Raw genomic sequence first — 72,089 nt, forward strand, 5'->3', positions numbered from 1 at the left:
GCCTCGGCATCATCTCTGATGACGCTTCGACTGCGCGGGTGTTAGAGACGATCACGTCTCTCTATTTGTATTCGGTTGTATTTCTCTAGCTAGCCTAACTCTCCACGTTACCTTTGTTTGTAACTACCGTGGATAGAGTCTGTAGGTCGGTTAGATCTTGTAACGTGTATATAAATACACAACCCCTCAATGAATACAATTGCGTTGATCAAATATTCCCAACCTACAAGTAGTATAATCTTTCCATCTATGGTAAACACGCAAACCAACGGCGATGTGGTGGTCGGCCCTAAGTCAAAGAACGCTAGGATCGGACTGGTATCATTGTATCAGGTTATCTTGCATGAGGGCACCCTAATTAATTAGCATGTCAACTATCGTTAACAATTGGGTTGATAAAATAGAGCAACCTATATCGGTCGCCCCTTGGACCCGATATGATTTAGAAACTGACAACATTATTTATCCACGCTAACCTAGACGATACTGCAATATAAATTTTTAATATACGATGGAGAAATGTCAAAAGGAAAAGCTCAAACAAAAAGTATGAAGACTTGGTATCCTTCACAGTCATCCTATTTGAAAAATAATCCGCTATAATCAAGATCCATATATAATCCATACGTACACATAGCACTTTAAGTTGTTTCCATTGACCACCGCATAGATAGATGATCTGCTGTCTAATCTCTATACTCCAATATAATCCGTATGAAACTCTGAAATATGAATTTAATTTATGGCCCAAAAAGACAGAAGAAAACTGGAACAAGAGATATCAAGAGTTGAAAACATGGTATCGGGTATGTCGAAGTCACCCTATTTACCAGGTCGGTTATAATGCATAACTGTGTCCATACGGACAAGAGAAACTTGTTGCGTTTGGCTACAACATAAATGATTTCATCATCTAAAGAGGCCATTTATCTTTACATATATTATGAACTAACATACCTAGGACACTTTACTGATCCCTCCGTTCGAAACAAAAGTTGCTCAGTATATTTTTTATGGACGGCGGGAATATATTAATTGGAATATATAGCCGAAAATGTGAGAAGAAAAATCAAAACAGGGGTATAAAGACCTGGCAGCTGCACGTATGTTTTTTTTTTTGCGAAACATAATATAGACGCAGATGATCACAAATACGTGCATACACTCACCCCTATCAATATATGCACGCACACCCTACCCCTATGAGTACCTTCGAGAGATAGTCTAAGAAATTGATCAACAAACATCTCGTTATCGACGGGAACGTTGTCTCTCACTGAAGAATATTCCACCTTTATACGAGACTCCAAAGTTATAAACTTAGAATTTAAACTCTGGTGGACTAAGGTGCCACTACAATCCTAACCATCCAACCATTTGTTAAAAAGAAAAAATCATCCAACCATATGTTGGTTCTTACTACATGAATGGTTTCGGTTGCATGAACTAGACTTGGCGCCTCATTTACCATGTAAAAGCAAGTGACCAACTTGTTTCGATTGCCGACAACATATACAATTGCACTTTTTATTGTCGGGTGGTAACTTTTGTTTACACACAATAAACTCTACCCCAAATTACACGCTATACAATATAAATTAAAAAAATATGAAAAAATTCACAATTTTTTTTGACAAGGCCAGTTGCTCGCAGATAGATATTCCATACAACATAATAGGAAATGTCACTTGATCCTTGTATAAACGTGGAAAAGGTTCCAAGGCCACACCCATAGCCGTTGCCTTCGCAGCCGCTGCAGCCATGCAACCATCAAAAGGTTCCGAGGCCACTTCCCCTTTCTCCAAACTCCGCCGAAAGCAACACCGTCGGCCGTAGATCCCTCAAACATAAGAGGCGAGAGCCTGATGCTGATGTCGTCCAATGAGTGGGATTTGCTCATGGGCAACCTGCTGGATTGGGGGTTGGGCTGGGGAGAGGGGTAGCTAGGGTTTCACCCAAGCAACTTTCGAGTTTATTATTGAAATTTTAATTCAAAATCATGTTGCTTTGGGGTATTGATGCAGGATCGCCTCAATACTAGATATTCGCCAATAAGGAAGAAATTCGCAGTGCCGAGCTAGAATTCTGCATCGATATCTTGTCCGACTGAGGAGAAAACACAACAATATTTTTTTTGCATGTCTTTTTTGCAAATTTTTTGGGATTCAGTATTTGGAAACTATTACTAGGTCTATCTTCCCATGAGTGCGTCCACGATATCAAGCACTGACTGTGTGTTTCTTTCTCTATGGAGATTAGAATCTTAAAGCATATGGGTTAAAAATATAATAAGTAGCACCATTTTCCAAGCATGAGATTATCATATTTTTAGATCATAAAATCATCAAGGTTTGTTATAGGGCCGATTTTGTTTGTCGATAATGGGTGGTTTATTATTTAAAGTTCGAGTATGTACAACCAGCCTCTACATAACCAAGATACATATAGCTGCACAAGTTCAAAAGTACAAAAAAACAAAATAAAAGGCAAAGGCACATTACAAATTTACAATTAGGTATGGATCGCAGATACTACTAAAGTGCCTATCGTGGTGGTTATTGCCCAATGTCTTTCCATGGCATGAGGGAGAAGGGGGGAGATAGCACACTTAAAGAGTGAACAATCCGTAGATTACCTTGCCATGCATGTTAATTTTCTTAGTAAATAAACATCTACACATCCCTGGTATTGTTCGTTGGTAGTTCTTTCTCGTAAAATCCCATTCGTGGTTTTGTAGATACTGTAGTTCTTTGATACCACGGTTTTCAAAATACATTGAATCTAAGAACAGCGTTGTTTTTTCTTGTACTATAGACCTAGTGCACATTATTATTCTTTAGTTTGGTGGAAATATTTCTTGTGTTACTCAGAGTTGACCAAGTAGCAACTCGCCAACTTATCTTTTTTTTTTTTTTGGAAAAAATGCTCGGCAAACCAGCATTGTGCGCTCTTGGAATCGTGTATAAATAGGGGATGTCTGCTTGATACACTTCCATGCAAAAGTAGATCCATCTATCGGGCTACTGCACACCTACTGCCTACAGCAGCAACACGTACCAGAGGAGCTGAGCATCAGCTATCTGAAGCAACTCAACTGCAAGGTCGAAGATGGCACGACAACATGCTGCCTCTGTGCTTGCCGCGGCGTTGGTCGTCGGGATACTCGCATCCATCCCAGCTGGTAAGCTAATACGTGTGTATATTTATGTTTATCACCGGTGTCAAACTAGTGAACCGTCGATTAGAATTCAGATCGAAGATGATGGTCTAATTGTTGACGAATTTGTTCTCGGACAGAGGTGCGATCCATCGGCGTGTGCTACGGCGTTGTAGGCGACCCCATGCCGTCGGCGAGTGATGTGGTGAAGCTCTATGTATCCAGGGGCATCACCGGCATGCGCATCTATAAGGCCAACGCTAAGACGCTCGCGGCCCTCGTCGGAACCGGCATCGACCTCATCGTGGACGTACCCAACGACCAGCTCGCCGAGATGGCCTCAAGCCCCGACGCCGCGTCCAAATGGGTCCAAGACAACGTCGTGGCCTACCCGGGCGTGAGCATCAGGTACATCGCCGTCGGCAACGAGGTGGAAGGCAACGATCCGCGGGCGCAAAACATCCTCCCAGCCATGCAGAACATGAACGCCGCCTTGTCCATGGCCGGCTTCGAGCAAATCAAGGTGTCCACGGCGGTGCAGTCGGGTGTGACAACGGGGTACCCTCCCTCCCACGGTATCTTCTCTACCAAAAGCGCCCACATGCCGCCCATCGCGCTGTACCTTGCCAAGACGGGTGCGCCGCTGCTCGCCAACGTGTACCCCTACTTCGCCTACACGGGCAATCCCACAGATATTACCATCGACTACGCCCTCTTCACCTCGTCGGGCACGGTGGTGCAGGATGACAACGGTCTCGCCTACCAGAACCTGTTCGATGCGCTCGTTGACACGTTCTACGCGGCGCTCCAGAGCGCCGGGGCAGCGGATGTGGGCATTGTGGTGTCCGAGAGCGGGTGGCCGTCGGCTGGCGCAACGGCTGCGACTGTTAGTAACGCGCAGGCGTACAACCAGGCTCTGATCGACCACGTCTCCCATGGCACGCCCAAGGTGCCGCAGCCGCTGGAGACGTACATATTCGCTATGTTTAACGAGAACGAGAAGGGAGGTGCTGAGACGGAGAAGCACTTTGGGCTGTTCAACCCGGACATGTCGTCGGCGTACAATATCAACTTCTAAACCAGCCGGACGGGTCGATACGTAAGTAACATTTACCTTAAGGTACATATATATGTATACTTCCTCCATCTATAAAAAGATATCTTAACTTTGTCAAAAGATGCATATATCTAGACATGATTTTTTTTTTTTTTTTTTTTGACAATCAATACCACATATATTCATAATAATAAATAGTACATGGTAGAGATACACGAGCTGTCTCCAGCGATTACAAAATAAAGTCTAAAAGATACTAGCAAATCTTCGAGGTCTTCAAACTCTTTCTTCTTCCAAGACATAATCTTGTACTTTTCTGAAGGCAGCCAAAGATAAATAACAAACCATAGACCTGTAAATACCAACGAAGGTTCTCCCATAATTTTAATTTGAGCCGCAATGCCAAGGCTGCGTGCACGCGCGCAACCATTAAAGTAGTCAATCAATATCGGCAAGAGTACCAACACCAGTATGTCAGGGAATAAAAACCGATCTGCCTTGTCGACGTTGATGGAGAGCCGAGAATACGAATCACCATTGTCGAGGACGTAGCAACCGGGACAAGAACTGCGAGGATAATCCTCCTCGCGGCAACCATGAGAAAAGATCCAAGATTGATCTGGCGAAGTAAGATCTGAACACTCATACCTAGATAATTGTAATCTTTCAGCACCACCATTAACGTCGGGAAGAAGATCTCGTCGTCGAACGAAAGGCCGAAGATCACTTATTGCAGACGATGTCATCTCCATTGCGGGGAAACCAAGAAGAAAACGGCGACCAAAAACCTAACATAGACTACTGAAAAAACTACTTTTATTGAAAACTCCACTCATAGATCGGTTCCCCACTCCTCTCGATGCCGGCGAAGCCGGTCGAAGGAGGGGGAACCGATCTATGGAGGAGGCTGAGTCAGATCTATGGAGGAGGCTGAGTCAGAGCGGCTAGGGCTTTTCTCTAGACATGATTTAATGTATAGATACATGTAAATTTGGACAATATTAAAATATCTTTTTCGTGAAACAGAGGAAGTATATAATTTCGGGATTTGAATAAGGCGCCTGTAGGAATGCGAATGCGCCGATTAAACGTTCCTGTGTATTTCTCCAAGTTTGTATCTCTGTACATGATGTTGTGGTGTGTGGTTGGCTTACATGTTGTGGTGTATGTGTATACACCAGTAGTCTTTCGTTGAGTCTGTACGTGTGTGTCACAGTGGTTTTGTATCCGTGAGATCGGTTTGAGAAGAAATAAAGAAATGAAGTCAGTTGTGTCTTTTGCCAATGATTGTCGTTTGCATGTGTGTCCGCAAGTTTTGATGCGATCATTGGATGAAATGCGACCATTCATCTCTACTGCTAGCTACTCGCTCCGATTTCAAACAAATGGCGTATAACTTTAGTGAAAAGTTAGCTTTTAGAAAAAACTATGTACCTCTGTAATGTTAAATAAATTTTATTATAGAAATCATTAAATATATTTTGAGAGATTTTATGTGCATTCTACTATATATACATGTGTATATACTAGGAAAAGTGCCCGTGCGTTGCATCGGAAGAAATCAATCACTTCAATAAATAATATGTGTTGACATTTCTCCTTTTTATTACCATCAGCCATATGTTTTATCCTAAAAATATTAGATTGCATACTTGCAATGATTGTGGGTAACACCCGTGTCTCATATACACTTTGTCTCACGGATCAAAGGACGATGATTACAAAACGATGTATCCGAAGTTTAAAATTAGCTTTTTGTTGAAACCGTCGTCACTAAAATTTTGGCTCGAAGTCAATTGACCCACTTAATCAAACTTACTCCTCAATTTTTAAAATTCATCTATACTTCATTGTTGTTTTGTTTCTTAATAAACTGTTTTGTATTATGCTCTGAAATATACTACTTCCTCGGTCTTACTACTAATCGGTGGTAGAATATTTTTATTTGGTTTATTCTCATATCTTCTTTTCAATCCCCACACCACTGAACCACTCCACTATATAACGACGATGTCCCTCTTTCTCTCCTCCTCCACCATAGCCATGACCTTAATTGTTGGCTGTCCCCCTCTATTGTCTCCCTCTTCGGTGCTTAAAGCTGTTTCAAAAACATCTAAGTTGATTTATATCAGATTCAGCAATCCCATAGTGTTAAACTCCTTTTATATTTTGACTGACATTCCACTGCGGCCTGCACCTATTTCACAAAAGAAACAACCGCATCTTCACACAATAAAATCATGTAAAGTATTCTAGGGAAGTGTCTATCATCAATAAATCATAACTAACTTTTGCACAGACAACTTAGTTCAGTTTCAGCATATCCCAAAATTTCCTAGCAAAAATAGCAGCAGTTGACGTACCTCAGCAATCCAGTTATACGACGCAATGCTCCTGAGTTTTGAATCCAATGAAAGCAACCAGAGCAATACACAAAGAAGAACTCGTGGAGCCGAAAGATGGGAGAACGACACTGAAGAACTGATTAAATACTCCGTCGTTGGAAGATACTGTCTTCCTCTCAAAGCACTTCATGTTGCTGTCGTCGTTAGATACTGTCAAAGAACTCGGCGGATGGACCTGGAAGATATTGTCAAAGCTCGAACATGCATACAGTCGTTCTTAAAGTTCGAACATTCAGTCGTTCTTGGAAGACACTGTCAAAGAACTCAGGGATTGATGGCATATATAATACGGAGCTAGATAGCACGAGACTTACTATCTAATTTCGCGTGACAGTATTATCTGGTAAGTGAATGGATCTGCTTCGTTTCAGTTTTTGAAACTTGTATGAACTGATTCTGTAGATCGAGTCAGATACTGTCAAGCTGCTTGGTTTGATTTCGAGAATTTCCCCGTTGACCTCCTTGTTGTTGCTACAGTTAATTGGTACCGTGAAGCAGGGCCAATGTTCGCGTGGATGTGCTCGCACTTCCTGGCTAGAAAAAGCGCCGATGTTGCTCCTGTCCAGCGCCTCCCCCATTGATTGCTGCCGGAAAAGAGGAGGAAGCGGTGAATCTAGATCAAGGAGCAACTCATCTTCCGCCTGCACTCCTCATCCCCTACCACCATCCTCCACGCTCTTCCCCAATCGCCTCTAAACGGAGCACCTCGTGAACAGCGAAACACCTCGGGATGGCGTGCGTGCGGAGGGGCAGGGGCCGACGCGTGGGTTCCCTCCGGCGGCGGCCCGCGGAAAGAGCCAGGAGGGCGTCGCCATGCGGCTGAGCGACGCTGCTGGCGCCGGGATGTGGCCGCGGCGCCCCTGCAGATGCTCTGGCGCCGGGATGTGGCCGCGGCCGCCCGCCGCGCCCCCTGCAGACGCTCAACGACGTCGACGCGCCGGGATGTGGCCCGCGGCCCCTGCAGACGCTCGACGACGTCGCCCACGCCGGGATGTGGCGCTGGGAGCTGCGAGCTTTCCGGCCTCGACCACGCGCGTCCGGGAGCAGGCGCGGAGACGGATTTGGTGCGGGGATTCGCGTTTGCGGGCATATATGTCAGAGAGGCCTAAGCAAATCACACGAAAACGAGAGAGACAGGGGTTTTGCGTTCCAACCGTTGCAACTTTTCTGTTCGTTGTTCTTCCTTTTTATTCTGATCGAAAACGAAGTGGCGGATAGACGAGGCCTATCTTTGCGCCATGATCCGCACTATGTGCTCGTGCCATCCCACGAGCGCGAGACCAGGGCGTCCACGAACCAACACACGACCCGCTCTAACAATCGCGAGATCGTGCTTAACTGAAAGCCAAAGACACTTTAACTGAAAAAACGCTAACTCCTAACCTGCCTAGGTGCAGGATTATTCAGTGTCAACAATTCTCCTCCTAATCCTGACACCCTAAACCTCCATGACACCGAGCTTCAGCCTCATCTCCAACAACTTGACGCGGCTGGCTTACCATGACACCGAGAATGTCAGCGAGCTGGCCGTTGGTTCCAATGTGCTCAACGTCCACTTTGCCTTCCCCAACCTTCTCACGAATGAAGTGAAAACGAGTATCGATGTGCTTACTTCGCTCGTGATGAACTGGGTTCTTGCACAGCTCAATCGCGGACATGTTGTCCACGCGGAGCTTCACCGTCGCCGGAGGTCTGCCAGTTAACTCCCCAAGGAGCCGACTCAGCCATACCCCTTGGCATGCCGCCGTCGCCGCCGCGATATACTCCGCCTCGCAGGAGGAGAGAGCGACGACCTTCTGCTTCTGCGACGTCCACGTGATGATGCCGGAGTTGAGGAAGAACGCGTAGCCCGTCGTGCTCTTGCGATCATCCACGTCCCCGGCGTGATCGCTGTCACTGAACCCTGTCAGCACAGGGTCCGGTGTCGTCCCCTTCGCGTAGCACCATCCGTAGGCGCAAGATCTGCTTCACAGCAGCCTAGTGCTGTGTCGACGGTGCCTCCATGTACCTGCTTACCATGCCGACTGCGTGTGTGATGTCCGGCCTGTTGTTGCAGAGGTACCTTAGGCTCCCAACAATGCTGCGAAAACGAGTGGCATCGACAGCATCCTCAGGAGTACCCTTCTTCAGCTTCAGTCGAGCCTCCATCGGCGTGTGGCAGGCATTGCATCCGGCCATGCCGGCGACCTCCAAGATCTTCACTGAATAGGCGCTTTGGGAGATCGTGATCCCCGCAGCGCCCTGTTTGACCTCGAGCCCTAGGTAGTAGCTCAAGAGGCCAAGATCGCTCATGTCAAAAAGGCGATGCATTTCCTTCTTGAACGTGGCGATCTCCTTCTCGCATGTGCCAGTGATGATCAAATCATCGACATAGACGCCGACGATGAGAGTCCCCTTGCCGCTGTTCCTCTTGTACACGGCGTGCTCGAGCGGGCTCCGCTCAAAACCAAGCGAGACGAGCGACTCGTCTAACTTGGCGTTCCATGCCCGCGGTGCCTGCCGGAGCCCGTACAGCGCCTTCCGCAGTCGCAGCACCTTGTCTTCGTTGCCGATAGAGATATAGCCTGGCGGCTGGTGCACATAGACCTCCTCCGTGAGGTCGCCGTTGAGGAATGCGGACTTAGCGTCCATGTGGTGCACCTGCCACTCGCAGTGAGCGGCGATCGCGAGCAGCAGCCTCACGGTCTCCATCCTTGCCACCGGCGCGAAGACCTCGTCGAAGTCCACTCCCTGCTGCTGGACGTAGCCTTTGGCGACGAGGGGAGCTTTGTGCTTGATCACGTTCCCTTCTGGATCCTTCTTGACCTTGAAGACCCATTTGAGCCCGATCGCGCGGTGACCACGCGGGAGAGTGGCGAATTCCCAGGTGTCGTTGCCGCGGATCGATCCAAGCTCGTCATCCATGGCCTTCCTCCAGCAAGCCTCTGACAGTGCTGCGTCCACGCTGGCTGGTTCCTCAGCTGCAGCGAGGCACTGCTCCTCCACCTCGTGCGCCTCTGCTTCTGCCGCCATGACAAAGTCGTCGTACAGCCGATTGGGCTGCACGATGCCGTCGCGCGCACGCGTGGTCATGGGGTGCAGAAAGTGTGGTGAGGAAGACTCCGCGGCTGCCGATTCAGTGCTGGAGGTTGACGAAGGGGTGGGGCACTGATCAGGGGTGCCTCCGTGCGTGTCGTGGATCGGCGTTGATGCAGGTGCTGGCGTAGCAGGCTCGGGTGCGTTGGTGCTGTTCTCCGCCTCAGCTCCTATGACAGGCGTCGTCGTTGTAGCTGGGAAGGAGTAGAACTCCACATGGAACGGAGCAGCCGCCTCCTGCGTGCCTCCCGTTCTCTCCCAGTCCCAGCGCGTCCCTTCGTCGAAGACAACATCGCGTGTGATGTGCACACGGTTGCCGATGGGGTCGTAGACGCGGTATGCCGCCGTTCCGGGCTCGTAGCCGAAGAAAACCATCGGCTTGCTCCTGTCCTCGAGCTTCGAGAGATGCGGCTTCGTGACCTTGACGTGCACCACACAGCCAAACATGCGCAGGTAACTCACGTCAGGCTTGTAACCATGCCATACCTCGAACGGGGTCCTGCCGTCGAGGCTCTTCGTGGGTGATCGGTTCAGGAGGTACACGGCGGTGGACACCGCTTCTCCCCAGAATCTGGCCGGTACCTTCATCGCCTTCATCATGCTGCGTGCGGTGGCGATGATCGTCTGGTTACGGCGTTCCACGACGCCGTTTTGCTGCGGAGAGTACGGCGCCGTGAGCTGCCGTCCCACGCCCTCGTCTGCGCAAAACGCAGAGAACGTGGCGACCGTAAACTCTCCTCCGTTGTCCGTGCGGAGCAGCCCCAGCTTGCGCCCGGTCTCCACCTCCGCCCTGGCCTTGAACTGCTTGATGGCTGTCGCGGCCTGATCCTTCGTTGTCAGTAGCCTAAGCCACATGTGGCGGCTCTGATCGTCGACCAGCAGGAGGAAGTAGCGCCGCCCTCCCGGTGTTGCTGGCGTGATCGGGCCGCAAAGGTCGCCGTGCACCAGGTCGAGCAACCCCACGGCGCGTCTCTTGGCCTGCTGCGGGAACGAGGTCCGCCGCTTTTTCCCCGCCAGACAGCCGTCACACAGCTGCCCGGCGTGGTCGATCGTGGGTAGGCCACGCACCATGTCGTGGCGGGCGAGCTTCTGGAGCGCATCAAAGTTGAGGTGGCCGTATCGCTCGTGCCACCTCCACGACTCGTCCCCACGCACCGCGGCGAGGCACACTGGCTTGGCGATGTCCAGCGTGACGGTGTACAGCCGGTTCCGCGCCCTGGGCACCATGGCGAGGAGCCTGTCGTGGCGATCATGGAGCTTGAGGTGCCCAGCGCGGATGGTGATGCTGCAGCCGATCTCCTCGAGCTGCCCGAGGCTGATGATGCTGCTGCGAAGCCGAGGGATGTGATACACGTCGGCGAGGGCGAGGTGATCACCGTTTGCGCATGCGAAGAGCACGGTGCCTCGTCCCTTGATCTCCACCAGAGATCCGTCCCCGAACTTCACCGTTCCCGTGACGGAGGTGTCCAGCTCCGCGAAGACAGAGAGATGCCCTGTCATGTGGTTGCTCGCGCCTGTGTCGAGGAACCAGGTGTCGTCGCGGCGTGGCTCGTTGGCGAGGAAGACGCGTTCCTCGATCAGATCGACGTGCGCGTCGTCGCCGATCTGGAGCATCGTTGGCCCGTCCAAGCGTGCCATCAGCAGCGACAGGTTGTCGTCATCGCTGATCGTGCAGGTGCGAACGAGAAGGGCGGCCTTCTCCTCCTCGCCGGCCTGGGCGAGGTGCGCCTGCGCTCGGGGCTGCTGCTGCTGCCCCTTTCGTTCCCGGCGTGGCTCCTTGCAGTCGCGCGAGAAGTGCCCTGCATATTTGTTGCAGTTGTAGCACTTGACCTGCGACATGTCACGTTCGCCGTTGCCCTTGCCGTTTTGCGGCTTGCCGCGGCCCTTCTTGCCGCTGCCGCCGCCGGAGCTTGAGCCCTGCTCCTTGATCTTCTTGCCGCGTGCGATCCACTCCTCCTCCGTGAGAAGGAGTTGCGATCCTCCCCTCTCCGAGGAGCCACCCCCGCATCGCTTTTCAGCGGACGTGAGGCGCCCGATGAGCTCCTCCACAGTCAGCTCCTCGAGATCGAGCAGAGTCTCGATCGAACAGGCTATCTGCGAGTACTGAGAGGGAACGGCATTGAGAATTTTCTCTACGAGCTTTACCTCCTCCACCGTGTCGCCCAGAGATCGCAAGTTGTTGGCGACGTTCGTGGCGCGAATGGCGAAATTATCGATGGTCTCGCCATCCTTGAACGCGAGGGCCTCGAATTCCCTGCGCAGGCGCTGCGCCGTTGCGTTGCGCGCACGGCTCACACCCATCTTCATCAGCTTAATCGCCTCCCACGCCTCGGCGGAGGTGTCCTTGGCGGCGAGGATCGGCACCAGTTCCGGCGGCACAGCACGAAGCAACGCCGCCAGTGCCACCATATCCTCGCGATCGCCAGGCTCGCCCATGCCTGACACGGCCTCCCAGAGGCCCTGCGCCCGCAGATTGATCTTCATTACCAACGCCCACTCAATGTAATTGGTGGACGTTGATGTCTACGTTCCCCCTCCTTTCCTGTAGACAGTGTTGGGCCTCCAAGAGCAGAGGTTTGTAGAACAGCAGCAAGTTTCCCTTAAGTGGATACCCAAGGTTTATCGAACTCAGGGAGGAAGAGGTCAAAGATATCCCTCTCATGCAACCCTGCAACCACAAAGCAAGAAGTCTCTTGTGTCCCCAACACACCTAATAGGTGCACTAGTTCGGCGAAGAGATAGTGAAATACAGGTGGTATGAATAAGTATGAGCAGTAGCAACGGTGCCAGAAAAGTGCTTGGTGCGTAGTTGATGGTGGTGGTATTGCAGCAGTAGTAACACAGTAAAACAGTAAACAAGCAGTAGTAACTCAGCAGTATTTAGGAACAAGGCCTAGGGATTACACTTTCACTAGTGGACACTCTCAACATTGATCACTTAACAGAATAGATAAATGCATACTCTACACTTTTGTTGGATGATGAACACATTGCGTAGGATTACACGAACCCTCAATGCCGGAGTTAACAAGCTCCACAATAATGCTCATGTTTAAGTAACCTTTAGTGTAAGATAGATCAACAGACTAAACCGAGTACTAGCATAGCATGCACACTGTCACCTTCATGCATATGTAGGAGGAATAGATCACATCAATAATATCATAGCAATAGTTAACTCCATAATCTACAAGAGATCATGATCATAGCATAAACCAAGTACTAACACGGTGCACACACTGTCACCTTTACACACGTGCAGGAGGAATAGAACTACTTTAATAACTTTGCTAGAGTAGCACATAGATAGTAGTGATACAAAACTCATATGAATCTCAATCATGTAAAGCAGCTCATGAGATCATTGTATTGAGGTACATGGGAGAGAGATGAACCACATAGCTACAGCGAAGCCCTCAGCCTCAGGGGTGAATTACTCCCTCCTCATGGGAGCAGCAGCGGTGATGAAGATGGCGGTGGAGATGGCAGCGGTGTCGATGGAGGAGCCTTCCGGGGGCACTTCCCCGCTCCGGCAGGGTGCCGGAACAGAGACTCCTGTCCCCCAGATCTTGGCTTCGCGATGGCGGCGGCTCTGGAAGGTTTTCGTGGGTTTCGTCAATCGTGATAGGGTTTTCTGATCCAGGGGCTTTTTATAGGCGGAGAGGCGGCGCAGGAAGGTCGAAGGGGGCCCACACCCTAGGGGGCGCGCCCTAGGCCGCGCCGGGGTGTGGTGTGGTGGCCCCCGCCACCCTTCTCTGGCGGTTCTCGTGTGTTCTGGATGCTTCCGGGTAAAATAGGAACCTGGGCGTTGATTTCGTCCGATTCCGAGAATATTTCGTTACTAGGATTTCTGAAACCAAAAACAGCAGAAAACAGGAACTGGCACTTCGGCATCTTGTTAATAGGTTAGTTCCAGAAAATGCACGAATATGACATAAAGTGTGCATAAAACATGTAGATAACATCAATAATGTGGCATGGAACATAAGAAATTATCGATACGTCGGAGACGTATCAGCATCCCCAAGCTTAGTTCTGCTCGTCCCGAGCAGGTAAAACGATAACACAGATAATTTCTGGAGTGACATGCCATCATAACCTTGATCAAACTATTTGTAAAGCATATGTAATGAATGCAATGATCAAAACAATGGTAATGACATGAGTAAACAACTGAATCATAAAGCAAAGACTTTTCATGAATAGCACTTCAAGACAAGCATCAATAAGTCTTGCATAAGAGTTAACTCATAAAGCAATAATTCAAAGTAAAGGCATTGAAGCAACACAAAAGAAGATTAAGTTTCAGCGGTTGCTTTCAACTTGTAACATGTATATCTCATGGATAGTTGTCAATGCAAAGCAATATAACAAATGCAATAAGCAAGTATATAAGAATCAATGCACAGTTCACACAAATGTTTGCTTCTTGAGGTGGAGAAAGATAGGTGAACTGACTCAACAATAAAAGTAAAAGAATGGTCCTTCAAAGAGGAAAGCATCGATTGCTATATTTGTGCTAGAGCTTTTATTTTGAAAACATGAAACAATTTTGTCAACGGTAGTAATAAAGCATATGTATCATGTAAATTATATCTTACAAGTTGCAAGCCTCATGCATAGTATACTAATAGTGCCCGCACCTTGTCCTAATTAGCTTGGACTACCGGATCATCACAATGCACATGTTTTAACCAAGTGTCACAAAGGGGTACCTCTATGCCGCCTGTACAAAGGTCTAAGGAGAAAGCTCGCATTGGATTTCTCGCTATTGATTATTCTCAACTTAGACATCCATACCGGGACAACATAGACAACAGATAATGGACTCCTCTTTTATGCATAAGCATTTAACAACAATTAATAATTTTCTCATATGAGATTGAGGATATATGTCCAAAACTGAAACTTCCACCATGGATCATGGCTTTAGTTAGCGGCCCAATGTTCTTCTCTAACAATATGCATGCTTAACCATAGGGTGGTAGATCTCTCTTACTTCAGACAAGACGGACATGCATAGCAACTCACATGAAATTCAACAATGAATAGTTGATGGCGTCCCCAGTGAACATGGTTATCGCACAACAAGCAACTTAATAAGAGATAAAGTGCATAAGTACATATTCAATACCACAATAGTTTTTAAGCTATTTGTCCCATGAGCTATATATTGCAAAGGTGAATGATGGAATTTTAAAGGTAGCACTCAAGCAATTTACTTTGGAATGGCGGAAAAATACCATGTAGTAGGTAGGTATGGTGGACACAAATGGCATAGTGGTTGGCTCAAGTATTTTGGATGCATGAGAAGTATTCCCTCTCGATACAAGGCTTAGGCTAGCAAGGTTGTTTGAAACAAACACAAGTATGAACTAGTACAGCAAAACTCACATAAAAGACATATTACAAGCATTATAATACTATACATCGTCTTCCTTGTTGTTCAAACACCTTACTAGAAATTATCTAGACCTTAGAGAGACCAAATATGCAAACCAAATTTTAGCATGCTCTATGTATTTCTTCATTAATGGGTGCAAAGCATATGATGCAAGAGCTTAAACATGAGCACAACAATTGCCAAGTATCACATTACCCAAGACATTTATAGCAATTACTACATGTATCACTTTCCAATTCCAACCATATAACAATTTAACGAAGGAGAAACTTCGCCATGAATACTATGAGTAGAAACCAAGGACATACTTGTCCATATGCTACAGCGGAGCGTGTCTCTCTCCCATAAAGTGAATGCTAGGATCCATTTTATTCAAACAAAACAAAAAACAAGAACAAACCGACGCTCCAAGAAAAAGCACATAAGATGTGATGGAATAAAAATATAGTTTCAGGGGAGGAACCTGATAATGTTGTCGATGAAGAAGGGGATGCCTTGGGCATCCCCAAGCTTAGACGCTTGAGTCTTCTTGATATATGCAGGGGTGAACCACCGGGTGCATCCCCAAGCTTAGAGCTTTCACTCTCCTTGATCATGTTGCATCATACTCCTCTCTTGATCCTTGAAAACTTCCTCCACACCAAACTCGAAACAACTCATTAGAGGGTTAGTGCACAATATAAATTTGACATATTCAGAGGTGACACAATCATTCTTAACACTTCTGGACATTGCATAATGCTACTGGACATTAGTGGATCAAAGAAATTCATCCAACATAGCAAAAGAGGCAATGCGAAATAAAAGGCAGAATCTGTCAAAACAGAACAGTTCGTATTAACGAATTTTAAAATGGCACCAGACTTGCTCAAATGAAAATGCTCAAATTGAATGAAAGTTGCGTACATATCTGAGGATCATGCACGTAAATTGGCTTAATTTTCTGAGCTACCTACAGGGAGGTGGACCCAGATTCGTGACAGCAAAGAAATCTGGAACTGTGCAGTAATCCAAATCTAGTACTTACTTTTCTATCAACGGCTTTACTTGGCACAACAAAACACAAAACTAAGATAAGGAGAGGTTGCTACAGTAGTAAACAACTTTCAAGACACAAAATAAAAACAAAGTACTGTAGCAAAATAACACATGGGTTATCTCCCAAGAAGTTCTTTTCTTTATAGCCATTAAGATGGGCTCAGCAGTTTTAATGATGCACTCGCAAGAAATGGTATTTGAAGAAAAAGAGAGCATCAAGAGGCAAATTCAAAACACATTTAAGTCTAACATGCTTCCTATGCATAGGAATCTTGTAAATAAACAAGTTCATGAAGAGCAAAGTGACAAGCATAGGAAGATAAAACAAGTGTAGCTTCAAAAATTTCAGCACATAGAGAGGTGTTTTAGTAACATGAAAATTTCTACAACTATATTTTCCTCTCTCATAATAACTTTCAGTAGCAACATGAGCAAACTCAACAATATAACTATCACATAAAGCATTCTTATCATGTGTCTCATGCATAAAATTATTACTCTCCACATAAGCATAATCAATTTTATTAGTAATAGTGGGAGCAAATTCAACAAAGTAGCTATCATTATTATTCTCATCAAGTGTTGGAGGCATAGTATAATCACAACAAAATTTACTCTCCATAGTAGGTGGTACCAAAAGACTACTATCATTATAATCATCATAAATAGGAGGCAAAGTATCATCAAAGAAAATTTTCTCCTCAATGCTTGGTGGACTAAAAAGATCATGCTCATCAAAACCAGCTTCCCCAAGCTTAGAATTTTCCATATCATTAGCAACAATGGTGTTCAAAGTATTCATGCTAACATGTTCCATGGGTTTTTTAATTTTCGGATCAAACCATCCATGTCTTAAATCAGGAAATAAAATAAGAAGCTCATTGTTGTCCATTATGCCTTACTAGTGTAAACAAGAAACAAAAAGTTGCAATTGCAGGATCTAAAGGAAATAGCTTCGAGCACAAACACAATGGCGCCAGAAAAGTACTTTACCTGGAACCGGAGTATGAGTGCCTTTTACCTTTCCTCCCCGGCAACGGCGCCAGAAAAAGTGCTTGATGTCTACGTTCCCCCTCCTTTCCTGTAGACAGTGTTGGGCCTCCAAGAGCAGAGGTTTGTAGAACAGCAGCAAGTTTCCCTTAAGTGGATACCCAAGGTTTATCGAACTCAGGGAGGAAGAGGTCAAAGATATCCCTCTCATGCAACCCTGCAACCACAAAGCAAGAAGTCTCTTGTGTCCCCAACACACCTAATAGGTGCACTAGTTCGGCGAAGAGATAGTGAAATACAGGTGGTATGAATAAGTATGAGCAGTAGCAACGGTGCCAGAAAAGTGCTTGGTGCGTAGTTGATGGTGGTGGTATTGCAGCAGTAGTAACACAAGAAACAAAGAAACAAGCAGTAGTAACTCAGCAGTATTTAGGAACAAGGCCTAGGGATTACACTTTCACTAGTGGACACTCTCAACATTGATCACTTAACAGAATAGATAAATGCATACTCTACACTTTTGTTGGATGATGAACACATTGCGTAGGATTACACGAACCCTCAATGCCGGAGTTAACAAGCTCCACAATAATGCTCATGTTTAAGTAACCTTTAGTGTAAGATAGATCAACAGACTAAACCGAGTACTAGCATAGCATGCACACTGTCACCTTCATGCATATGTAGGAGGAATAGATCACATCAATAATATCATAGCAATAGTTAACTCCATAATCTACAAGAGATCATGATCATAGCATAAACCAAGTACTAACACGGTGCACACACTGTCACCTTTACACACGTGCATGAGGAATATAACTACTTTAATAACTTTGCTAGAGTAGCACATAGATAGTAGTGATACAAAACTCATATGAATCTCAATCATGTAAAGCAGCTCATGAGATCATTGTATTGAGGTACATGGGAGAGAGATGAACCACATAGCTACAGCGAAGCCCTCAGCCTCAGGGGTGAATTACTCCCTCCTCATGGGAGCAGCAGCGGTGATGAAGATGGCGGTGGAGATGGCAGCGGTGTCGATGGAGGAGCCTTCCGGGGGCACTTCCCCGCTCCGGCAGGGTGCCGGAACAGAGACTCCTGTCCCCCAGATCTTGGCTTCGCGATGGCGGCGGCTCTGGAAGGTTTTCGTGGGTTTCGTCAATCGTGATAGGGTTTTCTGATCCAGGGGCTTTTTATAGGCGGAGAGGCGGCGCAGGAAGGTCGAAGGGGGGCCCACACCCTAGGGGGCGCGCCCCCTAGGCCGCGCCGGGTGTGGTGTGGTGGCCCCGCCACCCTTCTCGGCGGTTCTCGTGTGTTCTGGATGCTTCCGGGTAAAATAGGAACACAGGGCGTTGATTTCGTCCGATTCCGAGAATATTTCGTTACTAGGATTTCTGAAACCAAAAACAGCAGAAAACAGGAACTGGCACTTCGGCATCTTGTTAATAGGTTAGTTCCAGAAAATGCACGAATATGACATAAAGTGTGCATAAAACATGTAGATAACATCAATAATGTGGCATGGAACATAAGAAATTATCGATACGTCGGAGACGTATCAGACGTCAGCGTTGGGTAGACGACGTGGCCGCTGCCGCCGCCGGCCTGGATCACGCGCTCGTGGACGACGATCTCGTTGTCGCCCCTCCTCCGCACCAGACTCCTTCCACGAGATCGTCTCGTGCCCGCCGGAGTGCGTGACGGAGATCGTGAAGCCTGGCCGTCGCCTGTGGTGGCTCCTGCCTTGGCAGCAGCTGCAGCTGTCGTCGATGCGTCCCCTTTCTCCCCATCCTTGTTGCTCCCGGCCATGGCGGATCGACGAGACCTCGTAAACGAGGCTCTGATACCACTTGTCAGACAGGCCTAAGCAAATCACACGAAAACGAGAGAGAGACAGGGGTTTTGCGTTGCAAACGTTGCAACTTTTCTGTTCGTTGTTCTTCCTTTTTATTCTGATCGAAAACGAAGTGGCGGATAGACGAGGCCTATCTTTGCGCCATGATCCGCACTATGTGCTCGTGCCATCCCACGAGCGCGAGACCAGGGCGTCCACGAACCAACACACGACCCGCTCTAACAATCGCGAGATCGTGCTTAACTGAAAGCCAAAGACACTTTAACTGAAAAAACGCTAACTCCTAACCTGCCTAGGTGCAGGATTATTCAGTGTCAACAATACATTGGGGAGCTATCGGGCGGGGATCATTCGGGGAGCGGAGGCCGAAGGAAATAAAATGAGCGAATCGGTACCGTGCCACTTTGCTGTATTATGCGGTTTGGTGGGAGGGCAAATCTGTCCAACGAAAAGTTGGACGAAAATTTTGGCAGAAACCTTAGCTCCTTTATTATTAGGTATAGATAGCAAAAGTGTCCGTGCGTTGCATCGGAAGAGAAAAACTGAAATACTTAAACGAATCATCTCGATGAAACTTTTCCTCTATGCCATCTTCTACCAAGGTGGTCATTTTTAAAAAATTCTGAAGTAGTCAATCTGAGGTGAACCGACGCTGAAGGATTATAACCAATTGAGAATTTTTTTAATCGAGATTTTTTTTAACATACACTACAGAATAAGCATATGTGTAACAAGCATATGTGTTTGAATCTAAGTCCTTGTAATGCCAACTCACAGCAGGATATACTTCCCTTTGTCCCGGTCATCCTAATTAATCGGTTCCTTGCCGTCTCGCGGTACTCCTCAAGAGTGATTCATGTAAGTACAATCTAGAAAACCCAATAGCAACAAGGTTAATTTGATGGCGAAGACTTTGCTCCATCGTTGTGATCCCAACAGCACCCTGCTATTTGCTGGCGGCGGCTCTCTGGCCATCGTGACCAGCACGGAGGCACCGCTCAAACTCCTCCCGCCTTTGCTTGAAGGTGCTCACGGGCAGACATGTCGATATGCCTTTGCGAGAATTTGAGAACCACAATGTTTTCATGGACGCCAGAGTTGACTGTTTTTTTCCTTTGCATGAGGCGTCCGCGGACGCTACCTTTTAGTTGTCAGGCATGGAAGCCCGATGCGATGTGATGTTGCCGCCCGGCTCTGCCCGAAGATCCCCGAATCCCCTGCTTCAAAGTCACCCGCCACTATAGCTCCATGGCTCGAAAAGCATCGAATCTGGGATGACTGCAGCCTCGCAATACTTCTACAGCGAGCGAACTGGCAGTCGGGCGCGGCGGCAAGATCTTCTCGAGCACCGCGTTCGTGGTCACAAGCCTGCGTCGGCAAAGGCAACATCCGGGCCTACTGGAACTCTGCGGGTATATCTCCGCCGTGCAGCGCCGCCCCCTCTCACCATGCCTGAGCTCGGTAGTGGTAACAGACACGGCAAGGCAGGGACGTCGTGGCCTTTGGCCGCTGGTCCTGCGCGCGCTCTCGCCTGCCGTGAACCTCGAGTACGAGCCGCACAAAACTACTCCTTTCTTCCCTGCCCTGCCTTGCCCTGAAGCTCCTTCGTCCTTCTTTGCCCATTGAGCTCAGGAATAACCCAGAAAACATAGCCGCCCGTCGAGCTCCAAACGAATCTGATGCCGGGGTAAACGCCGAAAATAGTTGCTGCACGATCTGGCACCTCCTACAAATCAGCTGACAGGGAACCTCCTTTTTATAGGCAAGGAAGGAAGAGGCACGAGCGAGGCTATTGTATCGTTTGCGGGCTCAAGTGCAAACTCGGCACGATAGCTGGGACGTGCCCCAAAACTTCTATCTCAAGTCGCGCCTTCTATCTCAAGTCACGATGGTTACCGGATTAATTACCAGATTGATTGCTTGGCGGATGAAATCAGGAGTCGTAGGAAACTAAAGGACACACGACGCGCGCAACGGACAAAACAACGACGGGCGACGAAAACAGGAAAGAAGGATAAAACGAACCGGTACATGGCATTTTGATGTATTATGCGATTTGGTGGAAGGACAAAACGGTCCAATAAAAAACGTTGACGAAACTTTTTGGCAGAAACCTTAGCTTCGGTAGGTATAGATATAGCCTATATAATGGCTAAAATTAAATCGGCCAAAGTTAGGCCCAAGGACAAGTTATACTTCTAAGAAGTACTGATTTCTGCGAGGGGTATAATCTATTATATACTAAAAGCACAATACAGAGGTTTAAAATAGAGATACCACATTAGACCACATCATGTGAATTATTTAGATTGTTAGATCTAAAATTTATGATTAAAATTAAAAGATATTGCATAATATCTGCGCCTCAAAAAAAGATTACGGCTGACATCTCTATTTTACTTAAAAAGACTAAACTGGTTCCTTATTCTGCCAGCCATACGTCAAACCCTTTCGTCGTCCAGCGTCGTCCCGCTTCGTCCCGCTTCGTCCATCGCCTCGTCCCTTATGGGCCTGGCCCAATTTCATTTTAATCACATAATACGCACGGATAACACAGTATTGGTTCCTTTATTTCTCCCCGCCCGCCTAGGGTTCCTTCGGCCTCGCCGCCCGAGCTGGCGACCGGCAGCGGCGGCACACCGTCATCTGCCCGCCGACGACCACTTATTGAAGCTCCTCCAGTTCTTGATACGACATCCTCCTGTTGTGAGCCCCCAATCTCTCCTTCCCGTCTCCTTTCTGTACTTTCCCGTCCTCTCCTCCCACCCAAACGTTCCTCTCCCGACGGTCTTCATCGACACAATAGCTCGTTGTCCTGCGCCTACTACTCCTCGGGCGGCAAGCACCTCAGGCACGATGGACATGGCCTTTGCAATCAGTAGGAGGACTGGAGGAGATCTGGGCGCATGACCTGGATGGCCCAACGATGCCAGATCCGGTGGTAGATCATGATGTACAGCTGTCGTCGAAACAGATGAACCGCCAAAGCTGACCCATCTTCGTTTCGCGATTCTGGTTCCCTCTCTCTCCCTCTCTTAATTTGGTGCTCAATGTTCCTGTAATTTCTTCAAAATTTGGGTGTGGTTGATTCAGTCTTGCTTGTTCACCCAGCGGAAAAGCAGTAATCACAAGGCTAGATTAAATTGTATCCATTTTTTCTGCTAGGTGATGAATTCAACTCACCCAGCGGAAAAGCAGTTGGTATCTCTTTGGACTTCGGCTGTACGTTCATATGGCCTTTGGCCTCTCACCAATTCCTCTCCTTTGTATCCATTTTTTCTGCTAGGTGATGAATTCATCTCACGATTGTTGATGTGCTGCAGGAATGCAGATGCACAAACTTTATAGATCTTACTTCTGTAGGAATGCTAAATTCTTCTGTTCACTAAACTATTTGGTTGCAGAGAATTCTAGAGAAGAGGATTATATTCATTACTTGAACAAATGAACATGGCGAAAAAATTGCCATTTCAGATGAGGCTGGTGGTGGAAGCCTCTAGCAGCATTGAGATATAATTTCCATTTCATACAAGACGCTTTGGACTGATGTATGTCGCAGCTCTACGCGTTTTCAGTTTACCAATATGTCTTAAATCTGTAGCTCATGTTTCCCGTCCACTTTTTTTGTTTACAACTGGACATAGAGTATGACAAATTTATTCACACAACCAATTCTAAGCATGAAGCTGATGTTAATGACTTCCATTCTAGAGTACTAAGCAGTGGTGACATATATATAGAGCTGATTAAGAAGGTTACTGTGCGAGATGTGAGGAGTACAAGGTAAAATCTGTTTGCACCTTCTCATATATGAATATAATATATAGTACAATTTTAAGTAAATGTATTTGTACTTTATGAATAATTAATCATAACAAACGTTACCATATACATCAATGTAGGTTATCTCGGTATTTATGTATTGGTAATTGTAAAAAAAATGTTTTGTTGATTGGACACAGGATGAAATAGAGCTATCGGAAAATAATTGTTGTACTGTGCATCTGAATCCTTGTGTACCTAGAAAGGAACATAACTATTTCAACACCTTATCAAAATCTCTACTATATTATATTATTATTATATATTATTATATTATTAAAAGAAAGAACGTGTTCTGTTTCCTCCGATCGTTGGATTTCGTCAAGCATATTTTCTTAGACGATTTTACCCTCCCACCCCGTCGTTTCGCTTGTCGTTTGTCCAATTTCCAGCGTGGGCTGTCTGTTGTCCAAGGGCCCAACCCGAGCGTACCCTCTCCCTCGTCCTCTTTTGTCGCCAGAACCAAGCCTACAGGCTAGGGTTCCTCGCTCCGGCCGAATTCTCCGCCGCCCTCTCTCCCACGAGTTCCCGCTGCTTCTCTGCCCATCATGCCTCCCGCCGGTGAATCCCGTCTCCCGGCCTCCCATGGGCTCCTCATCGCCTGCAAGAGTTGTGTAGGTCGCCGCCACCCCTCTTCCTCCGGCCACGCCCGAGGAGCTTCTACGGCGGAGCATGGCCATGCCGACACCATCCCTTTGCCTCGCACCAGCCCGCCGACGGGCGAGTGCGCTGTCCAACCTCCAAGTCCGGCGCCGCCCAGTGCGTTGCTGCCCGGCATGCACAACTCGAGGACGCCGACGCCCCTGCCCGCCACCGCCCCTGCACGTGTGTCCTCGCTGCTGCCCTGCGCGCCGTCGCCCTTCTTGACGCGAGGACGCCACTGCCTCCGTTCATCTGTCGTTCGCCACCAAGGTCTGTCGGTTTATCTTAGAGGGACGCTTCTCCAGGTCCGGTCCCTGCCTCTGTCTAACGCTGGATAGTGTCTCCTCCAGGTTTCCTCTTCAAATTTTGGCAAATTATTTTTCTTAAGGTTATGTGATCAAATGATGTCATAGCACTACTACCATGGCCTACTGAAATATCCTCAAGACTCTCAATCATATACATGTCTGAATATATGCAGGGAGCAAGTATTCCTCTCGTGTGGCTAGAGTGTGATGCGACAAACACCACAATGGCTTCTTTGTTTACAGGAAGCTTGCGTAAGTCCTAGATCTCAACTGACAGAACTAAACAACAAAGGAAAATTTTCAATTGGATTTGTCTTCTGCGCATGCTCACTTTCCAATACATTTGTTAAGTACACTAAAGAGGTAGAGATTTGTTAGTCCCCTGATTAGATTGCACTAGGACTGAAGATTTTGTGATCTGTCTGGCGTGGTGGCATTTTTAGTTCTCTACTTAAGCAATATGCACTGTTCATCCCATTTTACATGCTCTGATAGTCACACACATATATACAATTAGACTTTGTGATTTTGGGGAAGGAATCGATGTCTGGTTATTGCGTGCATGTGTATACTGACTACCCTCGCTGCTCAGGTAGATGAGCTCTGACGTCATGTCCATGGCGGGTTAGAGTTCTGTTGTGAAAGCCCCACACAGAGAGGCTGGTGCACGCATTGATGACCACAACCTTTGGAGGTGACGCGGGTGGTAGCCTCTATGTCAACGAGCTCCCGCGACACGCTACGGATGTTTCGATGCCGAGGTCCACGGGTAGGTATTTTTTGGTGATGTTTGTGATTGAGTTATTAATATATACTTACATGGTGCAAAGCAGAAACGCTTCTTCATTTTGGACCAGTCACCTAAGGTGAGCTAAATGACCTTGACCATTTTTTAGTTCAGTTCTCGGTTATTGCGAAAAGATAGCTACAAAGGGTGTGATGATGCAAATAGTGTGTAGTTCAATTATTACCCTTACTGTAACAACTGAGTCCATGTAATGTATGATGAAGCCAGTCTTGGCTAGAGTGGATCGGTAAATTGATTTATGGAATCATATATTTTAATAATGTGCATGGATCACAACTGATGACCGTTAATTGACAGCTCATATGTGTAATTTGTTCTGACTGCTTACTAGAAGTTATAATTCTAATGTATGCTATATTATTACTGAAAAGTGTTAAGTGTGTGAATTATTGGCTGCAAATCGGCAAAAACCAAAATTAGCTTATTCTGAGCATACATCATACTGTGCTGATTTCTTGAAATTATTTAATCATGCGCAGAAGCTTGATGCACCTGCGAACAGATTGGAACTTGAAGCAAGGCGAGAGGATGCCGTGTTCCTCACTGCGCGCGGCCTCGGCGTGCCTGCGTGTGGCAGTAAATAGACGAGCCGCCGCCGCCGCCAACCATGCCACCGCCAACCCCGACGGTCCCACGCACAGCCAGGTGTGCGTCCAAGTCCTAGAGTCAAGAGAAAAAACCTGCTCGTCCCACAGGAAGGTCCCAGGTAGAAGAGGGGATGGGCGAGAGGATGATGTGTTCCTCACTACGCGCAGCCAGGCTTCGGCGCGACCTCGAGTTCCCTGCATGCTCCTCATCCTTGATGTGACCCTCCAGCCAGCGAAGAGAGGGTGTGGGACGAAGAGGCACCAGAGGAGAGGGTCGAAAATGGGAGAGAACGGTGGCACCAGTGAGATTGACTAGGGTGAAGTGGCACTGGAGAAGTCCAGGGGTGGAGGCAAACACATTTGAGAATTTGGTAAGAGGAGAGGAAGAAGAGGTGCTAGAACTGGAGTAAGTGTAAAGTGTGCAGATAGGGTAGGGTAAGAAATTTCATTTTTCACGTGGTTGGCTAGATACACATGGAGATTTTTATACTTGGGCCATGGATATTTTTGTAGTTCTTTGTACCATTGAGTTATATGAATTTGTATGAAAGTAATTGATCTCTCAATTCTAACTACTAATTTCATATAAATTTTGTCCAGAACATTTGCTAATTTCGGACTAATCAAGAACCATTAAGATCTCTAATATCTTCATTTGGAGAAAAACGTTTATCCTCAGCCTAAATTGGGGCGCAGTAGTGCCCAGTCGATCATGTTATGATGAATCAAAAGGAGGAGCTGTTCCCTATTAGCGCAACAGATAAGTATGCTAATGGAACTATTACTTATAAGTTATATCATCATACTGACTGTTGTCATATTATCTAGACTTGTTAAAATTCAAGGTTTCTAAGATCATTCATGTTTCCCTGGTCTTTAGTGAATAATGGAGAAATTATATTGGATTCTGTAGGATTGTTTGACATATCTCCGCTTGGACTATATTTGTTCAGTATTTTTTATTTAAAACCATAAGTTCTACTTTTACTTGCTGTCTTGACCGTCCACTATCTTATATTGTTGTCTTACATATGAAGCCTTAGCTTGTTCCTGCCTATTTTGTGATAGCTCTTGTTTTACCTGTAATAAGTTTCAACTTGAATACTTTGCTTTTCTTGTGTTTGAGGACAAAAGTTGGCTAACTGCACATCACTTTTAGAATTTCCTATTTCTTGGGTTTGAATTGGATTACTCCATGGAGAACCTCAATTACTGTTTGTGACTTATTTTTTATTTTGGCATTTCTGGTCCCTGTTTGGGTGTCGTGTTGCGTGGCAGTTAATAATTCGTTTTTGCTAATGCTTTATTTAGTAGTTATGGCCTGAACACTTTTTTATGACTGAACTCTTTCGGTCTTGCTCAGGTGATTTGTTTAGGAAGCTAGATGAAATTCTTATTTGTTCGTAATTCATATGCATGGTGCATAATATGGACAATACTTTTCATTTAAGATCATCGGGCTGACAGCCGTATTTGGCAATGTCACTACATAGTATGCTACCCGTAATGCACTCTTCAAAGGACAGTCTGACAGAGCAGGGCATCCTGAGGTTCGCAGAGGGCAGCCCTGAGCCTCTTAAGCTACATACAATGGCTTATACGGTAATTTCGCACAATTTCAAACTTTCCGATAGCTTTGCAACTTGATATTTAAGTTGTTAACTGAGGTAAGTGCACAGTTTGTGCCATCAATTGAAAATGCCTCTGAGTGCCCTACTTAACTAGCATCCATCAAAATTATTTTGCTACAGTAAGATTGAGGTACAAGTTGCAAAGATATTTGTTTTTTTTCTGTTTACACTACATGTTGAATTATATTCTTAAATGCTTGTTGGCATGCCACATCAGTATCCATATTTTATATGATAGATAGATGGGGTTCAGACTTGTGATTTCCAATAATACTAACTATGCTACCTATTTAGTATGTGTTATAATACAGTTTCAGTTGGTCAAGCCGAACCAAGGGTAAATGAAGTGGTGGTGATGACAATGTTAAACTAAGGGAAAATGAAGGGGGGTGGAGAGGTGGAGTGGAAGAATAGGCCGCGAGACATGACATCTGCAAAGAAGAAAAAACATGAGAAGGAGAGATATTCATCCATATATATATATGAACGGGAACCATATTATTTATGTTTCGCACACATTTATAGACTGAAATAATTGTTTACTGGTGAGTAATTTTTTTGCGATCCCGTGGCAACGCACGGGCATTTGTCCTAGTGTACAAAGAAGCCAATAGGTTGAGTCCAATGAAACAGGTGGCCTCTTAAACTTAGCATATCTAGACACGAAATGCCTAAAAAAAAGTGAAGCACATATGCACCAATGGATCACATGCTTTCACATGGACTGCTCGATGCATGCATAATGTCCTTTGTTGCCTCCCATATATTACACATGCATGTATATATATTTGGATTACTCTCATATGTACGGTTAATACAGGTGTAGTTTCCCCATGAAAAGGATTACATGCCTATCCTATATATGTATACGAGCACGTTCGTCCATATATGTATGCGAGCTATTTTTTGGGTGCAATATGTATGCGTAGCTTATATATGTATATGTAGCTTATTGTATTATTTATTTTCTATTTTCATAAAAAGATGTTAAAGATTTATATAAATTTGAATGTATCAATATACTAAATAGTACGTAGATATATCTAAATTTAGATAAACTTGTGACATCCTTTTATGAAGTGAGGTAGTTCTAAAAATAATATATGAGGGTTTGATAATCCAGATTTAAAAATATAAATAAAAACACATAAGCTCTCAGAAAACAAACTATAAATTTTCATTCAAATGTTTACTTACTTTGGTAAATATAAAATATGTACACAAATTTTGAAAAAAGCTTTACGAGATATTTATTGCAAGAGAAAGTTGTAACATTGAGTGAATCATAATAAAGTCCATGTTAAACACTACTTAAAATGGGGCATGTAAAAGTGTTCTATTCATATTTAACTAGCTCTGAAAGGTAATGTACGAAGCAAAAAAATATAAGAAGATAAATCATTGATTAACCTTTCAATACATAGAAAATTCACTACCTTCTCGATGTAGTACGTGGTACCGATCAAAAATAGCACACGGTACGTGAACACGCACGCCCAACTATAACTGTTGTATACACGTGCATGACCGAATCTACAAAAAATTTACCCAAATAAAAAGAATTGCTACTTAAATTGAGAATTATGAGATAAATAACAAGTTCTCAAAAAGTAAACTATAAATTTACTTTCAAATATATCTAATTACACTGGAAAATATTAAAAGATATACACAATTTTAGAGAAGAATAAATTATAACTTTCCATTGAAGTCGGCACATCTATAAATCAAAAACTTTGAAAATAATAGCAGTAATGTGTAATTCATTTCTTTACCAATTTCGGTGTTAATACATTCAAGAATCACCAGCATTAATTTTCTTACGCAATGTCTTTACAATTAATGAAAAATACAAATATACATATTACGAAATCTCGCAAAACTAGAAAGCATCCTTTGACCGATCTAATGGGACATCTTTATAGCTGACTAATACGTAGGTCATCCTAAATAAGTATCACATCCATAGGTAAACATCATGTTAAGTGTTAGCCTATATTAAACTATAATGCATGCAAAGGAAAATAATATGAAGCACAATGATATTGGTGTGGTAACATCAGTTTTACCTCTAGATATATATAGTATCACATACAAATGTGACATATAACCATTAGTGTGATATTATTGAAATGGCACTGCAATGATTCAATATGGAGTAAAGATGATTAAATATTATAGATGTTGCATGCATATGTGATATTTTATTTGAATAGTATCTTTGGTAGCTACGAAACCATACAATATCATACCACACTGTTACTAATATTGATATACATGACTATAAATAATTTAAAGCATATACTTGTGAAATTAAGAGTAAGGATGGTGCCCTCGCATTTACGAGGGCCACATTGCTAGTTGTATATATAATAAATAAATGGAAGAAACCTCACTAAGTGATTTCTCTTGACATGCAAGCTGTCCACATCAGCAGCTTGCGTCCTCGCAAAAACTTTCATCTCCTTCCACCTCATCAATCATGCCACCTCAGCCAAAAACAATTCTATATTTTGTTTATTTTGTTTTCTGTTGAGAAGTTCAGCTTATTTGGTGATGCTCACCAAATGTTTTGCCCAAAGTGTTCCACGATACGCATTAAGTGGCAGGAAACGGCCGGAATACATGACAATGACATTAATATTTCTTCTCGATTAAATATCTACAGTCACCCTTCATCTTCTCTGTATGAACTATCTAAGAGATCAAACGCCGGTGCACTCTCCTCTCCCCACTATCCCTGATAATAACTGCACAGGAGCACCCCGAGAAGTTCACACAAAAATTGCAAAATTTTGGAAGGAACAACAGTCGTATTTCGAGCAATTGCGTCGAATTCCAGGTTATATTCTTCACTGACAACACCCAGGGTATTTTCATTTCCTTGATGGAGCCGCTATTGCTCTTCAGTCTTCACTACACGGCACCACGAACGAATACTGATCACTCAAACCTCTCGAATCTTTGTCTTCACTAGAATCTTATGCTGCCACAGATCCAAAAAAAAATTGTGCCCTTTGAACCTCCAAGGTAGAATTATTTCTCTGATTTGATTACTCTTAACTTCATGCCACTCTTGGCAACCAACACATTCGTTTTGCTTTGCAAGGTGCTTGCTAAGATACCATTGTTATCACCAGATTTTGGTCAAATCGGGAGGTGGGCCGTAAGAGAGATGGGCGTGGAAGATTACACGTGGGAGATCTCTGAAGCGGCCTTGCACGAGGGGTTTGGGCTGGATTGCCCGTGTATCTTTAATTATGGTAGATTGTATCTTAGATTAAAAGTTAGAGTTTGTACCGTGCACGGTGGGGATTATTCCCACGTTAGAAAGTCCCCTGGACTATAAATATGTATCTAGGGTTTATGGAATAAACAACAACACACGTTCAACCAAACAAATCAATCTCGGCGCATCGCCAACTCCTTCGTCTCGAGGGTTTCTACCGGTAAGCGACATGCTGCCTAGATCGCATCTTGCGATCTAGGCAGCACAAGCTCCACGTTGTTCATGCGTTGCTGCATGCGAAGCCTTGTTGATGGCGAGCAACGTAGTTATCATAGATGTGTTAGGGTTAGCATAGTTCTTCGCGTAATATGCTATCGTAGTGCAACCCTTGCATGTCTAGCCGCCCTCACACCTATCTTAGGTGTGGGGGCGGCACCCCGCTTGATCATTATTTAGTAGATCTGATCCGTTACGATTGCTCCTTGTTCTACAAGGATTAGTTTAATATCTGCAATAGTTAGGCCTTACAAAGGGGGGGAGGATCCAGCGGCACGTAGGGTGTCGTTCGCTAGTCCTAAACAGGATGTTCCGGGGATCAACTTCGTGTTGGTTTTTAGGCCTTGTTTAGGATCGGCTTACGATCACCGTGCGTGGCCGCGAGGCCCAACCTGGAGTAGGATGATCCGATTATGCGGTGAAAACCCTAAATCGTCGTAGATCTCATTAGCTTTATCTTGATCAAGCAGGACCACCATATATTCGTGCACCCCGTACGAATCATGGGTGGATCGGCTCCTTGAGCCGATTCACAGGATAACCTAAGAGCCGATCGAGGCTCGTATTTAATGTTTACGTGTATGTCATGCAGGAAATTAAGCGAGGCATCTCCATCACCTTCCTGACCAGGTATAGGTCAGGTGGCACGCCCTTGCATTCAGCATCGGACGTGTGACCAGAAGGCTTTGCGGGCCGTCGCTCGGAGGGACCTCAGCCAGCCGCAGCTCTAGGTTGTTCCCGGCTCTACCGTGTTGATCGTCGCTGCCCGCCGGTGGGTTTTGACAGTCAACACATTCTGGCACGCCCGGTGGGACAAGCTTCTACATCAACCACATCGCCATCTACATCTGAGATGGCGGACGGCACGCCAGTCACCTACGAGGAGCTGCCCGACGAGCTCAAGAAGAGGTATGACGAGATCAAAGTCACCCTCGAAGCCGACCTCATCGGCTCTTTTCAGAGAACCCGTTCCCATGGCATCAGATGGAAGGGGTTCTCACCGCAAGGTGCACTCGATGGGATAGACCTCTCTGCCCCGTCGGAGGAACGCACCAGGTCCCTGCGGCAGGAGATCAACTACTTGGTGGCTCACTCGCTACACCGTCACTCTGAGAACCTGGTCAACACGTTGGAGCGTGTCGCTCTTCGCGTGATCCAGGAGATCATGAGGCACCAGTACTCGCCGTCAGGACCAGCCCTCGGGACGCATCAAGGAGAGTTGCCACTCCAGTCCTGTCCACCGCTGCCATATGCGTTGGCAGCACCAGAAGTGCCGGCTACACCGGCATTCGTCGTCTACAAGATTGGTGGTGACCCTAGTGACTACCAGTTCTTGCCCGAGGCGCCTAAGGAGATCCCTCACGGGTACACGTGCACGTATGTGCCGGATTGTGGCAACTGGGCACTCACAAACCAGGCCACAACATCAGGGACTTCTGGGAAAACAGGAGGAACGTCAGCGACAGAGCTTGAGAAGCAGACGTGGCTAACTAAGTACGCCACCCCGACGAACCTCCAGAGCTCAGCTCCTGCAGTTGGCTCAGAGCTGGAAAAGCAAACATGGCTGGCTAAGTACGCCACCCCGGCGAATCTTCAGAGTTCAACTCCTGCAGCCAGCACAACGGATCAAATCAGTACCATCCTGAGAGACCAGTTCGGCATGGTGCCGAAAAGGAGGGCAATCGGCTATTCCAAGCCGTACCCCGACGACTACGAGATGATCCCGCTACCACCTAAATATCGGCTCCCTGATTTCCCCAAATTCAGTGGATCAGATGGTTCCAGCTCCATCGAGCACGTCGGCCGATATTTGGCGCAACTAGGACCGGCTTCAGTGTCGGATCAACTACGCGTGAGGCTCTTCTCACAGTCCCTCACGGGATCGGCTTTCGGATGGTATACCTCTTTGCCACCAGACTCCATCCGGACTTGGAAGCAGTTGGAAGAGCAGTTCCATATGCAGTACCATACAGAGGCTTCCGAGTCTGGCATTGCCGATCTAGCACAACTACGTCAGAAGCACGGAGAAACTGTGACAGAGTACATCCAACGCTTCAGGAATCTTAGGAACCGATGTTATTCGGTTCGTATAACTGAAAAAGAAGCGATCGAGTTGGCGTAGCAGGCCTTGCAACACAGCTCAAGGACATGGCCTCCCAAGCAGATTATCCCTCACTGGCGCACATGGTTCGAAAGCGTCACAAGATATGAACAGCGCCACCGGACCTGTACCAAGACAAGTTCAAGCGTGCGATAGTCCTGGTCGATGCGAGAGGAAGACGAAGTTCTGCGGGAGACCAAGAGGTAGCGATGGCTGAATGGACTCGGGGAGGAACCCCCGTGTCCTGCAAATGGGTAAAGCCACTAGGCCCACCCAGGGGATTTGATTTTTACGTGACCAAGACTGAGCAAATCTTCGACCTCCTGCTCAAGGAGAAGCAGTTGACGATTCCTGAAGGTCTCAAATTCCCCACGGTGCAAGAGCTGAACGGAAAGCCATACTGCAAATGGCACAACTCGCTCTCCCATGCCACCAACGACTGCAGGGTATGGCGTCAGCACATCCAAGCGGCGATAGAAAAAGGGCGTCTAATTTTCAACCAGTACGCCATGAAGGTCGACACCCAGCCCTTTCCCGCCGTTAACATGGTGGAGTGCACTTACCCTGAAGGTTGCCAGCCAGGATCCTCGTTCAGCATCAACATGGTAGGACCTGGGAACCACTCTGGCAAAGATGGAGACGAGGGCAAGCTGCTCTCGTAGCAAGGACACGAAGGAGGCCGCTCCACGCGATCGGCTCCATCATGATGGCAAGCGCTACGTCACAGAGGGAGAAGTGAAGAACATAAGATATCAGCGACCCCTCTCTGATCACCTCCTCAACAAGTATGTAAGTCAGTATGACCAACGCCGACGGTCCAGCTATGATAATGAAGGAGATCGTCTGGCTAGAGAAGCCAGAGGATATCGTCGGCATGATCATGAGGAGGAAGAGCACGAGCGCCGTGCCACGGGAAAATCAAGGGAGCAAGATGACAGCGACAGACATCGGGACTGCCCCTTCTTCGTGACACTGCTGGGATTCAGGAATGAGCCGATTGCCCACAATCGGCAATTGCCCAGAATGCAACCAGAAAAAGAAGGATGCAGCCAACGTGTCTGTGTTCAGGCGCTTAGGGCCTCTCCCGCCACAAAGCAAACGTGCTGAGTCCCCTCGGTGGGCAGATATCAAGGATTCCGAAGACGAGGGACAAGAAGAAGAAGAGGACAGGTACCACCGTCCAAGGTGGTGCCCTGACGGACTCAGCCGTTCACAAAAGCGCAGGGTTCAGCGATTGCGCGGCCTGGAGGAAGCCGAAAGGTTATACCTGCATACGCTAAGGAAGGCACGGCCTGATCTGGCTGCGAAAGTTCAGCGAACCCTGGATGAAGAAGGTCGTCCACGGAAAATGGAGTGGCGTCCCAAGCAAAAGAAAGCCGATGATGAAACATCGGCTGGCACGAACATGGTGCTCGTCCTTCCGACGGAGCTTAGTGCTCCACGATTCTATGATGCACTCAAGGCGGACGACAGCAGGCGCATCAAGTCAGAGGTTGGGTTGGTTTTATCCACCAACCTGACCGAGTAGCAAGATTAAACCAGTGAGCAAACAGGGCGAGGCTGATCCTTGTGATCGGCCCCATGAATTATGAAGGAGCATTACAGAACCTTCAGTCAGCGCTCCAATGGATATGGAGGCCGATTCCAGCAATCGGCCAAAATTATCTTCACCACATGTTCTGCTTGTGTTCAGCATCGATCCACTGGGCAGCGGCCACGTCGGCGGATGAAAGTCAGCACGAATCCTCGCGGAGCCGACGTGCAAGCGCAGTACCCTGGCTAACCATAAAAGCCGATATCTGCAGTCATCTGGCAGATTCGGCTCGGGGGGCATATAGTCAGATGAACATGTGCAGATAAACATGTGTAAACATGCGTGCAGTGAAACATTGGGGGCCGATTAAGAAAAATCGGCCAAATAAAAAAAAACATTTTACGCAAGAAGCGAAGCCGATGCGCAGCCATCGACTCTAGTACAGTTATACAAGACCAAGACCTGCTGGCTATGTGCTCAAAGTTTGCATCAACATCGACGTTCAGTAAAAGAAAGCTGATCGGCGACCTGTGCATCCTCGCCTATATTCTCGCCTTGATTAAGGCTCGGGGGGCAGTTAACTTGGTAGATGCTCTGATTTGAGAGCCGATTGGAGTCACATCGACTGGCCCTGTATTAGGATCTTCTCTGAAGTAGTAAGGTGTTGCAGAAGAAGACTACTGAAGCTATGGAGAGGAATCGGGAAAGGAGGCCATCGGCTTTTACAGGTTTTGGACCGTCCTGTCGCTGCAAAAGGGACTTGATTCTCAAAATAGCCGATGAGTAGTCATCGGCTAAGGGATTGCGAAAAATTATGGTCAGATATCAAATCGCAGTCTGAGATTGAGAAGTGCTTGACCGACGGGCTAATCGGCATGTGAGTCCGGCTTCACGGGCGTCCAAAAGAAAGCCGATACGTTGCTATCGGTCTTGGCATGACAGGCGGAAGGAATGAAATTGGAGTAATTGAAGGACGAATTAAAAGAACAATTTCATTAATTCAAAGGAGTGGCTTTACAAGAAAGAGCCGATGGCTCTCAAAAGAGGGATCTGGTGCCTAGTGCACTGCTACTACTAGTCCTATTCTACTAGTCGTCGCTGTCCTCGCCATCACCGCCGTCGATGTCGTCGGCGCTGCTCCCAGGAAGCTCCTCGTCGCTGCTGCCCCAGCCCTTGGCCGGAGCCTCGTCCTCCTCGTCATCATCATCATCCTCGCTGTCCGCCCAGGAGCGGAAGCGCTTGGTCGGCGGGTACCCGATGGAGGAGGAGGATTCATCCTCCTCCTCTTCCTCCTCGTCATCATCTTCGTCCTCGCTGTCCGCCCACATTCGGGAGCACTTCTTCGGCGGGAGCTTGGCGGAGGGGGAGGCTTTGGCCTTCGCTACTTCTCCTTCTTTCTTCTCATTGTCGGAGGAGAGGGGGTTCACCTCGGAGTGAAGGTTGTCCTCGTTCTTCTTCTTCGGCGAGGATTGGAGGGGGAGGCCTGAGAGGGAAGAGGAAGAGGAAGACATTGCTACAGGAGGAGAGGGTTTTGTGGGTGCCGATGGCTGGAACAGAGGAAGGGGATGAAGAGAGCTAATCAATCGGCACAGTTAAATAATGAGAAGCCTGGTGGAAATTTAATGCCATTACAGTTTCCGAGGAGATGACGCCAGAGCTATCGAATTTTGCAGAGAAGCTGAGAAGACAGGGCATAATGATAACGGATACTGCAACGGCTCTGCTCTGCCACGACATGACCCTTCAAAGGAAAAACAGAGTGGTTTTGGAATTATCATTGCCAAAACCAGGGGGGCATGTGTTATCACCAGATTTTGGTCAAATCAGGAGGTGGGCCGTAAGAGAGATGGGCGTGGAAGATTACACGTGGGAGATCTCTGAAGCGGCCTTGCACGAGGGGTTTGGGCTGGATTGCTCGTGTATCTTTAATTATGGTAGATTGTATCTTAGATTAAAAGTTAGAGTTTGTACCGTGCACGGTGGGGATTATTCCCACGTTAGAAAGTCCCCTGGACTATAAATATGTATCTAGGGTTTATGGAATAAACAACAACACACGTTCAACCAAACAAATCAATCTCGGCGCATCGCCAACTCCTTCGTCTCGAGGGTTTCTACCGGTAAGCGACATGCTGCCTAGATCGCATCTTGCGATCTAGGCAGCACAAGCTCCACGTTGTTCATGCGTTGCTCGTACTGAAGCCTTGTTGATGGCGAGCAACGTAGTTATCATAGATGTGTTAGGGTTAGCATAGTTCTTCGCGTAATATGCTATCGTAGTGCAACCCTTGCATGTCTAGCCACCCTCACACCTATCTTAGGTGTGGGGGCGGCACCCCGCTTGATCATTATTTAGTAGATCTGATCCGTTACGATTGCTCCTTGTTCTACAAGGATTAGTTTAATATCTGCAATAGTTAGGCCTTACAAAGGGGGGGAGGATCCAGCGGCACGTAGGGTGTCGTTCGCTAGTCCTAAACAGGATGTTCCGGGGATCAACTTCGTGTTGGTTTTTAGGCCTTGTTTAGGATCGGCTTACGATCACCGTGCGTGGCCGCGAGGCCCAACCTGGAGTAGGATGATCCGATTATGCGGTGAAAACCCTAAATCGTCGTAGATCTCATTAGCTTTATCTTGATCAAGCAGGACCACCATATATTCGTGCACCCCGTACGAATCATGGGTGGATCGGCTCCTTGAGCCGATTCACAGGATAACCTGAGAGCCGATCGAGGCTCGTATTTAATGTTTACGTGTATGCCATGCAGGAAATTAAGCGAGGCATCTCCATCACCTTCCTGACCAGGTATAGGTCAGGTGGCACGCCCTTGCATTCAGCATCGGACGTGTGACCAGAAGGCTTTGCGGGCCGTCGCTCGGAGGGACCTCAGCAAGCCGCAGCTCTAGGTTGTTCCCGGCTCTACCGTGTTGATCGTCGCTGCCCGCCGGTGGGTTTTGACAGTCAACAACCATGTGAATTGACAAGATCCTCTCTGTACTGGGTTCTTTGTTCCATTAAAATGGACCTTCTGCAAATGTTCAGCGTGCTGCATATGATGGATAGTTGGAGTTATTCCATCTAAACTTTGGTTGGGTTATCTTGTTACCTAAGGTTAAGGAGCCACAAAGGATTCAACAATATAGACCTATATGCCTTTTAAACGTAAGTTTCAAAATTTTCGCGAAAGTGGCCATCATTAGACTGAATGTGGCTAATCATGTGGTGAGGTTGTTGATGACCCACAAGTATAGGGGATCGCAACAGTCTTCGAGGGAAGTAAAACCCAATTTATTGATTCGACACAAGGGGAGACAAAGAATACTTGAAAGCCTTAACAGCGGAGTTGTCAATTCAGCTGCACCTGGAAACAGACTTGCTCGCAAGAGTTTATCAGTAGTAACAGTTTTATAGCAGTAGCAGTAGTGAAATAACAGCAGCAGTGTGATGTCTACGGGAGCTTCTATTCTTGTAGACAGTGTTGGGCCTCCAAGAGCAGAGGGTTGTAGAACAGCAGCAAGTTTCCCTTAAGTGGATCACCCAAGGTTTATCGATCTCAGGGAGGAAGAGGTCAAAGATATCCCTCTCAAGCAACCCTGCAACCACAAAGCAAGAAGTCTCTTGTGTCCCCAACACACCTAATACACTTGTCAGATGTATAGGTGCACTAGTTCGGCGAAGAGATAGTGAGATGCAAGTAATATGGATGAGTATGAGTGGTAATAGCAATCTGAATAAAATATGGCAGCGAGTAAACATGCAACAAAACAGTAAACAAACGGGGATTCGATGCTTGGAAGCAAGGCCCAGGGATCCTGCTTTCACTAGTGGACACTCTCAACAATGATCACATAATAGGACTACTTTACACCCTCTTGTTGGATGATGAACACCACTAATTGTGTAGGATTACACGAACCCTCAATGCCAGAGTTAACAAGCTCCACAATATTCAATGTTCATATTTAAATAACCTTAGAGTGCAAGATAGATCAACACAATTACACCGAGAACTAACATAGCATACACACTGTCATCATCACACTATGAAGGAGGCATAGATCACATCAATACTATCATAGCAATAGTTAACTTCATAATCTACAAGAGATTACAATCATAACCTACACCAAGTACTACACGATGCACACACTGTCATCATTACACCGTGCAGGAGGAATAGAGTACTTTAATAACATCACTAGAGTAGCACATAGATGATATTCAACTAGATCACATAAAGAGAGAGATGAACCACATAGCTACAGCGGAGCCCTCAGCCCCGGGGGTGAATTACTCCCTCCTCATCATGGAGACAGCGATGGCGGTGAAGATGGCGGTGGAGACGGCGGTGGAGATGACTCCGGGGGCAATTCCCCGTCCCGGCAGGGTGCCGGAACAGAGACTTCTGTCCCCCGAATTGGAGTTTCGCGATGACGGCGGCTCTGGATGGTTTTCTCTGGTTTTGTCGAACGGGGTCGAGGATTTAGGTCAGGGATGACTAAATAGGCGGAGAGGCAGAGTCAGAGGGGCCACAGGGGGCCCACACGCTAGGGGGGCGCCCCCCCTTGGTCGCGCCGCCCTGTGGGGTGGGGGCCCTCTGGCTCCCCTCTAGAAGCTTCCGGGAATTCTAAGATCTTCGGTGTTAATTTCGTCCGATTCCGAGAATATTTCCTTACAAGGATTTCTGAAACCAAAAACAGCAGAAAACAGCAACTGGCCCTTCAGCATCTCGTCAATAGGTTAGTTCCGGAAAACGCATAAAAACGATATAAAGTGTGCATAAAACATGTAGATATCAACAATAATGTGGCATGGAACATAAGAAATTATCGATATGTCGGAGACGTATCAGCATCCCCAAGCTTAGTTCCTGCTCGTCCCGAGTAGGTAAACGATAACAAAGATAATTTCTGGAGTGACATGCCATCATAACCTTGATCATACTATTGTAAGCACATGTAATGAATGCAGCGATCAAAGCAATGGTAAATGACATGAGGAAACAAATGAATCATATAGCAAAGACTTTTCATGAATAGTACTTTCAAGACAAGCATCAATAAGTCTTGCATAAGAGTTAACTCATAAAGCAATAATTCAAAGTAAAGGTATTGAAGCAACACAAAGGAAGATTAAGTTTCAGCGGTTGCTTTCAACTTGTAACATGTATATCTCATGGATAGTTTTCAATGCAAAGTAATATAATAAGTGCAATATGCAAGTATGTAGGAATCAATGCACAGTTCACACAAGTGTTTGCTTCTTGAGATGGAGAGAAATAGGTGAACTGACTCAACATAAAGATAAAAGAATGGCCCTTCGCAGAGGGAAGCATCGATTGCTATATTTGTGCTAGAGCTTTGGTTTTGAAAACAAGAAACAATTTTGTCAACGGTAGTAATAAAGCATAAGTGTTATGTAAATTATATCCTACAAGTTGCAAGCCTCATGCATAGTATACTAATAGTGCCCGCACCTTGTCCTAATTAGCTCGGATTACCTGGATATCATCGCAATGCATATGTTTTAACCAAGTGTCACAAAGGGGTACCTCTATGCCGCCTGTACAAAGGTCTAAGGAGAAAGCTCGCATTGGATTTCTCGCTATTGATTATTCTCAACTTAGACATCCATACCGGGACAACATAGACAACAGATAATGGACTTCTCTTTAATGCATAAGCATTCAGCAACAATTAATTTTCTCATATGAGAGTGAGGATATTTGTCCAAAACTGAAACTTCCACCATGGATCATGGCTCTAGTTAGCGGCCCAATGTTCTTCTCTAACAGTATGCATGCTCAAACCATTCAACTTATGGTAAATCGCCCTTACTTCAGACAAGACGGACATGCATAGCAACTCACATGATATTCAACAAAGAGTAGTTGATGGCGTCCCCAGGAACATGGTTATCGCACAACAAGCAACTTAATAAGAGATAAAGTGCATAAGTACATATTCAATACCACAATAGTTTTTAGGCTATTTTTCCCATGAGCTATATATTGCAAAGATAAAGGATAGAAATTTTAAAGGTAGCACTCAAGCAATTTACTTTGGAATGGCGGAGAAATACCATGTAGTAGGTAGGTATGGTGGACACAAATGGCATAGTGGTTGGCTCAAGGATTTTGGATGCATGAGAAGTATTCCCTGATAATTTGTCGATGAAGATGTGACGGAATAAAATATAGTTTCACTAGAGGTGACCTGATAATTTGTCGATGAAGAAGGGGATGCCTTGGGCATCCCCAAGCTTAGATGCTTGAGTCTTCTTGAAATATGCAGGGATGAACCACCGGGGCATCCCCAAGCTTAGAGCTTTCACTCTTCTTGATCATATTGTATCATCCTCCTCTCTTGACCCTTGAAAACTTCCTCCACACCAAACTCAAATCAAACTCATTAGAGGGTTAGTGCATAATCAAAAACTCACATGTTCAGAGGTGACACAATCATTCTTAACACTTCTGGACATTGCTCAAAGCTACTGGAAGTCAATGGAACAAAGAAATCCATCCAAAATAGCAAAAGAAGCAATGCGAAATAAAAGGCAGAATCTGTCAAAACAGAACAGTCCGTAAAGACGAATTTTACTTAGGCACCAGACTTGCTCAAATGAAAATGCTCAAATCGAATGAAAGTTGCGTACATATCTGTGGATCACTCATGTAAATTGGCATAATTTTCTGAGTTATCTACAGAGAATTAGGCCCAGATTCGTGACAGCTAGAAATCTGTTTCTGCGCAGTAATCCAAATCTAGTATGAACCTTACTATCAAAGACTTTACTTGGCACAACAATGCAATAAAATAAGATAAGGAAATGTTGCTACAGTAGTAACAACTTCCAAAACACAAATATAAAACAAAATTACTGTAGTAAAATAAACACATGGGTTATCTCCCAAGAAGTTCTTTCTTTATAGCCATTAAGATGGGCTCAACAGTTTCAATGATGCACTCCCAAGAAATAATAGTTGAAGCAAAAAGAGAGCATCAAGAGGCAAATTCAAAACACATTTAAGTCTAACCCACTTCCTATGCAAAGGAATCTTGTACACAAATGAATTCATGAAGAACAAAGTGACAAGCATAAGAGGATAAAACACGAGTAACTTCAAGATTCTCAACATAAAGAGGGGAAACTTAATATTATTAAGATGCCTATAACCATGTTTCCCTCTCTCATAATAACTTTCAGTAGCATCATTGATGAAATCCACAATATACCCATGATACGTCTCCGACGTATCGATAATTTCTTATGTTCCATGCCACATTATTGATGTTATCTACATGTTTTATGCACACTTTATGTCATATTCGTGCATTTTCTGGAACTAACCTATTAACAAGATGCCGAAGTGCCAGTTGCTGTTTTCTGCTGTTTTTGGTTTCAGAAATCCTAGTAACGAAATATTCTCGGAATTGGACGAAATCAATGCCCAGGGGCCTATTTTTCCACGAAGCTTCCAGAAGTCCGAAGACGAAACGAAGTGGTGCCACAGGGTGCCCAAACCCTAGGGCGGCGCGCCCCCCCCTGGCCGCGCCGGCCTATGGTGTGGGGCCCCTGTGCCCCCTCCTGACTTGCCCTTCCGCCTACTTAAAGCCTCCGTGACGAAACCCCCAGTACCGAGAGCCACGATACGGAAAACCTTACTGAGACGCCGCCGCCGCCGATCCCATCTCGGGGGATCCAGGAGATCGCCTCCGGCACCCTGCCGGAGAGGGGAATCATCTCCCGGAGGACTCTACGCCGCCATGGTCGCCTCCGGAGTGATGTGTGAGTAGTCTACCCCTGGACTATGGGTCCATAGCAGTAGCTAGATGGTTGTCTTCTCCCCATTGTGCTATCATTGTCGGATCTTGTGAGCTGCCTAACATGATCAAGATCATCTATCTGTAATTCTATATGTTGCGTTTGTTGGGATCCGATGAATAGAGAATACTTGTTATGTTGATTATCAAAGTTATGTCTATGTGTTGTTTAAGATCTTGCATGCTCTCCGTTATTAGTAGATGCTCTGGCCAAGTTGATGCTAGTAACTCCAAGAGGGAGTATTTATGCTCGATAGTGGGTTCATGTCTCCGTGAATCTGGAGGAGTGACAAGAACCACTAAGGTTATGGATGTGTTGTTGCCACTAGGGATAAAACATTGATGCTATGTCTAAGGATGTAGTTATTGATTACATTACGCGCAATACTTAATGCAATTGTCTGTTGTTAGCAACTTAATACTGGAAGGGGTTCGGATGATAACCTGAAGGTGGACTTTTTAGGCATAGATGCAGTTGGATGGCGGTCTATGTACTTTGTCGTAATGCCCAATTAAATCTCACTATACTCATCATGATATGTATGTGCATGGTCATGCCCTCTCTATTTGTCAATTGCCCAACTGTAATTTGTTCACCCAACATGCTGTTTGTCTTATGGGAGAGACACCTCTAGTGAACTGTGGACCCCGGTCCAATTCTCTTTACTGAAATACAATCTACTGCAATACTTGTTCTACTGTTTTTTGCAAACAATCATCTTCCACACAATACGGTTAATCCTTTGTTACAGCAAGCCGGTGAGATTGACAACCTCACTGTTTCGTTGGGGCAAAGTACTTTGGTTGTGTTGTGCAGGTTCCACGTTGGCGCCGGAATCCCTGGTGTTGCGCCGCACTACATCCCGCCGCCATCAACCTTCAACGTGCTTCTTGGCTCCTCCTGGTTCGATAAACCTTGGTTTCTTTCTGAGGGAAAACTTGCTGCTGTGCGCATCATACCTTCCTCTTGGGGTTCCCAACGAACGTGTGAGTTACACGCCATCAAGCTAGATTTCTGGTGCCGTTGCCGGGGAGATCAAGACACGCTGCAAGGGGAGTCTCCACTTCTCAATCTCTTTACTTTGTTTTTGTCTTGCTTAGTTTTATTCATTACTTTGTTTGCTGCACTATATCAAAACACAAAAAAATTAGTTACTTGCATTTACTTTATCTAGTTTGCTTTAGTTACTACTGCTGAAATGAGTAATCCTGAAGTTGAAGTTCGTTCATTTAAGCAACAAGGGGGAGAATGTTTAAAAGATGCTTGGTATAGAATCAGTGATGCCCATAATAGGTGCACTAAGAAACACTCCACCACTATCCTACTCAGGAATTTTTATGTTGGTATCTCTAGCTGGAATAGATATGTTCTTGATTGTCTCGCGGGAGGTAACTTCCTAGGCGCTCCCGCTTTAGAAGCTAGTTGCATTATTGAGAGTTTATTTGGAACACCACCTGTTAATGAAACTAAAATTGAAACCTCTCTTGAGGAAGTTATGAAAAAATTGGAAACCATAGAGCAAAACCTTCCAATTATTGATACTACTTTGAAAGCATTACTTGATAGCACTGATAAACTTGATAAATCTCTAGGTGGAATTAATGAGAGAATCACCATCTTAGAATCTTGTGCTATTCATGATAATCAAACCCAAAGGATTAGTGAAGTAGAAGAGGCTATGGGAACATTGGGTTCAACCTTTTCATCTATTAAGTTTAGAGAAAAAGCTTATGTGGGTAAGGAGCAAAAGTTTATGTATGTCTCTAAATTGCCTAAACCAAAGAAATATTATTATAGGCCTAAAATTAACAAAGCCCTTAGTACCACCATAGATGGGGGAGTTTGTGATAACGATGCTTCGTCTCCTGATAATACTTGATACACACTTTCTGCGCCTAGCTGAAAGGCGTTAAAGAAAAGCGCTTATGGGAGACAACCCATGTTTTTACCTACAGTACTTTGTTTTTATTTTGTGTCTTGGAAGTTGTTTACTACTGTAGCAACCTCTCCTTATCTTAGTTTTGTGTTTTGTTGTGCCAAGTAAAGCCGTTGATAGAAAAGTAAGTACTAGATTTGGATTACTGCGCAGTTCCAGATTTCTTTGCTGTCACGAATCTGGGTCCACCTCCCTGTAGGTAACTCAGAAAATTAAGCCAATTTACGTGCATGATCCTCAGATATGTAAGCAACTTTCATTCAATTTGAGCATTTTCATTTGAGCAAGTCTGGTGCCATTTTAAAATTCGTCAATACGAACTGTTCTGTTTTGACAGATTCTGCCTTTTATTTCGCATTGCCTCTTTTGCTATGTTGGATGAATTTCTTTGATCCATTAATGTCCAGTAGCATTATGCAATGTCCAGAAGTGTTAAGAATGATTGTGTCACCTCTGAATATGTTAATTTTTATTGTGCACTAACCCTCTAATAAGTTGTTTCGAGTTTGGTGTGGAGGAAGTTTTCAAGGATCAAGAGAGGAGTATGATGCAACATGATCAAGGAGAGTGAAAGCTCTAAGCTTGGGGATGCCCCGGTGGTTCACCCCAGCATATATTAAGAAGACTCAAGAGTCTAAGCTTGGGGATGCCCAAGGCATCCCCTTCTTCATCGACAACATTATCAGGTTCCTCCCCTGAAACTATATTTTTATTCCATCACATCTTATGTGCTTTGCTTGGAGCGTCGGTTTGTTTTTGTTTTTTTTTGTTTGAATAAAATGGATCCTAGCATTCACTCTATGGGAGAGAGACACGCTCCGCTGTAGCATATGGACAAGTATGTCCTTGGTTTCTACTCATAGTATTCATGGCGAAGTTTCTCCTTCGTTAAATTGTTATATGGTTGGAATTGGAAAATGATACATGTAGTAATTGCTATAAATGTCTTGGGTAATGTGATACTTGGCAATTGTTGTGCTCATGTTTAAGCTCTTGCATCATATGCTTTGCACCCATTAATGAAGAAATACATAGAGCATGCTAAAATTTGGTTTGCATATTTGGTTTCTCTAAGGTCTAGATAATTTCTAGTATTGAGTTTGAACAACAAGGAAGACGGTGTAGAGTCTTATAATGTTTTCAATATGTCTTTTATGTGAGTTTTGCTGCACCGGTTCATCCTTGTGTTTGTTTCAAATAAGCCTTGCTAGCCTAAACCTTGTATCGAGAGGGAATACTTCTCATGCATCCAAAATACTTGAGCCAACCACTATGCCATTTGTGTCCACCATACCTACCTACTACATGGTATTTTCCGCCATTCCAAAGTAAATTGCTTGAGTGCTACCTTTAAAATTCCATCATTCACCTTTACAATATATAGCTCATGGGACAAATAGCTTAAAAACTATTGTGGTATTGAATATGTAATTATGCACTTTATCTCTTATTAAGTTGCTTGTTGTGCGATAACCATGTTTCTGGGGACGCCATCAACTACTCTTTGTTGAATTTCATGTGAGTTGCTATGCATGTTCGTCTTGTCTGAAGTAAGAGCGATCTACCACTTTATGGTTAAGCATGCATATTGTTAGAGAAGAACATTGGGCCGCTAACTAAAGCCATGATCCATGGTGGAAGTTTCAGTTTTGGACATATATCCTCAATCTCAAATGAGAAAATTATTAATTGTTGTTACATGCTTATGCATAAAAGAGGAGTCCATTATCTGTTGTCTATGTTGTCCCGGTATGGATGTCTAAGTTGAAGAATAATCAATAGCGAGAAATCCAATGCGAGCTTTCTCCTTAGACCTTTGTACAGGCGGCATAGAGGTACCCCTTTGTGACACTTGGTCAAAACATGTGCATTGTGATGATCCGGTAGTCCAAGCTAATTAGGACGGTGCGGGCACTATTAGTATACTATGCATGAGGCTTGCAACTTGTAAGATATAATTTACATGATACATATGCTTTATTACTACCGTTGACAAAATTATTTCATGTTTTCAAAATCAAAGCTCTAGCACAAATATAGCAATCGATGCTTTTCCTCTATGGAGGACCATTCTTTTACTTTCAATGTTGAGTCAGTTCACCTATTTCTCTCCACCTCAAGAAGCAAACACTTGTGTGAACTGTGCATTGATTCCTACATACTTGCTTATTGCACTTATTATATTACTCTATGTTGACAATATCCATGAGATATACATGTTACAAGTTGAAAGCAACCACTGAAACTTAATCTTCTTTTGTGTTGCTTCAATGCTTTTACTATGAATTATTGCTTTATGAGTTAACTCTTATGCAAGACTTAATTGATGCTTGTCTTGAAGTGCTATTCATGAAAAGTCTTTGCTATATGATTCACTTGTTTACTCATGTCATATACATTGTTTTGATCGCTGCATTCACTACATATGCTTTACAAATAGTATGATCAAGATTATGATGGCATGTCACTCCAGAAATTATCTGTGTTATCGTTTTACCTGCTCGGGACGAGCAGAACTAAGCTTGGGGATGCTGATACGTCTCCGACGTATCGATAATTTCTTATGTTCCATGCCACATTATTGATGTTATCTACATGTTTTATGCACACTTTATGTCATATTCGTGCATTTTCTGGAACTAACCTATTAACAAGATGCCGAAGTGCCAGTTGCTGTTTTCTGCTATTTTTGGTTTCAGAAATCCTAGTAACGAAATATTCTCGGAATTGGACGAAATCAACGCCCAGGGGCCTATTTTTCCACGAAGCTTCCAGAAGTCCGAAGACGAAACGAAGTGGGGCCACAGGGTGCCCAAACCCTAGGGCGGCACGGCCCCCCCCCTGGCCGCGCCGGCCTATGGTGTGGGGCCCCTGTGCCCCCTCCTGACTTGCCCTTCCGCCTACTTAAAGCCTCCGTGACGAAACCCCCAGTACCGAGAGCCACGATACGGAAAACCTTACTGAGACGCCGCCGCCGCCGATCCCATCTCGGGGGATCCAGGAGATCGCCTCCGGCACCCTGCCGGAGAGGGGAATCATCTCCCGGAGGACTCTACGCCGCCATGGTCGCCTCCGGAGTGATGTGTGAGTAGTCTACCCCTGGACTATGGGTCCATAGCAGTAGCTAGATGGTTGTCTTCTCCCCATTGTGCTATCATTGTCGGATCTTGTGAGCTGCCTAACATGATCAAGATCATCTATCTGTAATTCTATATGTTGCGTTTGTTGGGATCCGATGAATAGAGAATACTTGTTATGTTGATTATCAAAGTTATGTCTATGTGTTGTTTAAGATCTTGCATGCTCTCCGTTATTAGTAGATGCTCTGGCCAAGTTGATGCTAGTAACTCCAAGAGGGAGTATTTATGCTCGATAGTGGGTTCATGTCTCCGTGAATCTGGAGGAGTGACAAGAACCACTAAGGTTATGGATGTGCTGTTGCCACTAGGGATAAAACATTGATGCTATGTCTAAGGATGTAGTTATTGATTACATTACGCGCAATACTTAATGCAATTGTCTGTTGTTAGCAACTTAATACTGGAAGGGGTTCGGATGATAACCTGAAGGTGGACTTTTTAGGCATAGATGCAGTTGGATGGCGGTCTATGTACTTTGTCGTAATGCCCAATTAAATCTCACTATACTCATCATGATATGTATGTGCATGGTCATGCCCTCTCTATTTGTCAATTGCCCAACTGTAATTTGTTCACCCAACATGCTGTTTGTCTTATGGGAGAGACACCTCTAGTGAACTGTGGACCCCGGTCCAATTCTCTTTACTGAAATACAATCTACTGCAATACTTGTTCTACTGTTTTTTGCAAACAATCATCTTCCACACAATACGGTTAATCCTTTGTTACAGCAAGCCGGTGAGATTGACAACCTCACTGTTTCGTTGGGGCAAAGTACTTTGGTTGTGTTGTGCAGGTTCCACGTTGGCGCCGGAATCCCTGGTGTTGCGCCGCACTACATCCCGCCGCCATCAACCTTCAACGTGCTTCTTGGCTCCTCCTGGTTCGATAAACCTTGGTTTCTTTCTGAGGGAAAACTTGCTGCTGTGCGCATCATACCTTCCTCTTGGGGTTCCCAACGAACGTGTGAGTTACACGCCATCAACCCATCTGTCGTGGTATGGTCACGGCATATGCCATAGGGTGGCTAATCGAAGTGGTTCCTGAGGGATCTCACGGCGGTATCCGGATGCGGGTATGGGCACGAGCGACACGGCGACGTACCCAGGTTCGAGGCCCTCCGATGGAGGTAAAACCTCTACTCCTGCTATGAGTGTATATGATGATCACACAGTACAATGGTGCTCCTAGAGCTGTGTCCGGCTGGTCCTGAGAGGCTAAGGAAGACTATGGTCTCTCTCACAGGGCAGCTCTGTAGGTGGGTGAAAGCAATAAAATGATCGATCCCCTGCACGAGAGGGGGTAGTGCGGCTTATATAGGCACCGGCACTTTACATATAAGACCCTATAGTTTACTGGCCGGCTGGGCCGGCTTCGGCTTCTGCTCCTTCCCGAGGCGGTGACGTCAGGAGTGGTTGAGGCATCGTGGCCTGTCCCATCCGGCTGCCACGGTCAGCGGTATGGAGGAGGTGTCCCTGTCGCCGTCAGCCGCTGTAGCCAGTACGGATCGTCGTAAGCCCTGACGGCCTGTCCGGCGCGTGGCACTATTGCTCCACAGTGCCCCGCGCTTTACGGAAGATGGAGTCAGCGTGGACTTTGGGAACCCGGATCACCTACCCGGTTCCTTCCAGTGCAAGACTCGCCAGCCTCGAGTCGGTCTGAGGTACAAACCCCAGTCGGATATGGCTTGTAGAAGCCGGCCTAACTACAGCATTGGTGGCCGTAGCCAGGCCGACTAGGACCTAGAGCCAGCCGGCTTCCAGACCAGCCGGCCGCGGCGCCAGCCGGCTGCTCCTCAGCCGGCCTTTGCCGCGAGCCGGCCAGTGGCCAGCCGGCTGCTCCGCGTCCATTGCCCTATCCGGGGTCTTCCCCCCGACATTAGCCCCCGAAGCTGGCAAGGTCCTGCGTTTAGAAGGACCTAGACAGGTTTTCCTGGCTTCTCGAATATATTGGGCGGCACTTGGAGGGGCCGACTGAGAATTTCCATTCAGCCGGCTGCGCCCTCATCCGGCTCGTTCCTGCCGGCTGCTTCTAGCCGGCCGCTTTTTATACTTGTGCAGTTTTTGCTTTCTCGCAAGATCTGATGGCGTCTCCGCCTTGCTGATGAATTTTGGCTCGAGTGAAACTTCTTGTCCGGCTCCGGCTCGCTGTGCGCCGGAGTCTCCGCCGCCTCGGGTCCTGCGCCCGACTTGACCGGTCTGACGCCTGGCGCTGCGGTCAGTTCGTCTGGTCACATCAATGTCCCTCCGGATCCGGTGCGGTAGTGGGCGACGTGGTGTGGCCGTTTCTGGTAACCGTCGTGGACGTGGGAGGAGTTACGGCGCAGTAAATCCGGGGACGTGGCCCACGACCGCCACTTGGAGGCCAACCGCCCGCGGCAGGAGGCTATAAATGCCGCGGGGGAGGCATCGAGGCGGCCACTTGCCATTCTCTTCCTCCTCGCGCTCCTGCTTCCATCGCTCCCTGCGCGCTCGAGCTCGCTGTTGCTCCGGCGAACGCCTCCCGCTGGCGAACTCCGGCAGGCGAATCTCCGCCGATCCGCCGCCGCCACTCCGTCAATCCGGCGCCACGGGGCCGCGCGTCTCGACGGAGCGTCCTCAGCCGCCGTTGTCGCCGCCGCGGTCGCAAGGTTCCTCCTCGCCGTTTAGTCTCTCCTGGTCATCTTCTTCCTCGACATCGCCAATGGCGTCCCCCAGCGGATCGTGGAGGGGCTCCTACATGCAGGAGGACGACATCGAACGCCTGGTGCGCCTCCGGCGGATCCCGCAGTCGGTGATCACGCGGGTGCCCGGCGAGGAGGTGGAGCCCGAGCCGCGGCCCGGCGAGCGCGTCGTCTTCGGCGCGCACTTCGATCGCGGGCTGGGCCTGCCGGCTTCGACGTTCTTCCGGCAGTTCCTCGACCACTTCGGCCTTCAGCCGCACCACCTGCCGGCCAACGCATGCGTCCTCCTGAGTTGCTTCGTGGCGTTCATGGAGGCTTACGCCGGCTTGTGGCCCGACATCGACTTCTGGAGCCGGCTTTTCTTCTTGAAGGCGCAGACCAACGACGGCCGCCTGCGAGCCTGCGGCGCCGCCTCGATCTACACCCGGCCTGGTACGCCTTTCCCCAAAATCCCCACCGTCGACTCGGTGAAGAACTGGCAGATGTCATTCTTCTACGTGCGCAACGAGGGGGAGCTCGTCGACCGGATCAACTTGCCGGAGTTCAACCCGGCTCCTCCAGTCGGCCGGATCAACTGGAGCCACAACGCCCGCTCGACGGATCAGAACGCCGAGGTGAATCTGCTTTGGGACTTCCTGGCGACAGCCACCGCTGGCGGGCTGACTGCCGAAGATCTCCTCTGCACCATCGCCGAGCGCCGGGTGCTGCCGCTCCAGATGCGCACCCACAAGATCGGGCACATGTCCGGCCGGTTCGATCCGAACCGGACGTCCATTGCGCGGCTCACCAAAGCCCAGGTGGCCAGCCGGGTGAACCACATCACCAAGGCGAACCTGCCGGAGGACTGGAGTTACGGGCTGGTGCCCTGCGACAGGAACCATCCACCGGCGCAGGTAAGCCTCATGTCTTTGCCATTTTCCGGCTTGCGGCTGCGGGGCCGACTTCCTTTTTCTTCTGCCGACTTCCGGCTCGTCATATGCTTATGTTTTTTCTGTCTTTCTAGCTTTTTGAGCGCCAGAACGTCGAGGACGGCGACCTGGTGACGAAGAGGTGGACGCCGGATCACGTCGATCCGGCTGACCAAGCCGGCGACCATGCCGGCGACGACGACCTGCCGCAGGCGCCTGATCTAGGCGGCCAGGGGGAGCACAATCCGCCCCCCTCACCAGAGCAGCAGGAGGAGGAGGAGGAGCCGGCGGCGTCCGGTACGGGGCCAATCCCCGCCGTGCCTCTGCGCGCGAGGCCGCCAAGCACCACGGTGACTTCGGCGCCCAAGGGCACGAAGCGAACCGGCTCCACCGCCGCCTTGGAGGCGAAGGCGAAGAAACAGCGCCGGCAGCAGCCGAAGAAGGTCCCGGAGCAGGCCGGGTGAGTTCTCTTTCTTTTTCTTGTTTGATTCCTTTTCTTTCCTTGCTTCCATGCTTATTGTCTTTCTGTTTATCCGGATAGGGTCCCTATCAAGTTCGCCCAGGGCGGCGGCTCCCGGCAAGCTCCGCGCGTCGCGTCGCCGCCGCCGCGCCAAAGGAGGGAGCCGACGCCGCAGCCTTCATCGCGCGCTCCTACGCCGCCGCTGCCCGCGGGTACTGCGCCTTCCGCGGGGGCATCTTCCTTCGCCGTGCCGCTGGCTTCAGCGCCTGATCGCGGCACGCGGGTCGAGCCGCCGCGGCAGCCGACGCTGGACGATATGTTCCCGCGCCGCGCCCCGTTTGTGGAGCGGGCAGCCGGAGCTGGCAGGGGCATGCCATCTGTGGCAGGAGCTGGAGCTGGAGCTGGTGGGGCTGCGCCGCCTTCGACCGGAGTCGGCGGGTCCGCGCCCAACGTTGTGGTGCTGGAGAGTTCTCCGAAGGGAGCGCCTCAAGCGCCGGATGCGACGGCTCCCACCGGGCCGATCGCCCGACCGCGCCGCCTCCAGCCGGAGCCGACGAGGAGGGAGCCGACCGGGAAGGAGCCGGCGAGGGGGGAGCCGGCGCGCTCAAAGGACGCCGACTCCCGGGCTCTGGTGAGGACGAGGGGCCCGCCGGGCCCAACTGAGGGCCTTCATGTGGCCAAGGGGGCCCGGCTGCTGCATGTGCCGTCTGCCTCTGACTCCAGCCTTGGCTCGGCCGGCACCATGGAGGCTGCGTGGCATTCGGCGGATTCTTGTGAGGTGTTCAACCGGGAGGGGCAGCCTGGTACGGCGCCCATGAAGATGGCCTTCTCCGGCTACCGAGCCGGCCTTAAGAACAAGGCCGCCGAGGCCCTTGCCCAGCTAGCAACGCTGGAGGATGCTGACAAGGTAGGTGTCTTCTTGTTTTTGTAATTTTGTTATTATCCTGGTAGCCCTCCGAGGCATGGTCCGGCTGCTTGGAGCCGGTCCGGGTTTCGTCTGGATATCTGATTGTTTCTTTCAGGCGGTTACGGAGCGACGCACCGTCTTGTACAACAAGGTGGTGACTAGCTACCACAAGGCCAAGATCGAGCGAGCCGGCTTGGCTCGCGAGCTGGAGGCTGTCAAGGGTAAGCTCTATGCTTCTTTTGACTTAATGTCTTGTTTTCTTTCAGTCTTGGTTGGCTGACATTTCTTTCTGGCCGCCTCGCAGTTGAAGCCGCCAAGGTCCCGCAGCTGGAGTCGGATCTCCGAGCCGCTCGTGCCCAGTGCGCCGAGAGCGAGGAGGCGGGCCGATCCGCCGCCGGCAAGCTCAAGCTGGCTGAGCAGGAGCTGACGCGGCTGCGCCTGCTGGAACAGAACCACCTTGCTGAGCTCAACTCCCTCCGGACGGCGGAGAAGGAGAAGGTGGAGGATCTGAGCCGGCGGCTGACGGAGGTGGAGAAGCAGCGGCTTGTGCTGCAGGAGGAGGTCACCGTCAAGTCCACAGAGCTGACGGCTACCGCCAAGCGCTGGACGGATGAGATTGGCGCACTAGATCGCGGCTTGGCGGGTGAGTGCATCTCTAAGTTCCTTTCCCTTTGCCGGCTTTCGGCTGTTGGCTGCCGGCTTTCGCTGGCAGCCGGCAGCAGAAACTTCTTCGTTATCTTCAACTTGGGGCTGGTGGCAGTCGGTTCTTGCCGGCTGCCGCCAGGCTTTTCCTTTTGGCTTAGGACTTCGAAAATTTGCATTTTTCAGCTTATTTCGGCTTCGATGATTTCTGACTTGCTCTGTCTTGCAGCGGCCTTCCCGGAGACGCAGGACGCGGCTCTGGCAGCCGTTGGCGTTGCGCGCGAGTCCAGGAGGCAGGAGACCGGCGAGGGCAGCTCGGAGTATTTCTCCATGGAGGATCACATGGCGTCCATGGCTGCCTGCGTCGAGCCTATCACCAAGCTCGGCTGGGAGCTTCGGAAGGCGGCTGAAGAGCTGGTGCCCATGCTGTGGCCTGAAGAGGCGGCGCCGCAGGATATCTCCGGCCTCATCTCCGCGATGGAGCGGGCGCCGGACCGCTTCCTCGACTGGAAGGAGTCGGCCACGCGCGCCGGTGCCGACATGGCGCTGTCCTTCGTCCTCTCCTGGTACAACGAGGTGGACCTGGGGCAGCTTGAGTTCCGGCGAGCCGGCGTGGAGGACAAGCTCCCAGCCGATCTCAAGGCCGCCCGCCTTGCTCGAGCCAGCACCATCGCCGAGTTCGTCGACAAGGCCCTCTTCGTCGCGGACCCGAACCCTCCTCCATCCGATGGGGAGTATGTGGACGATGAGGAGGCGGAGGACGTGCCTGAGGACGACCCGGCAGCCGGCTCCACTGATGCCCCTCCGGCTTAGATTTCCTGCTTTCCAGTTGTTCTTTTGCCAAGACAATTCGTTAAATCCCCGGGATGCCGGGTGCATATGTAAGACAATGTTATTATCCTTTTATTAAGGCACGCTTTAATGTGTTTGTTAATCATTTGTGTGCCGAGTTGCTTTCTTTCGACTCGTTCGCTTTTTCCCATCCGCCCCACTCTTTGGCTGTGCCCTTGCCGGTCGTACGTCCGACTTGCGATCCGTCGCCGGATCAAGAGCGGGCCGCTGGGTGAGGCCGACAGTATTTCAGTCGAACGAGCTGAATTCGGCAATCCGGCACTTTTATGAAAAGTTGCAAGTCAACTCGCTTTTACTCTTTCCCTTAGTCGTTTTTCGCGTGCCGGCTCCCTAGGCCTTACTCCCGCCAGCCGGACAGCCGGGTTGCGGTCTGTAGCTGGATCGGAAGCCGGCTGTCGGAAACCGGATCACGTTACTGAGCCGACCGCGTGAGAGGGTTCAAGCCAATTGGCGAAACAAGGTAAAGTACACGAAAAACTTGTCGGAAACAGCGCTCTTGGCGCAAGCTTTTTCATAACTCACAAAAGGGATACAAGGGATACATACATTCCTGCTCTCATGTGTAAAATGGGCGGAGTAACCTGACATTCCAGGGATGTTTAGTCTCCTCGTCAGCCTTGTCCGGCTTGTTTTTCTTAGCCTCTTGGGCATCTATGAGATAGTAGGAATCATTGCCTACCGCCTTGCTCACGATGAAGGGACCCTCCCATGGGGATGATAGTTTATGCTGTCCGGCTGTCCTCTGGATCAGCCGGAGCACTAAGTCTCCTTCTCGGAATGCTAAGGGCTGGACCTTCCGGCTGTGGTAGCGTCGGAGGCTTTGCTGGTAGATAGTAGATCTAGACTCAGCCAGCAGCCGGGCCTCTTCGACCAGGTCAACTCCATCTTCGCGAGCTTCTTTGGCTTCGGCTTCTGTGTAGAGCTTGATCCTTGGCGCGTCATGCTCGATATCAGTCGGCAAGACGGCTTCGGCCCCGTATACGAGAAAAAATGGTGTGAAGCCGACTGAGCGGTTTGTCGTTGTGCGCAGGCTCCACAAAGACATTGGGCAGTTCTTCAATCCAGCAGCCGGCTGCTCGCTCGAGCGGCTCCACCAACCGGGGCCGGATGCCGGCTAGGACTAAGCCGTTAGCCTTTTCCACTTGTCCATTGGACTGCGGGTGTGCCACGAGAAGATAGGGCCATCCGGATCCCCATTTCCCCGCAATAGCGAGAGAAGATGCCTTGGGAGAAGTTGGTGCCGTTGTCGGTGATGATGGTGTGGGGGTAGCCGAATCTCACAATGATTTCCTTGAGGAATGTGACGGCTGTGGACCCGTCCAGTTTCTTGATTGGCTTGGCTTCGATCCACTTGGTGAATTTGTCAATCATCACCAAGAGATGTGTCATGCCGCCTCGCGCTGTTCTGAATGGACCTACCATATCCAAGCCCCATACGGCAAATGGCCATGTGATGGGGATGGTTTTCAAGGCGGAAGCCGGCTGGTGTCTTTGCTTTGCGAAGCGCTGACAGCCGTTGCACTTCTTCACCAAATCTTCTACGTCTCTGAGCGCAGTCGGCCAGTAAAAACCATGCCGGAAGGCTTTGGCCACTATGGCTCTGGATGAGGCGTGATGTCCGCACTCTCCTTGATGGATTTCCCGTAGGAGTTCAATCCCTTCAGCCGGCTCGACGCACCGCTGGAACACCCCACTTACGCTGCGTTTGTACAGCTGGTGGTTGATGATGGTATAGGCCTTGGCCCTTCTCTCAATCTGCCTGGCCTGGACTCTATCATCAGGCAGCACACCGTCGGTGAGGTAGGAGAGGAATTCTTGTGCCCATGAAGGTACGCATCTTATCTCGAATACGCTGACCAACAGGGCCTCCTGCGTGGGAGCTTCCGGATTCGACTGCATGGTCGCCGGGTTCGGCTTGCTAGCCGGCGGGTTCGGCTTGCTAGCCCCCGGGTTTGGCGATGAAGCCCCCGGGTTGGACTGAGAAGTCCCCGGGTTCGGCATGCTAGCCGGCGGGTTTGGCTTGTTAGCCCCCGACTTGGGCGATGAAGCCCCCGGGTTCGGCTGAGCAGCCCCCAGGTCAGCTGGCACGAATATTGAATCCGAGTCCGGTGACGGTATGATGGACGGCTTCTTGAGAACCGCCAAGGCGACACCCGGCGGAATGGCTTGCCGGGTTGAGCCAATCTTGGATAAGGCATCAGCCGCTTCGTTATTTGCTCGTGGCACATGGTGGAATTCGCAGCCGTCGAAGAAGCCGGATAGCTGCTGGACATGGAAGCGGTACGAGGCCATGTTGGCGTCCTTCGCGTCCCAGTCGCCAGATGCTTGCTGTATGACCAAGTCGGAGTCGCCGGCGAGTATGCGACGCACGCCAATCTCCTTGGCCAGCTTCAGCCCATGAATGAGCGCTTCGTACTCCGCCACATTGTTGGAGGCGGCGAAGTGGATCTGCAGGACGTAGTCCAGCCGGTCCCCCTTGGGAGAAGTGATGACGATGCCGGCTCCCAAGCCGTTGCGCATCTTCGAGCCGTCGAAGTGCATCTTCCAATGTGTGGAATCCGGCACAGGCGGCAGGTACTGCATCTCAGCCCAGTCGACGAAGAAGTCCGCGAGGATCTGCGACTTGATGGCTGTGCGTGGCTCGTAGAGGATGGTGTGGGCGGCTAGCTCCAGGGCCCACTTGGCAACCCGGCCGTTGGCATCCTTGCTACCTATGATTTCCGCCAAGGGTGCTGTGGCAACCACCCTGATGGGGTGCTCTTGGAAGTAGTGCTTGAGCTTCTTGGCCGCCATGTAGACGCCGTAGGTGACCTTCTGGTAGTGGGGGTAGTTTTGCTTCGACTGGGAGAGCACTTCGCTAAGGTAATAGACTGGGCGCTGAACCAGCTGCTCCCTGTTGCCGGCTTCTCTGCGCTCCACCACCAGGACAACGCTAACCACTCGATTGGTGGCTGCGATGTACAACAACATCGGCTCCATTGAACCCGGCGTTGCAAGGATTGGCGCGGTTGAGAGCACGCGCTTCCAAGTCACGGAAGGCCTCATCCGCTGCGGTGACCAGACGAATTTGTCCGCCTTCCTCATTAGTTGATACAGGGGCGGTGCCTTCTCCCCAGCCGGGCGATGAAGCGGCTCAAGGAGGCCAGGCAGCCAGCAAACTTCGGACGTCCTTGAGGCACTGCGGCAGTTCCATCTTCTCTAGGGCACTGATCTTGTCCGGGTTGGCTTCGATCCCTCGCTGAGAGACGAGGTAGCCAAGGAGCTGGCCAGACGGCACGCCGAATGTGCACTTGGCCGGGTTGAGCTTCATCCGGAATCTTCTCAGATTGGTGAAGGTTTCTCTCAGGTCATCAAGGAGGGTAGTCGTCTCCTTGGTCTTTACAACGACATCATCCACATATGCGTGAACGTTTCTGCCGATTTGATCCTGCAGGCATTTTTGCATGCACCTTTGGTAGGTGGCGCCTGCATTTTTCAAGCCGAACGGCATAGTCGTGTAGCAATAAGCCCCGTACGGGGTAATGAACGAAGTCTTTATTTGATCAGCCGGATTCAAAGGAATCTGGTGGTAGCCTGAATAGGCGTCTAAGAAAGACAACAGTTCACAGCCGGCCGATCGAGTCTATGACTTGATCTATGCGCGGCAGGGGGAAGGGATCCTTCGGGCACGCCTTGTTCAGGCTGGTGTAGTCGATACACATGCGCCAGGAGCCGTTCTTCTTCAAAACCAGGACCGGGTTCGCCAACCAGTCCGGGTGCAGCACTTCCATGATGAAGCCGGCAGCTAGGAGCCGGGCGATTTCTTCACCGATGGCCTTCCTTCGTTCTTCGGCGAAGCGCCTGAGAGGCTGCTTCACCGGCTTGGCTTCAGGCCGGACGTGGAGGTGGTGCTCAGCCAACTCCCTCGGCACACCCGGCATGTCTCTTGGAGTCCACGCGAAGATGTCCCGATTCTCACGGAGGAAGCTGGTGAGCTCGCTTTCCTATTTCTTGTTCAAGCCGGCACCGATGGTGACGAACTTGTCCGGCTGCGCTGGGTCCAGCAGGATCTTCTTGGTGTTGTCGGCCGGCTGGAAGTGAGTCGTCCCAGCCGGGTTGCCCGCAGCCGGCATGTCTGTCTGCGCGGCTTTGGCGAGGGCGACGGCGTCGTGGATGAGCTGCTTCTCGGTGGCGATGACCAGCGTCTGGGCCATCTTGGAGCTCTGCATGGCGCAGTCCATGGAGCGGCGATAGTCGCCGGCTACGGTAATGACCCCCTTGGGGCCAGGCAGCTTCATCTTCAGGTACCCATAGTGGGGCACCGCCATGAACTTGGTCAGGGCTGGCCTGCCCAGGAGCGCGTGGTAGGGACTCACGAGGTCCACCACCTCGAACTCGATTCTCTCAGTGCGGAAGTGGTCCGGCTTCCCGAACATCACCTCCAGCGTGATCCGGCCGATCGGCTGGCAGCAATGGCCTGGCACGATGCCATGGAAGACGGTGGGGGTGGGGCGCAACTCGGCCTCCTGGATGCCCAGCATGCGGGCGGTGTCGCGGTAGAGGATGTTGATGCTGCTGCCGCCGTCGATGAGGACGCGCGAGAAACGCACGCTGCACCGGGTTGTGCCGATGGTGGGGTCGAGGACCATGGCGTAGCTGCCCGGCTTCGGCAGGACAGCCGGTGTGTCGCGGCGATCAAAAGTGATGGCCTGCTCTGACCAGTTTAGGTACTGGGGGACCGGCGGTATGACCGCGTTGACCTCGAGGGAACGGCGCTCTTGGCTCGTCCTGTCCTTGGGCTCGGAGGTGAAGATAATGTAGGTGGCGTCTTCGGCCAGGTATCGGCCGGCATGGTGCACTTGGTTAGCCTCGTGGTGCTCGAGGTTGGCGTTCTCTGCGCCGGCTTGGCCACCCGGCCCGCCGGCTGGTGGAGGCGGGGGTGGAGGCGGTAGAGGTTCACCGCTTGTCAGCCGCTTCATGAAGTGGCAATCGCGGGTGGTGTGGTTGGAGGGGTTCTTGCCGCTGTGGTACTTGCACGGCGAGTCGAGCATCTGCTCGAAGGTGTACTTCGGCTTCCACTGCCGGTCTTGCTTCTGGCGGCGGCTGCCGCCTGCCGCGTTGTCTGCCACGGCGGCCACGTGGGCGGAGCCGTACCGGCGGTCCGGCTGGTCGTTGTGACGCTTGCCGCGGTAGTTGTCCCGCCGGCTGCCATGCGAGGCGCCCTCGGCCGGCTTGTTGTTGTCCCGTCTTGCTGGGGCCGGTGAAACATCAGCCGGCGCCTTGCCGGCTTCCTCTGCCAGCGCGTACTTGTCTGCGATGACCATCAAGGCGGCCATCGTCTTGGGCTCGCTGCGGCGTAGCTTGTGCCACAGCATGGTGTTGGGTCGGCAGCCGCCCATGAAGAAGCTGATGGCTTGCATCTCGTGCACGCCCTCGCAAGAGTTGCGCATCTCGCACCAGCGCGTCGGTACGCGCGCGATCCGTCTCGTCCGGGCCCTGCTTGCACATCTCAAGCTGTTGAGGGCGACCCGGCCGGCGATAAGTGCCGGTGAAGTTGCTGATGAAGGCGGCTTCGAAGTCCAGCCAGCCGTTTATGCTGCCGGCTGGCAGGTTGTTGAGCCACGTGCGGGCGGAGCCGAGTAGCATGAGGGGGGAGTAGCGCACAGCCCAGCGCTTGTTGCCCTTGGCGATGCCGACTGCCGTGGAGTAGTCCAGCAGCCAGTCTTCCGGCTTGGCGGTGCCGTCGTACTTGGGGGTGTCGCGCGGGAGCTGGAAGCCATCGACCATGGGCTCGTTGAGGATCCGCGGCCCCGAAGCACTTTGGGCCGGCTGGCCCTCTTCTTCCGCGATGCGGGATTGAACCAGCCGGTCGAGGCGGTCTCGGGCGTCAGCGGGCTCGATGCGCGGGCCCAGCCGGGAGTGTGCCGGCTGGCGTGCGCCGCTTGCTTCTGGAGCCGGCCGGTGATGACGGCGGGGCCCGGAGTCTTGCTCCTGGTTCCGGCTCGGAGGGGGCCGGCTGCGGCTGTTGCCGCTCGGCTGGTGGCTTGGCCGGCCCAAGCTGTGCGTGGCCCGGGAATCATGGCGTCGGCTTGGTGCTGGGGAGGAGGACTCGGCCGTGTCCCTGGCACCTTCCCTGTCGTTGCCTGCAGCTCCACGAGCGTGAGAAGCTGGGGGCATTGACATACCCGGGGGTCGGCGATCTGCTGTTGGCTGCGTTGAGCAGCTCAGTCACCCGCCTGGTCTGGCGGCGTAACTCTTTGCCCTGAAGGCGGTTCAGCTCTTCTGCGGCGGCTTCTGCCGCGCGCATGTTCTTGTCGGGGGTGTTGTAGACGGGGAGCTCCGCGGACGGAGCCGGCGAAGGAGCGCCGTCGCGGGCGATCTCAGCGCCGAGGTCGCGGCCCCTGCGGCGGATGTGGCCGGCTCGGCTTGGCTCGTCGCCGCACAGGTGAGGCCGTGGGCGCGGTTGTACTCGCGCTGGGTGATCTCCATCTGGCGCTTAGCAGCAGCCAGTTCTTCGGTTTGCTTGAGGAGGAGCTGGCGGTGCGCCTCCAAGTCCGCCTCGATGGCGGTGGGGTCTCCGCCAGGCGTGAGCGGGGTGCTCAGCTTTGCCCGGACTGCATCCAGCCGGGACGGCGGTGGTGGCGCTTTTGGGCCCGAGCCGGAGGCGTTGGGGTCGATGTTGCGCTCCAGGTCGGGGCCGCGCATGCGCGGGTTCTTGGTGGGGAGCTCGTCGCCAGCCATCATGACTTGCACGACGGCGGGGCTGGCGGGAGCACTGCTGCCGGCTCGCGGAGGAGGGCTGGCGCAGCGCAGCACCTGCCGCGGGTAGCGCGGCGGTGCGACGGTGGCGACGTAGACGTCGAAGCCGCCGAAGGAGATGACGCTGCCGTCGGCTGGGAAGGGCCGGTCAGCGAAGCAGCCAGCGTTGTCGCTGACGCAGTCGAGGGAGCCGAATCTCCAGATCAAGCCTGAAGCGACTCGCTCGCCGGTGGTGGTGGTGAGGCCCGTCCGGATGAAGACACCGGCCGAGGATGCTGAAGGCCCCACGGTGGGCGCCAAATGTCGTGGTATGGTCACGGCATATGCCATAGGGTGGCTAATCGAAGTGGTTCCTGAGGGATCTCACGGCGGTATCCGGATGCGGGTATGGGCATGAGCGACACGGCGACGTACCCAGGTTCGAGGCCCTCCGATGGAGGTAAAACCTCTACTCCTGCTATGAGTGTATATGATGATCACACAGTACAATGGTGCTCCTAGAGCTGTGTCCGGCTGGTCCTGAGAGGCTAAGGAAGACTATGGTCTCTCTCACAGGGCAGCTCTGTAGGTGGGTGAAAGCAATAAAATGATCGATCCCCTGCACGAGAGGGGGTAGTGCGGCTTATATAGGCACCGGCACTTTACATATAAGACCCTATAGTTTACTGGCCGGCTGGGCCGGCTTCGGCTTCCGCTCCTTCCCGAGGCGGTGACGTCAGGAGTGGTTGAGGCATCGTGGCCTGTCCCATCCGGCTGCCACGGTCAGCGGTATGGAGGAGGTGTCCCTGTCGCCGTCAGCCGCTGTAGCCAGTACGGATCGTCGTAAGCCCTGACGGCCTGTCCGGCGCGTGGCACTATTGCTCCACAGTGCCCCGCGCTTTACGGAAGATGGAGTCAGCGTGGACTTTGGGAACCCGGATCACCTACCCGGTTCCTTCCAGTGCAAGACTCGCCAGCCTCGAGTCGGTCTGAGGTACAAACCCCAGTCGGATATGGCTTGTAGAAGCCGGCCTAACTACAGCATTGGTGGCCGTAGCCAGGCTGACTAGGACCTAGAGCCAGCCGGCTTCCAGACCAGCCGGCCGCGGTGCCAGCCGGCTGCTCCTCAGCCGGCCTTTGCCGCGAGCCGGCCAGTGGCCAGCCGGCTGCTCGGCGTCCATTGCCCTATCCGGGGTCTTCCCCCCGACACCATCACTTAAAACATTCTTATCATGGTTCATATGCATAGAAGTATCATTAATTTTGGCACAAGAAGAATTCTTCTCATTAATAGTAATTGGAGCAGGATTATTATCAAGAATTTGAACATGGTAAACAAGTTGCATATTAAGGGAATTGTTTTTGGCAATCAAAGCATGACTATGACAAGTTTCATAAGGATAGTTATAACCTATATCATAGCATTCTTTATAATAATCATCAAAGGTCGGAGGCACAGTGTCATCATAAGAAATAGAATAGTTATCTTTCACAGTAGGTTTATCTGTGACCATACCATCATTGTTATTAGAAGGAGATGTATTAAACACATAATGATCAGTAGCAAAAGGATTTTCAAACACCTCTTCCCCAAGCTTAGAGCTTTCTATATCATTATGGGAGGAAGCATGGATAGCACTGATACTATGGCAATTATTATCATCATTATTTTCAGAATTAGTTTCCCAGAGATTTGCAATATCAAAAGTAGTGTGCTCATTCAAATCATGATCACTAATGTATGTAAAGGGCATAGAAAGATCATTGTATTCAGATTCATTATCATAATAATCATTAGGAGCAACATACTTACGGTTACCTAGCGTTATCTCATTCACGCGGGGATATGCCGTTACCTCTTTCTCTTTATTCTCCTTCTTCTTCTTCTTCTTCTTCTTCTTCTCCGTTCCCTTCTTCTTCTTCTTCTTCTTCTTCTTCTCTTCCTTCTCCTCGTTCCCTTCTTTAGGAGGAAGAGGCTTGAAGGGTGGCTTGTCCGCATAACCTGATTTACTTTCAGAAACAATAGAAGAAACTTGGGAGGATTCCTCCTTTTCATTAATTAGTTCAAAACACACAGCGGTCCTATCATATTTTGGCAAGGTGTCATCTTCTAAAATATTTTGTATGTAAGTATTTGTATGGCTATTATCAATGCAATAAGAAAAACACCCATGCAGGACGTCATCAATATCAAGATCACTCATATGTAACAAGGAGATTTTTCTTGAGAGATCTTCACACCACAAAAATAAAGTAAGTTCATCATGCTGATTAGGAGTAATTTCATCATCGCAATACCAATTTGTAGCACTCATGGGGTTCAAATTATCATTGGAGGAGCATTGAAAATTAAAATGACCCACTCTATGGCAAACTTCACAAATAAAAGGATAGAGGGCACAAACTTTTTTACCAAGATCATCTAGAGCCCTAAACCACTTTCTAGTTTTTTCGTTAATATGATGGATACAATATTCATCTTTGATTTGATTAATTCCACAAGGTCTATGCATTCCATAGAAATTAACATGCTTATAGGAAATAGCATTCTTAGGAGTTTAAGCATGCTTATTGCAATCATTAACAACAATTTCATTCTTCATGCAAGCCTCTTTAAAAGGTTCATGATACTTATCAAAATTCTTCTTAGGCAATTCAAAATGAGAAGCAAAGGCTTTATAAAGATTTGCAGCAACTTGAGAGTCAAGACCATAAGTAGCACTCATATCTCGAAATTTATAAGTATCCATAAAAGCTTCAATGCATTCATAATCATAATTTATACCTGACTCTTCACCTTTGTTGTTCTCCCATCCTTCAGCGTTCTCCTCAATCCGATCAAGAAGATCCCACCTAGCTTCAACCTCCTTGCTTGTGAAAGATCCCTCCGAATAGGCATCCAGATAGTCCTTGTGTTGTCCTAAAAGCCTCGCATAAAAATTGTTAGCAATAACATTACGGGGGAGCTCATGAATGGGATATTTGAGCATTAGTGACTTCAATCTCCCCCACGCTTGAGAAATACTCTCTCCATCAAGAGGATAAAAGTTATAAATATGATTCCTATCAATATGCACTTCATAAGGAGGATAAAATTTAGAATAAAAGAGTGATACAATTTCCTCCCAACCAAGAGAATGACTATTCTTCAACAATTTATACCAATGCGCCGCTTTACCAGACAGCGAAACAGAGAATAGCTTCTTCCTTACTTCATCCATAGAGATACCTGCACACTTGAATAACCCGCATAATTCATGCAAAAACAGTAAATGATCTCCAGGATGGACAGTTCCATCCCCTTCATAGCGGTTATCAATAACATGTTCAATAATTTTCGTGGGTATCTTGAAAGCAGTACTTGCAGTAGGTGGATTTAAAATATCACAAGCATCATTAGAGTTATCGCAAATGGGAGATAAAGCATTATCATAACAAATTTTCTCCCCTAAAGATGGGAAGCTAAAAAGATCACAGAAACTAGCTTCCCCAAGCTTAGACTTATCCATAGCATTAGCAGTGATTGCGTTCATACTAATAACATTGCTACTAGCATGCAATTGAGGCTCCATAGGTTCTTTAATTTTCGCATCACACAATTCATGTCTTAACTTAGGAAATAAATTAAAAAGCTCATAGTTGTATTCCATTATGCCTAACTAGTGTAAAACAAGAAACAAAAAGATGCAATTGCAGGATCTAAAGGAAATAGCTTCGAGTACTTACAACGGCGGAAAATAGCTTGGTAGCCGAGATCCGGAGTGTGAGTACCTTTTACCTTTCCTCCCCGGCAACGGCGCCAGAAATGTGCTTGATGTCTACGGGAGCTTCTATTCTTGTAGACAGTGTTGGGCCTCCAAGAGCAGAGGGTTGTAGAACAGCAGCAAGTTTCCCTTAAGTGGATCACCCAAGGTTTATCGATCTCAGAGAGGAAGAGGTCAAAGATATCCCTCTCAAGCAACCCTGCAAACACAAAGCAAGAAGTCTCTTGTGTCCCCAACACACCTAATACACTTGTCAGATGTATAGGTGCACTAGTTCGGCGAAGAGATAGTGAGATGCAAGTAATATGGATGAGTATGAGTGGTAATAGCAATCTGAATAAAATATGGCAGCGAGTAAACATGCAACAAAAGAGTAAACAAACGGAGATTCGATGCTTGGAAGCAAGGCCCAGGGATCCTGCTTTCACTAGTGGACACTCTCAACAATGATCACATAATAGGACTACTCTACACCCTCTTGTTGGATGATGAACACCACTAATTGTGTAGGATTACACGAACCCTCAATGCCGGAGTTAACAAGCTCCACAATATTCAATGTTCATATTTAAATAACCTTAGAGTGCAAGATAGATCAACACAATTACACCGAGAACTAACATAGCATGCACACTGTCATCATCACACTATGAAGGAGGCATAGATCACATCAATACTATCATAGCAATAGTTAACTTCATAATCTACAATAGATTACTATCATAACCTACGCCAAGTACTACACGATGCACACACTGTCATTATTACACCGTGCAGGAGGAATAGAGTACTTTAATAACATCACTAGAGTAGCACATAGATGATTGATGTCTACGGGAGCTTCTATTCTTGTAGACAGTGTTGAGCCTCCAAGAGCAGAGGTTTGTAGAACAGCAGCAAGTTTCCCTTAAGTGGATCACCCAAGGTTTATCGAACTCAGGGAGGAAGAGGTCAAAGATATCCCTCTCATGCAACCCTGCAACCACAAAGCAAGAAGTCTCTTGTGTCCCCAACACACCTAATAGGTGCACTAGTTCGGCGAAGAGATAGTGAAATACAGGTGGTATGAATAAATATGAGTGATACGTCTCCGACGTATCGATAATTTCTTATGTTCCATGCCACATTATTGATGTTATCTACATGTTTTATGCACACTTCATGTCATATTCGTGCATTTTCTGGAACTAACCTATTAACAAGATGCCGAAGTGCCGATTCTGTTGTTTCTGCTGTTTTTGGTTTCAGAAATCCTAGTAAGGAAATATTCTCGGAATTGGACGAAATCAACGCCCAGGGGCCTATTTTGCCACGAAGCTTCCAAGTCCGAAGACGAAACGAAGTGGGGCCACAGGGGTGCCCAAACCCTAGGCGGCACGGCCCCCTTGGCCGCGCCGGCCTATGGTGTGGGGCCCTGTGCCCCCTCCCGACTTGCCCTTCCGCCTACTTAAAGCCTCCGTGACGAAACCCCGGTCACCGAGAGCCACGATACGGAAAACCTTGCGAGACGCCGCCGCCGCCGATCCCATCTCGGGGGATCCAGGAGATCGCCTCCGGCACCCTGCCGGAGAGGGGATTCATCTCCCGGAGGACTCTACGCCGCCATGGTCGCCTCCGAAGTGATGTGTGAGTAGTCTACCCCTGGACTATGGGTCCATAGCAGTAGCTAGATGGTTGTCTTCTCCCCATTGTGCTATCATTGTCGGATCTTGTGAGCTACCTAACATGATCAAGATCATCTATCTGTAATTCTATATGTTGCGTTTGTTGGGATCCGATGAATAGAGAATACTTGTTATGTTGATTATAAAAGTTATATCTATGTGTTGTTTATGATCTTGCATGCTCTCCGTTACTAGTAGATGCTCTGGCCAAGTAGATGCTTGTAACTCCAAGAGGGAGTATTTATGCTCGATAGTGGGTTCATGCGCATTGACACAGGGACGGTGACAGAAAGTTCTAAGGTTGTGTTGTGCTGTTGCCACTAGGGATAAAACATTGATGCTATGTCTAAGGATGTAGTTGTTGATTACATTACGCACCATACTTAATGCAATTGTCTGTTGCTTTGCAACTTAATACTGGAAGGGGTTCGGATGATAACTTGAAGGTGGACTTTTTAGGCATAGATGCAGTTGGATGGCGGTCTATGTACTTTGTCGTAATGCCCAATTAAATCTCACTATACTCATCATGATATGTATGTGCATGGTCATGCCCTCTTTATTTGTCAATTGCCCAACTGTAATTTGTTCACCCAACATGCTGTTTATCTTATGGGAGAGACACCTCTAGTGAACTGTGGACCCCGGTCCAATTCTCTTTACTGAAATACAATCTACTGCAATACTTGTTCTACTGTTTTCTGCAAACAATCATCTTCCACACAATACGGTTAATCCTTTGTTACAGCAAGCCGGTGAGATTGACAACCTCACTGTTTCGTTGGGACAAAGTACTTTGGTTGTGTTGTGCAGGTTCCACGTTGGCGCCGGAATCCCTGGTGTTGCGCCGCACTACATCCCGCCGCCATCAACCTTCAACGTGCTTCTTGGCTCCTCCTGGTTCGATAAACCTTGGTTTCTTTCTGAGGGAAAACTTGCTGCTGTGCTCATCATACCTTCCTCTTGGGGTTCCCAACGAACGTGTGAGTTACACGCCATCAAGCTAAATTTCTGGCGCCGTTGCCGGGGAGATCAAGACACGCTGCAAGGGGAGTCTCCACTTCTCAATCTCTTTACTTTGTTTTTGTCTTGCTTAGTTTTATTTACTACTTTGTTTGCTGCACTAAATCAAAATACAAAAAAATTAGTTGCTAGTTTTACTTTATTTGCTATCTTGTTTGCTATATCAAAAACACAAAAAAAATTAGTTACTTGCATTTACTTTACCTAGTTTGCTTTATTTACTACTACTAAAATGAGTAATCCTGAAGTTGAAGTTCGTACGTTTAAGCAACGAGGGGGAGAATGTTTGAGAGATGCTTGGTATAGAATTAGCGATGCCCATAATAGATGCACTAAGAAACACTCCACCATTATTTTACTCAGGAATTTTTATGTTGGTATCTCTAGCTGGAATAGATATGTTCTTGATAGTCTCGCAAAAGGTGACTTCCTAAGTACTCCTGCATTAGAAGCTAGTTGCATTATTGAGAGTTTATTTGGAATACCCCCTGTTGATAAAGTTAAAACTGAAATCTCTCTTGAAGATGTTATGAAAAAGTTGGAAACCATAGAGAAATTTTTTCCAAGTATTGAAGCTAAATTGAAAATGTTACTTGATAAAACTGATGAACTTGATAAATCCTTAGGAGGAATTGATGAAAGAATTAGTGTCCTAGGAACTTGTGTTGTCCATGATGATCAAATCAATAGTATTGATGAACTTGAAAAGGCTATGGGAACCTTGGGTTCAACATTTTCTTCTCCTAAATATAAGGAGAAAGCTTATGTGGGTAAGGAGCAAAAGTTTATGTATGTCTCTAAAGTGCCTAAACCAAAGAAGTATTATTATAGGCCTAAAATTGACAAAGCCCTTAGTACCACTGCGGATGGGGGAGCTCATAATAACGATGCACCACCCTTTGATAATACTTGATACACACTTTCTGCGCCTAGCTGAAAGGCGTTAAAGAAAAGCGCTTATGGGAGACAACCCATGTTTTTACCTACAGTACTTTGTTTTTATTTTGTGTCTTGGAAGTTGTTTACTACTGTAGCAACCTCTCCTTATCTTAGTTTTGTGTTTTGTTGTGCCAAGTAAAGCCGTTGATAGAAAAGTAAGTACTAGATTTGGATTACTGCGCAGTTCCAGATTTCTTTGCTGTCACGAATCTGGGTCCACCTCCCTGTAGGTAGCTCAGACAATTATGCCAATTTACGTGCATGATCCTCAGATATGTACGCAACTTTCATTCAATTTGAGCATTTTCATTTGAGCAAGTCTGGTGCCATTTTAAAATTCATCAATACGAACTGTTCTGTTTTGACAGATTCTGCCTTTTATTTCGCATTGCCTCTTTTGCTATGTTGGATGAATTTCTTTGATCCATTAGTGTCCAGTAGCATTATGCAATGTCCAGAAGTGTTAAGAATGATTGTGTCACCTCTGAATATGTTAATTTTTATTGTGCACTAACCCTCTAATGAGTTGTTCTAAGTTTGGTGTGGAGGAAGTTTTCAAGGATCAAGAGAGGAGTATGATGCAACATGATCAAGGAGAGTGAAAGCTCTAAGCTTGGGGATGCCCCGGTGGTTCACCCCTGCATATATCAAGAAGATTCAAGCGTCTAAGCTTGGGGATGCCCAAGGCATCCCCTTCTTCATCGACAACATTATCAGGTTCCTCCCCTGAAGCTATATTTTTATTCCATCACATCTTATGTGCTTTTTCTTGGAGCGTCGGTTTGTTTTTGTTTTTTTTGTTTTGTTTGAATAAAAAGGATCCTAGCATTCACCTTATGGGAGAGAGACACGCTCCGCTGTAGCATATGGACAAGTATGTCCTTGGTTTCTACTCATAGTATTCATGGCGAAGTTTCTTCTTCGTTAAATTGTTATATGGTTGGAATTGGAAAATGATACATGTAGTAATTGCTATTAATGTCTTGGGTAATGTGATACTTGGCAATTGTTGTGCTCATGATTAAGCTCTTGCATCATATGCTTTGCACCCATTAATGAAGAAATACATAGAGCATGCTAAAATTTGGTTTGCATATTTGGTTTCTCTAAGGTCTAGATAATTTCTAGTATTGAGCTTGAACAACAAGGAAGACGGTGTAGAGTCTTATAATGTTTTCAATATGTCTTTTATGTGAGTTTTGCTGCACCGGTTCATCCTTGTGTTTGTTTCAAATAAGCCTTGCTAGCCTAAACCTTGTATCGAGAGGGAATACTTCTCATGCATCCAAAATACTTGAGCCAACCACTATGCCATTTGTGTCCACCATACCTACCTACTACATGGTATTTTCCGCCATTCCAAAGTAAATTGCTTGAGTGCTACCTTTAAAATTCCATCATTCACCTTTGCAATATATAGCTCATGGGACAAATAGCTTAAAAACTATTGTGGTATTGAATATGTAATTATGCACTTTATCTCTTATTAAGTTGCTTGTTGTGCGATAACCATGTTCACTGGGGACGCCATCAACTACTCTTTGTTGAATTTCATGTGAGTTGCTATGCATGTCCGTCTTGTCTGAAGTAAGAGAGATCTACCACCCTATGGTTAAGCATGCATATTGTTAGAGAAGAACATTGGGCCGCTAACTAAAGCCATGATCCATGGTGGAAGTTTCAGTTTTGGACATACATCCTCAATCTCAAATGAGAAAATTATTAATTGTTGTTGCATGCTTATGCATAAAAGAGGAGTCCATTATCTGTTGTCTATGTTGTCCCGGTATGGATGTCTAAGTTGAAGAATAATCAATAGCGAGAAATCCAATGCGAGCTTTCTCCTTAGACCTTTGTACAAAGTGACATAGAGGTACCCCTTTGTGACACTTGGTCAAAACATGTGCATTGTGATGATTCGGTAGTCCAAGCTAATTAGGACAAGGTGCGGGCACTATTAGTACACTATGCATGAGGCTTGCAACTTGTAAGATATAATTTACATGATACATATGCTTTATTACTACCGTTGACAAAATTGTTTCATGTTTTCAAAATCAAAGCTCTAGCACAAATATAGCAATCGATGCTTTTCCTCTATGGAGGACAATTCTTTTACTTTCAATGTTGAGTCAGTTCACCTATTTCTCTCCACCTCAAGAAGCAAACACTTGTGTGAACTGTGCATTGATTCCTACATACTTGCTTATTGCACTTATTATATTACTCTATGTTGACAATATCCATGAGATATACATGTTACAAGTTGAAAGCAACCGCTGAAACTTAATCTTCTTTTGTGTTGCTTCAATGCTTTTACTTTGAATTATTGCTTTATGAGTTAACTCTTATGCAAGACTTATTGATGCTTGTCTTGAAGTGCTATTCATGAAAAGTCTTTGCTTTATGATTCACTTGTTTACTCATGTCATATACATTGTTTTGATCGCTGCATTCACTACATATGCTTTACAAATAGTATGATCAAGGTTATGATGGCATGTCACTCCAGAAATTATCTGTGTTATCGTTTTACCTGCTCGGGACGAGCAGAACTAAGCTTGGGGATGCTGATACGTCTCCGACGTATCGATAATTTCTTATGTTCCATGACACATTATTGATGTTATCTACATGTTTTATGCACACTTTATGTCATATTCGTGCATTTTCTGGAACTAACCTATTAACAAGATGCCGAAGTGCCGATTCTTTGTTTTCTGCTGTTTTTGGTTTCAGAAATCCTAGTAAGGAAATATTCTCGGAATTGGACGAAATCAACGCCCAGGGGCCTATTTTGCCACGAAGCTTCCAGAAGTCCGAAGACGAAACGAAGTGGGGCCACAGGGTGCCCAAACCCTAGGGCGGCGCGGCCCCCCCTTGGCCGCGCCGGCCTATGGTGTGGGGCCCCTGTGCCCCCTCCTGACTTGCCCTTCCGCCTACTTAAAGCCTCCGTGACGAAACCCCCAGTACCGAGAGCCACGATACGGAAAACCTTACTGAGACGCCGCCGCCGCCGATCCCATCTCGGGGGATCCAGGAGATCGCCTCCGGCACCCTGCCGGAGAGGGGATTCATCTCCCGAAGGACTCTACGCCGCCATGGTCGCCTCCGGAGTGATGTGTGAGTAGTCTACCCCTGGACTATGGGTCCATAGCAGTAGCTAGATGGTTGTCTTCTCCCCATTGTGCTATCATTGTCGGATCTTGTGAGCTGCCTAACATGATCAAGATCATCTATCTGTAATTCTATATGTTGCGTTTGTTGGGATCTTATGAATAGAGAATACTTGTTATGTTGATTATCAAAGTTATATCTATGTGTTGTTTATGATCTTGCATGCTCTCCGTTACTAGTAGATGCTCTGGCCAAGTAGATGCTTGTAACTCCAAGAGGGAGTATTTATGCTCGATAGTGGGTTCATGCCCGCATTGACACCGGGACGATGACAGAAAGTTCTAAGGTTGTGTTGTGCTGTTGCCACTAGGGATAAAACATTGATGCTATGTCTAAGGATGTAGTTGTTGATTACATTACGCACCATACTTAATGCAATTGTCTGTTGCTTTGCAACTTAATACTGGAGGGGGTTCGGATGATAACCTGAAGGTGGACTTTTTAGGCATAGATGCAGTTGGATGGCGGTCTATGTACTTTGTCGTAATGCCCAATTAAATCTCACTATACTCATCATGATATGTATGTGCATGGTCATGCCCTCTTTATTTGTCAATTGCCCAACTGTAATTTGTTCACCCAACATGCTGTTTATCTTATGGGAGAGACACCTCTAGTGAACTGTGGACCCCGGTCCAATTCTCTTTACTGAAATACAATCTACTGCAATACTTGTTCTACTGTTTTCTGCAAACAATCATCTTCCACACAATACGGTTAATCCTTTGTTACAGCAAGCCGGTGAGATTGACAACCTCACTGTTTCGTTGGGACAAAGTACTTTGGTTGTGTTGTGCAGGTTCCACGTTGGCGCCGGAATCCCTGGTGTTGCGCCGCACTACATCCCGCCGCCATCAACCTTCAACGTGCTTCTTGGCTCCTCCTGGTTCGATAAACCTTGGTTTCTTTCTGAGGGAAAACTTGCTGCTGTGCTCATCATACCTTCCTCTTGGGGTTCCCAACGAACGTGTGAGTTACACGCCATCAACGAGCAGTAGCAACGGCACCAGAAAAGTGCTTTGCTATCCAGGACTGGCGTGTGGTTGATGGTGGTAATATTGCGGACAGTACAGATGTAGTAGAACAGTAAACAAGTAGCGATAGCAGTATTTAGGAACAAGGCCTAGGGATTATACTTTCACTAGTGGACACTCTCAACATTGATCACATAACAGAATAAATAGATAGATGCTAGACTCTACACCCTCTTGTTGGATGATGAACACCACTAACTGTGTAGGATTATAAGAACCCTCAATGCCGGAGTTAACAAGCTCCACAATATTCGATATTCATGTTTAAATAACCTTAGAGTGCACGACAGATCAACACAACCAAACCAAGTACTAACATAGCATGCACACTGTCACCTTCACGCTACGAAAGGAGGCATAGATCAGATCAATACTATCGTAGCAATAGTTAACTTCATAATCTACAAGAGATCACAATCATAGCCTACGCCAAGTACTACACGATGCACACACTGTCACCTTTACACCGTGCAGGAGGAATAAACTACTTAATAACATCACTAGAGTAGCA

General features: G+C 47.9%; 1 long non-coding RNA gene and 1 pseudogene across 5 annotated transcripts; both read left to right on the top strand.

Moving 5' to 3' along the window:
* Nucleotides 1–3,007: 3,007 nt before the first annotated feature.
* On the top strand, nt 3,008–4,350 carry LOC127345688 (glucan endo-1,3-beta-glucosidase GII-like; annotated as a pseudogene). The gene is made up of 2 exons (XR_011754369.1): nt 3,008–3,181; nt 3,298–4,350. The product of XR_011754369.1 is annotated as a glucan endo-1,3-beta-glucosidase GII-like (transcript).
* A 17,173-nt stretch (nt 4,351–21,523) lies between these two features.
* LOC127345689 (uncharacterized) lies at nt 21,524–25,726 on the top strand. 4 transcript variants are annotated; one of them, XR_007878847.1, is made up of 7 exons: nt 21,525–22,002; nt 22,153–22,273; nt 22,392–22,535; nt 22,699–22,770; nt 23,933–24,011; nt 24,352–24,528; nt 25,047–25,726. It is a non-coding gene; the product is annotated as an uncharacterized lncRNA (long non-coding RNA). The 4 variants fall into 4 exon arrangements; XR_007878848.1 differs by having other exon boundaries at nt 22,153–22,209; XR_007878846.1 differs by having other exon boundaries at nt 21,524–22,002; nt 22,153–22,535.
* The last annotated feature ends 46,363 nt before the right edge of the window (nt 25,727–72,089 follow it).

This window comes from Lolium perenne, chromosome 3, assembly GCF_019359855.2.
Source record: "Lolium perenne isolate Kyuss_39 chromosome 3, Kyuss_2.0, whole genome shotgun sequence".
Classification (NCBI taxonomy): domain Eukaryota; kingdom Viridiplantae; phylum Streptophyta; class Magnoliopsida; order Poales; family Poaceae; genus Lolium; species Lolium perenne.